The sequence below is a fragment of the Benincasa hispida genome, chromosome 5, assembly GCF_027475165.1.
Source record: "Benincasa hispida cultivar pf3 chromosome 5, pf3_genome.v1.1, whole genome shotgun sequence".
Taxonomy (NCBI): domain Eukaryota; kingdom Viridiplantae; phylum Streptophyta; class Magnoliopsida; order Cucurbitales; family Cucurbitaceae; genus Benincasa; species Benincasa hispida.
Genome location: NC_143482.1, coordinates 29,591,215 through 29,663,303, shown reverse-complemented (window position 1 = coordinate 29,663,303; position 72,089 = coordinate 29,591,215). Strand labels below are relative to the sequence as shown.

Sequence of the window (72,089 nt, the reverse complement as noted above, 5' to 3'; positions counted from 1 at the left end):
TTTCTGAAAATGAACGCTTCATTAACTTCAAAAGATATTTTATACATTTGTTCCATAATACAATCGATAGATATTAAATTCCTCTTTATAAGAGGTGCATACAAAACATCTTTAAGTATGATATATCTATTGTCGAAAAACAACTTCAAGTCTCCCACTGCTTCAGCCGAGACAACCTCTCTTGTTCCAACCTTGAGGGTGATCTCGCCTTCTTCAAGATTTTTCCAGGAACTAATTTCCTGAAAAGAGAAGAAAATATGATTAGTGGCTCCTGAATCCAATATCCAGGTTAAGGTATCATCCTCCACTAAACATGTTTCAGCAACTAGTAAATCATATTTACCTTGTGCTTCTTTCAAGGCAGGGGCCTGAGGACATTCCTCAGTTAAGAGAAATCTCAAGTCATCTATTACTAATGTTGAATTCATATTTGTTTTTCATGTTGAGTAATTATCACCGTTTAGTTTCTCGGAAGCTAAGAGTTAATCTAGAGAGCTAGTCATGCTGAAAAGAAAAACATATCTTTTTTAGTAAAAACATTAATCTTTTAAATCTAATCAAGTTTAGCAAAAAAACTAATAATGTACCCTTCATTATTATATTTTGCAACAATATTTCAACGGTTTAGAATAACCTTCACCGAGGGGTGATCGACTATTCCTCCATTGATCCAAGACTATCTTAACTAGATACTATCACCAAAATAACTCTTATTTCTATAGTAACTCAGTTATCGCTATTTTGGTCAAGAATTTACTAACACTTAGTAATTCTCGTAAGTGTGACCCTCCATTTTCAGACCTTAAAGATCGGAATCATTATGCTCCCAAAGTTGGAAAGACAAGAATGAAATCGGACCTGAGAGACCCTATCCATTTCTAGAGTTCGCAGAGTTCCAAATCCTATAATACAGCCCTCCGATTGGTAAGGTCGCTTCAAGACAGACATGCAGGCGCATTATAGGAATCTCACGGTGCGTCTTAATGGAAGAGACCGTAGGATGTGTTGACACATTTCCTTCTCCCACTTACTATGAAAAACTTCCCCTATTCACCTTGGTATTGACTCATGCAAACACTCTCCGAATGGTGTCCGCTCCCAGGGCGGCCCAACGCCAAGCATGAATCTCACAGTGTGAACTCTTAGGAACGCTGGAGCTTAAAGTACATTACTTCTCTCCAGCTGAAGTGTTCTAGACGGTTAGGGTATAAAATACTTAGTGATACATTTTGGCTAACGAAACATATCCTAAGTCTAGGTGATTCATTCAAGTATAACTTTTATACTGGATTTTTAACCAATGATGTCTAGGTGATAAACAAATTTTATTATTTCACACCACTCACGCATACTCATAAAACCAGTTTAACCTAACTCAGACACCGACTCGATCTCCAGGTAGTAGGTGTTCCGTGAACCGTCAACTTAAAATCTTCAACCTTAGTCATCTTATCTGACTTTTTGTCAAGATCTTGCCGGGTGAGTTTTCTTGTAACTTCGGTTTTACAAGATATCGACCTATTTTCTATGAAAATTGGAATTGCTCGATGGTTAACCCAAAATGAGCATGCATCTTATCTTTGTTATAGATTTTAGAAGTCTAGGTTATTTTATAACAATTATAAAATAAATTATAACAATTATAACCCTAGAGCATTCATCTATAACATGCTTTCTTCAATCAAACATGCTTTAATATAACACTTATATTAAAACTAAGCATGCATAGTATATATTTCATAACAATTATAAGATATAACAAATGCATGTCACATGTTTTTCCTATGGTGGGGTTTTAAAACTATATGGCATACTATATGCACACATAATCAAACAACATTATACATCACATGCATAATAGGTAAACAACACTAAAGTGGACCGATTTTGGCATTAAAAACAAACAATTAACTAATTTATTACAAAATTAAACAACAAGCTTCCCGGAATCAGCTTCAAACACTTTAAACCATCTTGAACTGGCCAAAAAACTCTCAAACCGACCCAAAAAAATCAAAAACCAAGTTGAATCGGTCAAACCGGCTCAACGAGGTCAAACAGACCGATCCAGACCGTCTGGACCGTCTGGTCAACACTCGCTGACCTAGTCAACGGAGGCGCAGGGCGGGTCGTGTCGATGAAACGCGAGGGTCGCAAGCAGGTAGGAGGTGTGTGGGTTGTAGGTCGTGGGTGAACGGCGCACGCGAGGCAGCTTTGAGCGGATCGGACCGGAGCGGGCGGGAGAAACTGGGTCGGGTCGTCGAATCGGCTGAATACCTTCAACGACAGCTGGCGTGCATGGGTTACTCCTTTAGACAAATTATATCACTACAGAGAAAGAGCTTCTGGCAGTAATTTTTGCATTGGAAAAATTTCGAGCATATCTGCTGGGGACAAAGGTACTCATCCATACTGATCATTCGGCAATAAAATACTTAATGACAAAGAAGGATGCAAAGTCGAGATTGATCAGATGGATTCTCCTCCTTCAAGAATTTGACATAGAAATAATTGACCGGAAGGGGACAGAGAACCAAGTTGCAGATCACTTGTCTAGACTGGAAAATTCTGAGGTTGACCGCAATGAGTCTGAGGTGAGTGCGATGTTCCCGAATGAGCAGCTATTTCATATTGAAGAATTTCCCTGGTATGTAGACATAATCAATTATATGGTTTGCAAGCAATTTCCTGAAGATTACACCTACCACCAACAGAAGATGCTTAAGCATGAATGCAGACATTATTATTGGGATGAGCCTAAATCTGTATAAAAGAGGGGTAGACCAGATTTTTCGATTATGTGTACCAAATGCTGCCCAACAACGCATATTATTGCAATGTCACGACTCACCATATGGTGGGCACTTTGGAAGGCAATGCACCACAGCCAAAGTTTTACAGAGTTGATTCTTTTGGCCTACATTGTTCAAGGATGCAGCTGACTATGCAATGAAGTGTGATCGGTGCCAACACACAGGTGACATTTCATGGAAACGTGCAATGCCAATGAACACCATCTTGGAGCTTAAATTGTTCGACGTATGGGGGATTGATTTCATAGGACCATTCCCTCCTTCGAATGGTAAACATTGCATTTTATTAGCCGTCGATTATGTATCCAAGTGGGTAGAGGCAATAGCATGCGCCGCAAGTGATGCGGCGGTAGTCTCCCAGTTCCTGAAGAAACATATTTTCACTCGTTTTGGCACTCCCCGTGCCATCATAAGGGATGAAGAATCCCACTTTGTCAACCATAATATCAAGGAGTTGCTGCGCAAATACAACATTCTCCACAAAGTGGCCACCGCATACCATTCGCAGACGAATGTTCAGGCGGAAATGTCCAATCGAGAATTTAAGTTGATACTTGAGAAGGTAGTAAGGCCTTCATGAACAGATTGGGCAACAAAGCTTGACGATGCGTTATGGCACATCGTACTGCATTTAAAACACCCATAGGTATGTCCCCATATGCGTTGGTATTTGGTAAGGCGTGTCATTTGCCTTTGGAGCTAGAATATAAGGCACTGTGGGCGATAAAGAAGTTGAACTTTGATTTGAAGAAAGCAAGAGAAGCGCGGAAAATGCAACTGGTCAAGCTAGAAGAATGGAGGATTTACGCATATGAAAATGCGAAGATTTATAAAGAGTGCACCAAGCGCTGGCATGACAAATGCATATGCAATAAGAACCTCCAAGTCAGGCAAAAGGTCTTACTCTTCAACTTATGTTTGTGGCTCTTCCCGGGAAAATTAAAATCACGATGCTCCAGACCCATCATCATTAAAGAAATATTCCCACATGGTGTGGTGGAGCTGATCACTGAGGATGGAAGCCGTACATTTAAGGTTAATGGACAGTGAGTGAAAGCATATTGCGAAGGTGATTTCCAGCCAAAAAAGATCTCCTTGAAGCTGAAAAACCTGGAATACCCTTTGTTTGATTCTTGAACTCTCATTCCTTCCTCACTTTAATCATTAGTTATCTATCTACATTTTACTCTTTATTATCTCTATTAAAAAAAAAAAATTGTTGTTTTATTTAAAATCATTTGACCCTTTCTTTGTTTGTTTGCAATGATTAAGGCACAGGATTGCGAACATGTTACATGAAGTAGCAAATTATCTCACTCCATCACCGCAATCCAAAGAAGAGAGATCGCTGCAAAGATGAATGTGTCAATTAACAATGCAGGCGACAGCGCAAATTTGGGGGTGTATTCTTCCTTATCTCTATTTCAATTTTTGCGGTATCACATCGCATGTTTGTTTTAAAAGTCTTATCATCACATTCTCTTTGATTATCACAATAATTTGACATGGATAATTTTAGTAGGTTACCGCATGATGTTTCTTTGCCAAGTATGATTTCAATGATGAAAAACATGCTTCTATTTCTTTCGTATATACTAGAGTCATCTTAACTTTAAGATAGTCACCTCATAAAATATTTCTAGAAGTTAAGAGTTTGCTAGCTTTCTTTCAAACTCTCTTTACGAAGCTTTCTAAGAACATCGCATGACTCATTTCAATTTTTTTTGCCAATGAGGACATTTTCACATTTTACATTTGGGGGTAAGGTATTTATTTTCGACCTTGTTATTTTCTAAAAAAAATATATTTTTTTTAGAATAAAAACTCCACTATCAACGCAATGGGAAACCCATGTTGATAAGAGTTTAGTTGTGAAAGGCACTTACACGTAGTTAGATGTCCGCATGACACGCGTGGGGGCAAGCCAAAACGAAAGTAAGTCACCAGGATCAACGCATAAATAAATGACCCCAACTCCGCTGCCAAGTACGTATGAGTTTTTTCTAAAGAATAGTGCATTGCTCATAGTTGGATGTCCGCATGACACACGTGGGGGCAAGCAAAACGAAGGCAAGGCACTTGGATCAGCACAAGGTCAGAAGAAAACAAATAATAACAATGGGAAGAGATATGCAAGGATAAAATCATTTGACACCCCGATGGAAAATTTTCTTTTTGAAATAAATCATGCGATGTTCCGAAATTTAGTAAAGTCCTTTTGAATGTTAAACTTGCGGTCCCTTGGTCTTAGAAATATTTTGAGAGGAGACTTGAACAAGACTTAAGGAAACTTTGGTATATAGGATTTGAACGAAGTATGCTTGAGAAATCTAGGAAAAGAACATTGCGGTTGACTTGCTAAAGAAATCTTTAGCTTATGCTTGAGGACAAGCATTGTTTAAATTTAGGGGTGTGATAACGGGTAGAAATGCATGTTATCATAGTGCTAAGTTCTTAAACAATGTTGGATTGCACTGATAAAACATGTTAAATTGCGTCCATCAAGAATTAATTTCATAATATTGCGGTCGCATGCGTTCTTCGCATAGGAACAATTGATTTTAGTGTTTTTATGCAAAATATGCGTTGACGCAATGCAAGAATTGCGATCATAGGAAATCATTGGTCCAGTGCAACTTCACCGCCAGGCTTTGCGATGATTGTGTTCGCAAACATTCGTCCGAGAAGGATTGCCACAACTTGGTCAGCGTAACATGGTGGGCGCATCTGGGTGAAATTAATCGCGATGGGACAGAAAGCTGATGGCAGTCGAATCCAAATTAAGTTGACAACCGATAATGATCACAAGTACATTCAGCTTTTCGGTGACAAATATTCGGCGCATCAGTCAAGAATTAAAGTCGTCCCATCTGTACATTCATGAGAGAGAAGCCGACTTTCATGTGAAACCCAGATCTCCATTTTCCTAGTTAAGTAAGTGATTAAGGGGTTAATTAGGAGAATCACCTTCGCAATATGATTCCAAATTAAGTTGACAACCGATAATGATCATAGTGTGAGTGTTATAGCATTATAATTTCGATATATCGTGAGGGTTAGGTTGCTTTGATAAATAAATGCATAGTATGACTGTTATTATAGCTTGGATACATACTGTGATTGTCATATAACTTTGATATATTATGAGTATTATATAACTTTGGTACGTATGCTGAATGTTATACAACTTTAGTATATAAATGCATATGTAAATGCAAAATCCATGCTTTTGATGATAGGATGATTGCCATGATATTGTTTATGTATTGACTATGGAAACTGTGATTATGCCCGGGATATTGTTAGCATGCTTAACAAAAGGTGCTTGGCGGGAAATAATGGTTGGCTTCGGTCGGCGGGAAATAATAGTCGGTGATGACCGGCGAAAAATATGGTCAAGTACCTAAGCATTGCTAGCGGGATAAATAAAATGGTCGATGTGCACATTGGCAGAAATTGGGGTCATAGGAAGGTTTTCATAGATGATTGTATTGATTGATGATATGATATGCATGCTATGTGTAGCTTTTGGGATAAAGACTACTGGTTGCATGATTATATCTTTGGTTGTGCATGAGTTATAATGCGAGTGTTGGCATGTGATTGATTTCCCAAAAATGATGATTTTCAAAGTAAATTTCATCTTAAAAGAACCACTCACGGCTTAGTAGTTCACACTCTTCAAAATGTGTTCTTAATCCCCCCCCCCCCCCAGGTAGCGGAAAATGAGGACTTCCAAGGTGCTGCTAAGGTCAAGGTCTGCCATGTGCCCCAATAACACTTCCGGAGGGTTTTTACAGTTGTCGTTGTAAATTTTGTTGTTAAGTCCTTAAGTTGTATAAACGTTTTCTCACTGTCGCAATAAAAGATGGGCCTACTTAATCCGTTATAGTTTATCTCCTTGACTTAATCATTCCGCTGTGTATAAGTTATAGTATGGTATCAGAGTTATTCCGCAAGAATCATTAGGCAGTAATGTCAGCTCAAGGGTTGATAACTACTACAGTCGTATCCCTCTCCCAGGCTAAAAAGGTGGTCTGGAGGCGGGGTGTGACAGAGTGGTATCAGAGCTAGGTTATACGTAAAACCTGGGAGGAGGTTGAGTATAAAGTTTAAGTTGATACCAACTTGGTATCAGAACATAAGTTTTTAGGACAATTGAGGAATTAGTTTATACCAGTTTAGTATCCAGTATAAGTTTTAGGAAAGGTTAAAGAGTTAGCTGATACCAGATTGTATCAGAACATAGGTATACGTAAACTTGGAGAAGGTTTGAGCTAAGTTTAGTACTAGAGTATAAGTTTCTGAGAAAGTTAAAAGGTGAGTTGATACTAGTTTGGTATCAAAGTATATGGTCTAAAAAAAAACATGAGGGTTGAGTTTAGTAAAACCAGAGGGAAGTGTGAAAAGAGAAACCTAAAAATTAGTCGAAGTGGGACTAAGATGAATGGTAGATGTGGCATGACCTAGCAGGCAACTGGAGCTGGAACTGACAACGCTACCTGAAGACCTACCGAGGAAGGTAAGTATGAAATTAAGTTATTCTTATTTAGTAATTGAGATAGAAATGTTTATGTTGTAAATAATTTGGTTCAACGTCTATCTTAGAGATGGCTAGGTGAGGTATTGTTGGACAAACTGAGAAAGTTGATATTAGAGTAGCGCAGTGGAAGTGTGGTAATAGACGAGGGTATAGGAGGTTACAACAATGGTTGTTGTGAAACTTAAACCGGAGTTAGTTCGAGTAAATTTCGAGGACAAAATTTCTTAAGGGGGAAGTAATTGTGAAACCCGGATTTTCATTTTCCTAGTAAAGTAAGTGATTAAAGGGTTAATTAGGAGAAAGTTAAATCCTATGTTATGTAAATAATCTAATAATTTTACAATTGTCATGATAACTGTAATAATTGTCACCTTCTGTGGATCAACAATTAGTAAGAGTGAATGTAAACTATAATGGTTAGGTATTATAGTTATGATAACCATATTTGATCTTCGAGTACGAGTAGAGAGGACCCTAAAAGGATAAAAAGAAGAGAAAACCTTGAAGACTTAAATCCTGAATAGTGAAGAAAGGATTGAAGAACTGAGGAAAATATAGAAAATTATTTGGGAAAATTCGTGTGGAAGTTGCACGGAGATAAACCATATTCATAGTAGCTAACGAGATTGGAGAGAAAGTTGGAGAGAAAATGGGGAGAGCGAGATTGGAGAGAAAATGGGAGAGGAAATGGGAGAGAGCGAGATTGGAAAGAATGAGATTGGAGAGAGTAGTTTAAGTGAGAGTTTGAGTGAAAGTGAAGAGAGCGAGACGAGCAATAAATTTGGAGAGAGCGAGATTGTGAGTGAGAAAGTGGGAGAGAGAGCGAGAGTGGAAAGAGCGAGACCAGCGAGAAAGTGGGAGAGAGTGAGAGCGAGAGCGGAGAGAGCGAGTGCAGCCTGAACGCCTCATTCGAACGTCACACCCACGCGATCGAAGGAAACCACCTGTGCATCGAACGGTCGGGCATTTATGTGTTGAATTTGGCCACAATCTTATAGATTATGCATTGAAAACCCTAATTTGAATACAAACAAAGCTTGAAGACGTAAGGGCAAACGTCAATTAAAATTTAGATGCGTTTGGGAAGAACACATTGAACCAAGGTAAAGTCAGCTTACGTTGATAAAGGGAGGATAAAACATTTGGCCACGCAACCAAGTAGGTGGTGTCAACATCATAAGAGGTTTGGACGCCTATAAATAGAGCCTTTGGGATTTCATTTTCAAATCACAAATCATAAAATTCGTAAAAAGAGGGGGAGAGTAGAGTTCATTGGACAGTAAGGGTGAAGAAGAATGTAGTGGTTTTCTTATTCCCTTTACCTTTTTTCATTTGTACAGATTTATCTTTCAAATAAGAGGGAACAAACTTCTTATTATCAGTGGGTTTTGTTTCAGATGTCGACCCCTTATAAAATGTCTTAGATCGAGAAATAACATTTACTTGTTTTTCTTTAAGTTTCATCATTGACTGATATGTCTGTAACTCGTTCAACAACGTGGTCAAATTATGAGTAATTTTGTTCATAACAGCATTGGTTATGAAAGGCAGATAACTCTCCGGGTGAGATTCCAATATCATACTGACTTGACATATCTCATCTATCATCGCCCCATGAGCCTCAACAATATTACAATGGACCATCATATAGAGAACATGTTCTTTAACGTTGGACCCATCTTTCATACGAGTACTGTAAACATACTTAATTGCTTCATGTTGAACAGAGGATAACGGTTGCCCGAACATCTCCTAGAGCGATGCCATTGTCTCATGGGCAGTGGGCATTACCTCATGTTTCTTATAAAGTATAGGTATCTTATAAAGTATATCAGATATAATTGCTAAGATGTAGGCCTACGCTTTTTCGTTAGCTCTAACCCACTAATCATAGATGTCCCGAACATTTCAGTTCGTTGTTGTACTGAGAACTGGAGAACATTCCTCCATCAACACAACACCTCAAATAATCCACAACTAATATTTTATTGACGTTGGATTTCCAGTTCGAATAACCTTCACCGTTAAATTTATCAAAAGCAAGCAGTTGTATAATTGAATTCGACATTGCTGAAAAATTTAAACAAATTCTATTAATCTTTATGCATCTAAATCCAATTTTAGCAAAAATAATAAAGTACCACATAAATCTTTATTTATTTGCAACGATACTTTAGTGATTTAGAACAGTTGCTACCAAAGGGCAGTCAACAATTCCTTCACTGAAGCAAGACAATTCTTGACCAAATACTATATCAGAATAACTCTTTACTCCTATAGTTCTTTTGGTTATCGTTTTTGGTCAAGATCTTTACTAATAATTAGTAATTCTTGTAAGTGTGACATGCCATTTTCAGATTATATAGAACGGTATGAATATGCCCCCGATATGGAAGACAATACCCAAGACAGATCTATAAGACCTTATTCATTATTGAAGCTTGGGTTGTTCTGAATCCTATGTTACAACCCTCCGTGGGATCATCGTGGTTAACGACTAGCTAGTGCCGCCTAAAAATGATAGCAAACGAAACATAGGAATCTCACAGTTCAAACTAATGGAGGAGACGGTAGGATAATGTTGGCAAATTTCCTTCACCCACTTACTATGAACTACTTCCCTCATTCACCTTGTTATTGACCTATGCAAACACTTTCCGAATGGAGTAGTCGTGATAAAAGCGACACGAAGCGGAGCATGGATCTCACGATATGAACTATTGAGGACGTGAGACCTAATAACTATATATCGAATATATTATTAATCTCCCACTGAAGTGTTCTAAATGTCTGGGTATTTATTTACTTAGGTTAAAAATGGAAATTTTTACACAACCTAAGTCTATATCATTTTTATCCAGTATAACATTTATATTTGGATATAACGCTACGATGTTAGTTTTAAACCTGATACCACTCACGCAAGCTCATAAAATCAGTTATCAATGCTCAATATTTCGTTCATAATCCCCAGGTAGGAGGTGTTTCATAAACTGTCAACTTAAATACCCCGCCTTAGATAGGTTTATGAACCAATTTGAGTTTGTCACCAAATTTTATAAGGTAACAATCTATTTTAACAGTTAAAACTAGTTTGTTAACCTAAATGAGCATGTTGTGTATCTTTGTTATGGATTTTAAAGTCTAATTTCTTTTTATAACACCTTACAAAAATTAGACAGACTAAATATCTACAACATTCATCAAAGGCATTCAATATAACATTTATATTAAAAGAAACCCTATGCATGCATATTATATATTATAAAAATTTATAACATAAGTTCAACGTATGTAATATGCTTCCTATGGTGGGATTTTAAATCTACATGGCATACTGTATGCATATAAAAGATTTATTTAATTATAACTTACATCACATGCATAAACAATTAAAGACATACTGATACGGTTTTTAGTTTTGGCATTTTTAAGTAAACAAAATCCTATGTATTACAAAAAAAATAGGTAATAGCTCCAAACAGCTTCCGGACCGCTCGAATAGCTCCAAACCGGGCCCAAAAATGATTGAACAAGATGTGAACCACCTAAACCAGGCCAATCAAAATAATTTTGAAAGTGAATCGGGTCATGTTTGAAGAAAACCGGCCAAACCAGTCAATCCTCAACAAATCGATTAAAGAATCTGGCTTGGATAAACCAGATCTCGCTGATGGACCAAGATCTCGCTTGGTTTGAATAGGATATTGGTCCATGTTGAAATCTCACTCTAACTTGATCTCTCGTTGTTGGTTGAAATCTCGCTCAAAACTTGATCTCTTGCTAGTCATTGAAATCTTGCTCAAACCATCAGAATCTCGCTCCTTACTTGAAATCTCGCTCAAACTTGATTCAAAATCTTGCTCGAACTAGAAATCTCGCTTGGAATTCTATCAGAATCATGCTCGAACTAGAAAGCTCACTCAAACTTTATTCAAAATCTCACTTGAACTCAAAATCTCGCTTGAAATTCCAACAGAATCTCGCCCGAACTAGAAATCTCGCTCAAACTTGATTCGAAATCTCGCTCGAACTTGGTCCAATCTCACTGGAAATTCAAACAGTAGCTAAAGAACTGGAAATCTGCAGCTCGGCCTTCTTCACTTCTTTCTTCAATTACATCCTAATTTCAACTTCTAATGATTCCATATGAATTACATACTCTTAAACTCATATTAAAGCCCATCAAACAAGAGCCAATTACAAGAAAAACAACATAATTGAAAGGATTCAAATGCCAAAACACTGGAAAAACCATATCAGTATATTATTTCATGCAGTTTTGAAAAAACACCCACCAAACTCAAATTAACAATAGTTAAGTGCCTAAATCATATATAAACTCCATCATGAAGAACATTAAACATTTTGAGTTTTACTTACTAAAGTGAAAACCTAAAAACCCTACATATCCCTCACTTGTTCTTCATCAATTCAACTTGATTTAAGTGTTTCCACCACACATTCCAGCTTAAGCATAGTGGATAAGATCTTGGTGGTAGTCCTCTTGAAGATTCAAGCTTTATCTTGGTGAATTTCAACTGAATTCGTGGAGAAAATCTTCAAAGGTAATATGTGTTTCAAACCCTCTTATGAATATCATATAAACAACTTGCTTAAAACTCAAATTAAATGTAGTTTAAGTGCTTATTAATTCTGCAGTCTTCCGTTGCATGTTTTATCATTCCTTCAATTGGTAACAGAGCTAGTAGAGGGATCTAATGGACCTATAGATCATGTGCTCCAACGATCTGTAATTAATTTGTTAAAACTCTTTAATCGAATTGATTACTATTCATTAACTATCAAGACATACCACTATAGCTCGATAGTTACACTCTTCTCACTATAGATATATTTCTGTCCATATAAATCATAATCAGTAAGTCGATCCTTCACAGGTCGTTCGTAATTACAATTGGGTTAAAATTACCATTTTACCCATGTAAATATATCTTGTTCCTTAAGTTTCCACTGACCCTCTAATGAACCATTTGATTCATAATACTACTTATTAATCATGTCCTTCTCTATCATGAGAAGGCGGGGCCCCAATTATTCAAGACCTGGAATCAACACTTAAGAGAACAACCTATCTGCTAACCCCAAAATGGGTAGGAGTGAATTCCATATTGTAGGACTATGTCCCCAGCTATCCATCCGGTCTTATCCCCAAAATGGAAGGCTTATTGAGCAATGTTGTTGGACTACTCTCACCCATATAGATCAAAGGATAATCCCGAATAAACAGGAGTTCATAGCTAGGTTAGGATTAAGATCAAGTTATCCTAGGTTACTTAAGTATGAAATAGTCAGTTTTAATAGTAAACGGTCATTATAAACAAAAGTGACTATTTCGATGTCCAATCTGTTGGGGCTGATGCCCTAAAGTCTCGTGTCCTGTAGTTTGTAAACAGTATGTACGAACACTTGTGTTATTAATATATGATATTTACTTCACATCTTGTATTTTGCTCATTTAATTGTTTTATTTGATTTACCACAAACCAATAAACATAAAATCCCTATTTATCTGTATGTGACTCAAGCATGTATGTGGTGACATACAAGTGGATCATGTCTTGAGAGATAACCAAAATGGTCTGTAGTATATGGATATAGGAGGGAAACCTTAGCAATCATGTAACTCCTCTAGATGATAAGCACTTCTGCTATACGACAGCACTGTTTTCTCTCCCACTTGCTTATCACCTACACGACTCGTTTGTCCTCCATCCTCTACCAAATTCACCAAAGCCTACCCTTTGGGTTTTCACTCCGAGAATACCCGGGGCTCATTAGTTGTGGTGTCGTCCTCATTGTGACATTTTTGTTCGCGTTGATCATGCTATTACAGTCGACGTTCGCGCCGGGTGTTGGTAGATCTCTTGGAGGGTTTCCGTTGCATTGGAGTTCCGGAGTGTGAAGATAGTCTTCAACTGGTATGGAATTCTATCCCTGATGATTTTGTTTGTTCTTAGCATGTCGATAATTATGTTTTGTTTGCATAACTATATGTTGAATGTATATTGTATGTATTTTGGTCACAGTAAGATCGAAGCGATCCGAACGCGCTCATGGAACTCTCGGTATGAGATCCTTCACAGTCTATATACAAACTCATTGCATAGGATGCCCCTACTCACGTGTCTCTATATGAATGATCTGTGGATCACATCATTTGGATTACCTATATAAAATGGGCCGCATCCAATAGTATTACCAAGATGAGATACCCAATTTCATCTATATACTTATAGATCATTTAGGTATATACTATTAACTTGATCCTGTTTATGTCACCACATAAAGTTAATGCATTCATGTTATAGCTATGGATATGTTTATTGGGTTTTCATGATAGAGTGCAAAATCAACAACTTTATTGGATAATATACTCAACAATATTTTATTAATAAATAGAATGTTTAACACAAAATTTATGAACTACGAGTTCTAGGACATTCCCAACACCAGATTACTATAAAGAACGACTTTAAATACTATGAACTAATAATGGTCCTGGAAGTTCATGGAGGTGGCCGTCGATAGAGGTTATCGGAGTTGGCCATCGATGGTGGTGGCTAGATGTGGACGTCCGAGTAACTGCTGGAGGTGGCCATCGAAGTTAACCTCCAAAGGTGATGGATGGAGTTGGCAACAAGGGCATCGATGGTAATGAGGTATTAGCTCTAAAAAAAAGCTATTATTACTAGCTTAATCCAGCCTTATTATCGAATTCTATGTGTTTACTTCCCTATTTTGTTGGTATCAAGACATCCTTAGGTAGAATTGGCGATTTGAAGCCAAACGGGGTTAATTTGAAGCAATTTGAAGTTGATTTAAGCATCCGGGCTTCAAAGGAGTTGAAATTACCAAATTTCCAACGAGTAAAGTCAGCCATCGAGTATCATTGAGTACCATCGAGTAAAAGGTTGTCGAGTATTATCGAGTAAACTTCTACCATGTAAACAAGCATTGAGCATCGAGTAAACGAGCAGCAAGTATCGCGTTTTCGAGCAGTGAGAAGCGAGTTTCTAGCAGAACACTCAGCATTGCAATGTTTTTCACAAGCCTTAGTCCAACGCTCATTCAACGCTGAAAGGCAGTAGCATCAAGTGTAGGGTAGCGTTGCAACACTGCCCCAAACGTCATGATGCTCCGAAGTTGGATCATCGCCATTGTTGCATAGCATCTCAATGCTCGAACTTCAACACTGTAAGACAGAACACTTAACGTTGCAATGCTCCTTCCAAGCGTTGCAACACTACGACGATTGACGGAAATTTGTTCAACGCATAGCGCAAGAAAGCGTTGGATGCATCATTGCAACTCCTGCACAACGTTCTTCAATGTGCGCCACAGCGTTGCAACACTATTTCCCAGCATTGCGACGTTGCGTGCAACCTATAAATGAGGTGTTGGTGTTTAGCCTTCAAGAAGCAAAAAAAGAGGCTGGCTTGTATCACATTCTTATAGCTAAGTACTTCCGAATAGAGTGAATTTTTTTAGTTTAGTCCAGTTTTTGGAGCCATTGAAGCCAAATTGTTGAGTGATCATCGCCATAGTCAGCCTCGACTCTTTCCTTTGATCATTGTAATTCCAATACGCCTTTTAGAGGCTAGGTAATTTTCTTGGGACAGTTTAAATGTCTTAATTCTTAAAGTTTACTAGTTTAATCTATTCAATTGTTATGAACCCTTTGGGTGGATTTGATTTATTAATAATAGAATTTCGATGAATTTTTCGGACAAATTAACTTATTGAATTTTTGTATGTAAAATCATTCTAGCTTGTGCATTTTTAGGGTCTAGTCTTCATGCCAAATTCATGTATACCCTAGTATAATCCTTTCCAAATAAATCATGCTATAAAATGTGGCTGTCTGCAGCTTGTAGTGTATCTCGACAATTGAACCCTTACTTAATGCTTTTTAGTTTTAACTTGTATGTCCCTAACAAGGAAAAGCTTTAAACTGAATTAGTGCTGATTTGGATTTTTATCAAAATTGGCTAATTGGGCTATTAAAATTCATAATAGATTGAGAGGTTCACATAATTGGAGAAATTAACTAGTACCTAATGATAGAAAATAAAAAGCATACAAACTAATCCCAAGATTTTTCCTCAATTTGATTTAACCATTTTTCTGTGCAAACTTTTATTTAATTTTCCCTGTTTTGTTTTTAATTTTTTTTTATAAACAAAATCAAGAACCATCAAAATCCTTTTTAAGTAGAATTCATAAATTGGTCTAAGTTAATTCAATAGTCTCCAAGTGGATTCGACCTTGATCTTACCACTTTGCTATGTTTGTAGTATAAGTCTTGGATCGGTGAAAATAAATTATCTTTGCTTAGGTTGGGAGTGGTTATGGCACGCTAGTTGGTAGATATGGGTGTAAAATATCAGTGACATACAAAATTAGATCCCCAAACATTAAGTTGGCAACTCACAACAACTCATAGCAACTCGTACCCTCACCTCGAACACCCCCTTATTTTAGTACTTAAGGGGTGTTTGACTCATCAACATGAATTGAGTTGAGTTGATGAAAATTGCCAACTCAATATTTAGTCCACCAATTTTAAATGTTGATGGAGTTGTATTGGTTATCACAACTCACCCTAACTCCACCCAACTCTCCTTCCTTCCAATGTGTCCAATAAATTCTCCACTTGACGACAACTCCGAGTACCACCCTTGAGCGAAAAACTGTAGCAACCACTTCCAATAGCAAACTCCAGTAAAGACCACCTTTGATGATCGATTCGATACGCATAACGACCATCTCTAGCGACCAACTCCAATGATCACCTTAGATGACCAACACCAATTACCAACTTTGTTAATTCTCTCCAACGACCAACTCAACCGATCATATGTTAAACAAAAAAATATAAACAAAAATACTTCAGGAAGAGATAGCAATCATCTTAATGTGTTTTGATTTAATGAAGAAGTGATGATAATATGAAACACTGAGTAAAACAGTTCTGCGATATCCATGTTTAGAGACTCTTTTTAGGGGGGGAACACGACACATTTAAGAGACTTTGACTTAAAGTAGATGCAAGATTAATTTCTAAGATTTATCCTAAAGCAATTGCAAGTTAAATAGTTTAAGCACCGCTTAATAACCATGTTGGAGTGTTTTGATTTAGTTTAGGCACTTTTTATAGGATTCATTAGACTAGACGATGTGAATGAGATAATTCTTAGGCTCGTTCGTTGGGTTTCTTTCCCTCGACTTCCTCTTGGGCCTTATTATATGTTTTCTTAGGGTTTCGTTATCCTCCTTTGATTTTTTTGATGCCCACCAAGCTTCTTGAGAATGTTTTCCCATTGATCTAAATTACCCACAATAATTAACATCTCTACCTCCTTAGGGATTGTAAGAAAGAATTTTTACCCTCATCTTAATTTTTAGTGTATATGTATTAATTGAATTCTTTTCATGGTATTAAATTTCATTGACATGTCGAAATTTCTTCATTTTTATGTGTTTGACATCAACATGAGGAATGAATCTCTATCATATTGTAAAAAAATTCCATAAACTTTAAAAAATAAACAACAAAATGTCAATAAAGTAAATATAATATAAAATTTTTAAAGAGCATAAAATAATTGTTTATATAAATTTAAATAATTAATTCAAATTTTTATTCTTTTTCTTATATAATTTTCAGAAATATCCATTAGCATTAACATTTTATCAATATTTTGATCGGTATTTTCATAAAATCGAGACTGAGATATTTTCGTTGACATCGTTAATAGGTCAAAATACTCAAATATCTAACTAACATATAATGTAAGCCATTGTCAAAAAAATTAAAATATCAATATAAAAAATTTAATTATAGGATATGTAAATAAAAAATTATAAAAAAAAACATTTATATTGTAACGACCTGGCTTCCTAGGACTTAAACTAGGTAGGTATAAAAGACATGCATGCATACAGTTCAAATGACATCTTTTCATGACTTAATAAAACCAAATATATAACATAAAATAATTAACTTGATTAATACTAAATAACTGAAATTCATTTAATAGGTACCCTTAAAATAGGAAAAAAAAAACTAGAAAATTATCTTTAAAATGTTTAAAATAAAAACACTCAAAACTTCAAGTTCAAACATCAAGACTAAAATTTTAAAACATAAAATCTTGAAAACATGAGAAGAAGCACATGACTGGTCCCAATAGCTTGATCACGGATTCTACTTGTCATTCGTTGGTGTGTCTTTACCTTTACCTAAAATAAACATAAGAAAGAATTAGTATAAAATACTCAATAAGTAACCCAATTATTTTGGTCAGGCTAAGCATCTATATCCTCTAAATTCCACTCTCTAGTTGGACATGCATAAAACTCTACTTTCCATGGGATGGCTAACTAGTGTTTAGTTCAACCTGCTTACTGTAAATGTGATGTACCCACAAATCTCTGGTGAATCCCGAAGGAAACACAAACCTTTGGTGAAGTCCTAAAGGAGATCATCACCTCTGGTGAATCCCTACAGAAACACAAACCTTTGGTGAATCCCGAAGGAAACACAAACATCTAGTGAAATACCGAAGGAGATCAATACCTCAGGTGAATCCTGAAGGAAACACAAATCTCTGATGAATCCCAAAGGAAACATAAACATCTGGTGAAATCCTGAAGGAGATCACCACCTCTGGTGGATATCTAATTATGGATGGGGGTAACTATCACTATCATAAACATAACATGCATCATAAAACATAGTCCCATAAATACATATTTATAGGTCTTAAAAAGAGCTATGTTCTTAATGTTAAACGCCTCAATTTTATGTTATTTGTTTGCTTTAAATGTCATAGGTAAAATAGTCCCGAGAAATTTTGGAGTCATTTGGGATTAAAAAGGAGCAAAAAGGACCAAGAAATTAACATAATGAAGAAAGACAAAATATTTACCAAAATGACGCTCCAACCAGTGTTCACTGCTGAAAAGCAGTAGAATGCTTAATTCGGCCATACAAGGTAACGTCACAACCCTACCTAACATCTTCACAACGCTACGGACATTAACAAAAAAATAAAAATCCGCGCGCGTAGACCTTGGCATAAGTGAGTGTCGAACCAGCGTCGTCCTAGAGTCGCAACGCTACAATTTGCAGCCACTAAAACTCAGTTTTTCCAGAATTGTTTAGAGGAAATACCCATTTTTACGGAAGAGAGATAAGGTTTTACGATTTGGAGAGAGATTTCTGTAATTTCTTTAGTTCTTGTATCAATTTCTTGTAAGATTCAATGGATTTCTTCAATAATCTACCACTTCATGGCTAGGTAATCTTCTTTCTTTGGGAAATTGTTAGGTTAGTAAATAATTGAGGCTTTTTCTTGTATTTCCATCTTGTGTAATTGATTGTTCTTTAATGTTCTTGATTTCAATTTCAATAAAATCTGATAGAAATGAGTTGACACCTCAAGTTTGTTAGATTTTTGTATGCAAAATTACATGACTTTATAGCATAATTGTAATGAAGTTGCAAGAACTAGAAATCTTTAATGAAAATTTGGACTTTTTCCTAGTTTCTTGAAAGTATGACTACTTTAGAACATTAAAAGAAATCATTCATGAAATGACTCTATAGTATTTGAAGCATGTCATAGCCTAGAAAACCCTAGAATTAAGGCAGTTTGGGAATTTGATGTGGAATGTCTTTAAGAATCATCTTAGAACTAAATTAGGGATAATTGACAATTTTAGGTTAATTAACTAATTGGGACATTAGACTGTGTCTGCAATGGGTTATGGAACAATTAAATTGCATGAGTACAATTAAGCCAATGACTGAATTAGACTAATCAACATAATTCCCCAAGATCTTTTACATTGAAATCTTAACAAGAATTCTTTTGTGCTCTCTACTATTAGTCTCTTACAAAATTCATATCAATCCTAGTTTTAGTTTTACTTTGTTTCTTGAAAACCAAAAAACTCCCTCCACAATTTGGATTTTAAAACTAAATTTTTCCAATTAATAGAGGTTCTCTGTGGATCGACCTCATATTCATTATATTTACTTGTTAGATTATTAGTAGTTGTACGTATGTAGAAGTTTTACTTTGAAACTAATTTAGAAGTTTTACTTTGAAACTAACGACATCATTTTTTGTCTGAAAAAATTGGGGTCGTTGTCGGGGAGCCGTGTAATTGGCGTACTTGAATTTTGAATCTCTTTCTAAAAAAATAATAAAAAATATAAGAGAAATAGTTAGACCCAAAAATAGTTAGTGTGATTAAATTTCCTCTTGTGCATGACCCGCTCCTCTCCGAGTGTACGTTGTGATTTAATTGTAGATATTGAATGTGAGGAAAGGCCACTTCGAAGCAACAGAACGAGAAAAGGAAAAGGAGAATTTGAAGAGCTAAGACAAAAAGAATAGGAACCAACACAATTGAACATTATGGGTGAAGCAAGGGAGCAAACATTGTGAGAGCTTGCATAGCCGATTACAACCAACAACTATTGTGTATAATGTACTCGGAGACTACCATTCCATTTGAGCTTAAACCAGGACTTGTGCATCTCTAGCCTACATTTAGAGGACAACCCGATGAGGATCTTCACAAACATATGAAAGAATTCCATCTAGTGTCCCACCCCCTCCCATATTACCCTCTTAACCTGGAAGAGAATGTGATGGCAGCAGTCACCAACCTCTTTTTTGTAACTTACTTCCTAGCTAACCTATCTTGGAACCCTAAAATAACGTAATTAACATTCAAGAACTAACGAACATTCAAACAGAGCTTCTAAAGTAAGCCTCCCATTTTATAACAAAGGCTGCATGTTCAACTTTAAGTCTTAGGCTACCACCTCATCCACGAATTGAGTTTAATTTATCTGATCATGAAAGTTGGCCATTTAAATGATGGTTAAGCTGATTAGCTTCCCTTGGCCATCAACGTAAGGATCCTTACCACCAACATCATCAACGCACGCCTCACATCCAATGTCATCGCACAACCCTTTGACCGCTTGCCTCAAGACCGTCGCTTGCACCATTGCACACTCCTTTGGCCACATGCATTATCCATCACCTTGCCACAAAACCAATGCCTTGGCTTCTCTTTGCTTACAATGCTCCCTAACCTCCCAAGGCTTGATCATCGTGTTTCCCTTATCAACACATGGAAAGCTCTCGGCCATCACACACCAACTAGCTAGTGCCTACACATCATGCAAAACGCCTAGTCTTGCTTGCTCAAGCCATTTTCCTAGCTTCGCCCACTCTTATCATCGCCTAAGACAACACACTCAACCACATGCCATACTAACCTCTACAACCCTTGGCTGTTGCACATCCTCTACCAATGCATGGTGTCTTCATGCATCCAACATTTAACCATCACGGCTAATCTTTGCAAGTGCTCGCCTAACCTCCAATGACAAAGCCATTGCCCATGGAAACCTTTCATCAACGCATATGGCTTCCACGCCTAGTTCCCATACTTAGCAAAATTTTTACTTGTTAAGGCCAAACTCAAAGCTACCCGAGGGCCATAACTTTCAACACTTAGAATTTCCTTCCTTCATTTTCCGTATTCCTCAACTTTTCTCTACAATATATCATAACTCATACTTAAACCTACTTAATATACTTATTAACATATTTAAGTAGGAAAAGTAGGGTTTGAGGTTTACAATTTACCTCCCCTTTATGAAATTTCATCCTCAAAATTTTCTTCAAGTCCATTAACAGAAAATTTGAACGTACCCATTCTTCATTTTCTCCTTAAGTCCATGATCTTCTTATTAAATATATACCCTTTTAACTACACCCATTCCTTAGTTACTATTCCTCTAACGCTACATACAGTTTCTATGATGTTCTCATACTATTACTACGTCCTCAACGGTTGTAGAAGAAAATATTTCACCTTACATACTTTCTAATATTTTATCAAAATACAAAGTGAACGTGCTCAAAAGAGACAACGTATAACATCAAGGCTTAATAACATAAAAGCTATGTATTTACTCGGAGTTACTTTGACTATAACATTATCTGGTGGCTCCCCAATCTCCTACTGAGTTACTTCATACATTCTACCCCGCTGTTGTGGTTGTCTTGCTACTCCTTTCTGCTTGGCTCCACTAGAACCTTCTCCTCTAACTTTAGTTTGTCTTGGCTGTTCAATAGTTTGTGAAATCAGTTCATGTCCTACTTGAACTTCTCGAACTAACTCAGGACAATTCACTCTTGAAATGACTTGTCTGTCCACAATGGAAACATACATTCTTTCCACTATAACATATTCCCAAATGATGCTCTCCACAGTTTGCACATAGGGGTTTCCTAATTGTACTTGCTACAGGCTCACCAATACACCTTGTCCCAGATACTTCAGTTGTAGTATCTGGCTGGCTTGACCTCTTCTTACTCAAACTCATCTTTTCTGAAATTCTTTGTTGATCTTCATTCCCTTTCTGTAACTGTTCTTCCTTGGCTAAACTTTTCTCAACTCTAATAGTTATTTCAACTAATTTAGTAAAATCCCCCCAGTTAGTCGTGGAAGTAACTGGAGTATGGATCGCCTTCCTCAATCCCTTTTCAAACCTTCTGCATCTATCTTTCCCTTCCGTTATAATCGAAAAAACATACTGAGATAGCTTCGTGAATTTCTGCTTGTACTGAACGATTGACATCGATTCCTGAACTAACTTGAGAAATTTATCTCTCTTAGCCTCACTGAATGAGCTAGCATAATATTTTTCTTCAAAAACTTCTCTAAACTCTAGCCAAGTCATAGGCTCATACCAACTCCTCCTGGCGTTTACAATCTTCCACCATTTCTCAACTCCTTTCTATAATAAAAATACTGCTAGCCCAACCTTGCGGTCATCTGGACATCTCATCACATTAAAGAATCTCTCTATCAAATCCAACCAAACCTCAGCATCTGCTGGATCCGTGGCACCCTCAAATGTAATTGCACCATGGGCTATGAGCCTCTCGATACCGTACTTCTTTTCTAAGGCTATAAACCTGTATGGACCCTAAACTTTCTGCCAACCTCTAAGCATCCAATCAAATATTTTGTCCTCTAGCTGCCTATATAGTCTTCTTATATAATGTCGTTCATGACAGAGACTTCACTTCACTAGGATGATCATAGGTAACATGACTTAATCCTGAGTGAGTCGGGAACTTCTGCCTTTGAGGGCATTTCTTTGATTTGCATTGGTGCGAGTGGCCAGATTGCCGACTCAAACCTACCACTTTGAGGATTCATCTTGGGAACTCCGCTACAATAGATGGAATTCACTCCTTCCCTGAAGTAGCGGTAAGTATATAGATTTATCCCTTAAGGGCTAATATGGGGCTTGAACAATGTGGCGCCACACACCTTCTCATGGCCCAAGAGGTGTCCACACAAAGTAGGACTATGTTGTATTGTTCATTAGAGGGATTAGTGGTACTTACGAGCATCTATGAAGGGTTATCATACTGTTGATTGGTTATATCAGATGGACACAAAAATATATCTGTGGTGGGAAGAGTGTAGTTGCCGGTCTTTCGTGGAATGTCTGACAGTTAACGGATGGTGGATCTCGTGGCTAAAGAGTTTAGTCAACTATTCATGTACTGTTTGAGCTTCAAGCTATAGGTCCATAAGGTGCCCTTGGTAGCTCAATGAATTCAAGTTGAGAATTAGTTTTTGGGTCAGTTTGAAGTGTTCAAATTGACAAGAGGGAGTTTAATTATATATGATATGATTAAATTGGTTCGGTTATATATGATATAATTGACATGATGTATGAAATACATTCATTGGAGGAAAAGAATATAAATATGATTTATATCTAGTAGAGGAGAAAAGGACTATAGTTTAAATGTTGCATATGATGTGATATTAAAACTATAGGTTATAGATATAACATGATAAGTTAGTTATTATTTATTTATAATTAAACAATTATGAGATAATTGTTGGTGGTTTTCTCCATAACCGTACGTGAAAGTGGGAGGTTGCATTCAGTTTTCATAACTTAATGATAAAATGAAAATAGTTTTCAATTTTCTCAAGAATTGGATAATCGTATCTTGGTTGTACACTGTCTATCGTTTAGCTAACGAGAGCCTACATGATAGCTCAAGCTTTCCTAAAGATTGTGTACACGCGCAGTTTCCTAAACAATCGTGTAGCTTTTATTAAGTGACTGTGTACGAGAGCGAGATTACCTAAATGATCGTCTAAACGATCAACCTGATTTACTAAATGATCATATACCTTTTACTAAATGATCAAGCACCAGTTTATACGATAGATACAAACCTCTCCCACTTGCTTGGTCATTGTGTGATCGTTCTTTCTTCCTTCCCTCTACCAAATCCTAAAGAGCCCATACCTCCTGGATTCTCACTCCGAGAATACCAAGGTCACTAAGTGGTGGTGTCCAAGTTGCTGCTTGTTCATGTAGAAGACGGTTCGTTTGCTGAACGAGAGCGAGAGTTTTGGGTAGGCGATTGCAGCGACAGTGAGAGGTGTTGTTCTTGACGAGAGTGAGAGATAAACTGAAGTAAGGTTCTTCGATGGTGAGTCTTTTGTTTCTTTGTATTTATTTGTTCAAAGCATGTTGTAATTGGATAGTAGATGCATAACTTGTATGTTTGTTTGTCAATGCTTGTATTTCTGTCACAATGAATTTGGAACGATCTTGCTTCCACTCATAGGTACTCTTTGATAAGTGTTCCTTTAATTGGTATCAGAGCCAGGTTATGATATTCCAAATCCATTTTTGTATAGAAAAACATTTACATTCTTGATGGGTGAAGCATGTCTGCATTCTGTTTAAGTGTTAAATAGTTTTGTGGATGTGGATTAATGGAGTTTATGGGATGCTTGCCTCTGGTTATTTGTATAGAATAGAATAGAATAGAATAGCATACACGATTGAGCTATGAGTTTACTATACAATAGTTACTCGCTTAATCGTTGCTACACAATCAAGTAGCAAAGTCTATATGATAGGTTTCATCTTCTAAACGATCGAGTACATTGTCTATACGATAGACAGTATTCATCTCCCACTTACTTGATCGTCTATTCGATCGTCCACCTTCTGCTTTCCTCAATCCAAAATCATACAGAGCCCACAACTCTTGGATTCTCACACCGAAGGTAACCATTGTGGTGTTGTTCGAATTCTGTTCGAAGATCGAGTTGGACTCGATTGGGATCGAGGTTCATTTAGACGTTCCTTAAGATTGTGTTCTGATCATTGCATTCGAGTTCGTGATGATTGAACGAGTTAATGAATGATCGAGGGATATTTGAAGAAGAGTTCTTCAAAGGTTCACATACTCTATCCCTTGTATCTTCAAATTATGTAGCATGCTGTAACTTTTCTAAATATGCATAATCTGTTTGCTTTCGTTTAGACTGTAATTGTTGCGTTCTTTCTTAATGGGATTTAGAACGATCCGCTTCTACTCATAGGATATCTATGTTTATATTTTCTTCAGGGAAGCCTTACCATAAACCATCCGGTAGGGGGACATCAAAATAGGAGTTTTGAATGTTGTCTTGTAAGTCCAAAGAGCGTCATCAAGTTGGAGGTTCCAATCCTTTCTTTCTAGGTTGACCACCTTTTTCAAAATTTTCTTTACTTCCCTGTTGGACAACTTGGCCTGCCCATTAGTCTTAGGGTGGTATGGGGTGGCAATACGATGTTGGGCACTGTACTTCTTCAACAAGGACACAATGACTCATTTGCAAGAGTGTAATCCCTGATCGTTGATGATTGCTTTAGGAAAGCCAAACCTGCATAGAATGTTAGTCTTCAATAAACCTGCGACCACTTTAGTATCATCAGTAATTGTGGCCTTTGCTTCCACCCATTTCGAAACATAGTTCATTGCCAATAAAATATACTTCTACCCACGGGAAGAACGAAAAGGTCCCATAAAGTTAATCCCCCAAACATCAAATATTTCACAAAAAAGTATAGGGAATTGGGCATCTCATTCATATGGGACAACCCTCTAGATTTCTAACACCCGCTCACAACTTTTGCAAACAAAATATGCATCCCTAAATAATATGTCCCAATATAAACTAGAATCTAAGACCTTCTTGGCAGTTCTCTTGGGGTTGAAGTGTCCTTCACATGCATGCTTATGAAAAAATTCAAGAACGGAGAAGAACTCATCATTAGGGACACACCTCCTAACTACTGGATCTGAATAAAACTTCCACAGAATATGGTCCTCCCAAACATAATACTCTGACTCACTTTTAATTTTATCTTGCCTGTATTTATTCAAAGTGTTGTTAGGGAAATCTCCATCAGAACTGAGGCAACCTCCCTCTACTACAATCCTACTCAAGTGATCGACAACAACATTCTCGCACCCCTTTCAGTCTTAAAGTTTAAGGTTGAACTTCTAAAAGAGAAGAACCCACCTTAACAATCTGGGTTTGGACTCCTTCTTTGATATCAAGTAGTGCACTAAGCCGGGTTGAGGTCTTCGAAGCATAGTAGATGACGTGATGTTTGTTTTCATTCTTCTGTCCCAACACTACTCCTATAGCATGGACACTCGCATCGCACATGATCTCGAAGGGAATGTCCAAATGAGGAGACTGAATAATTAGACTGCATGACAAGGCGTTGTTTAGCACATCAAAGCTTTTCCTTCATTCGTCATTGAAATCAAAGGCCACATCCTTTTGAAGAAGTGAGGTCATCGGCTAAGCAATCTTACTAAAGTCTTTGATGAACCTGCGATAGAAACCTGTATGGCCAAGAAACGAACGAACCTCCATCACATTTGTGGGGTAAGGGAGCTTAGCAATCACATCAAATTTGGCAGGGTATACCTCTATGCCATGCTCATATACTATATGTCCTAAAACAATGCCACGTGAGGCCATGAAATGACACTTTTCAAAATTAAGAACTGGGTTAGACTCAATGCACCTTTCTAGCAGCCTAGACAAATTAGACAGACAATAAGCAAACGAGTCTCTATACATAGTAAAGTCATCCATAAAAACCTTCATGCGTTTTTCAATATACTTAGAAATTATGGACATCATACAACGCTCAAAGGTGCCAAGAGCATTACATAGTCCAAATAGCATTCTCCAAAAGGCGAAGGTGCCATAGGGACATGTAAATGTCATCTTCTATTGGTCTTCTTTATTAATCGAGATCTGATAGAAACCCAAAAAACCATTAAGAAAACAGAAGAAGGGCTTTCCAAAAAGCCTTTCAAGCATCTGATCAATATAGGGAATGGGAAAGTGGTCTTTTCTAGTTATAGCATTTAATTTCCTAAAATTAATACACATCCTCAATCCATTCTGAACTTTTACAGGAATCAAACTACCCTCATCATTTTTTACCACAATAATACCTGTTTTCATAGGCACGACATGAATATGACTGACCCATTCACTATCAGGAATAAGATAGATAATACCTACATCCAAGAGTTTGAAGACCTCTTTCATTACAATCTCATTTAGGACAGGATTCGGATGTCGTTGGGGCTATCAATAAGGCTTAGCTCCATCTTCCAAAGAGAGCTGGTGCATGCAAATAGCAGGGCTAATGCCTTTAATGTCGGCCAATATCCATCCAATGGCCAGCTTGTATTTCTGCAATACCTCAACGAGCTGCTCCTCTTGTTCTTCAGTCAGGTTCTTTGATATAATAACAGGCAAGGTCTAAGCTTCCCCCAGATAGGCGTACTTTAGGTGGTCTAGAAGCTCCTTCAACTCCAATTTAGGTGCCTGCAAAATAGAAGGAAGCACCTTGTCAGAAGATTCATTGTCAGAATATGAGGGCGTACCTACCAGCTCTGTCATAGACAAGGTGGTAAACTCTCCAAGAGGGATCAAATCCCCTGAGTCATCCTTATCGTCATCATAAACATCCCATATAACTTCCTGCTCAAAAGAGTCAAACACATCAATCTAGCACAAAAAATGTACTTGCCCTATGGTTGATGTTTTCATAGCATCGAAAATATTAAACTTGACCAACTCACCATCAAACTCCACAGACAAAGTGCCTTCATCCACATCAATCTTAGTCTTAGTCATCTTCACAAAAGGCTGCCCAAGCAAGATTGATACAGATGAGATGGATGTGGGCTCTTCCATCTTCAAAACATAGAAATCAGTAGGAAAAAGTAATTCATTGACCTGAACTAGGACTTCCTCTATGACTCCTAATGGGTGTATAAAAGACCTATCACCTAATTGTATGAAAACTCCAGTTTCAGTTAAGTCCTTTAATTTTAATTCTTGGTAAATTGAATAAGGCATGACATTTATTGATGCACCCAAATCTAGCATGGCCCTATCAATTTTCTTTCTGCCTATGATGCAAGGGAGAGAAAACATACCTGGATCCTTCTGTTTTTCTGGGAAATGTTTTTGTAGGATCGCAGATACAGATTGACTTACCACCATTCTCTCTTTTTCCTTGGCTTGTCTTTTTCTCGTGCAGAGCTCCTTCAAGAATTTGGAATATTTACGAATTTTCTTGACACCATCGAGGAGAGGAATATTTATCTCTACCCTTCTAAACATCTCCAAAAGCTCCTTGTCCTTGTCTGCAACTATTTCTTTTGGTCTAGCAAGCCTTGAAGGAAAAGGTGCTTTAGGTACATATGTTGGGTTTTATGTCCTAAAACTCGCAGTTTGTAAAATGATAAACATTTTCTATTATCAATATACTTGTTCTTGATCTCATAAATTGTGTGAAAGTCTAAATCCATTAAACTAAGACCCATGACTATTGTATGAGTACTTGAACTTTATGTGGAGACATAAGAGTGGATCGGGTTCGAGTAAATAGTCAAAATGATCTATGGTACATGAATGAGGTTGGGTACCTTATTCTGGTAACACCATTGGATGCGGCCTACTCTGTAGTTGTTACAAAGAGTTGTAAAGTGCTACATACGATGTGATCCTAATTCGTACATGTTATGACATGAGGAGTGGGGCGTCCTATGCAATGAGTTTGCATAAGATCAGGACCAAGAAATAAGTCACTCTTACTTTATAACGTTGTTTACTGTTTAAGACTGACTATTTCACCTAGATGACCTAGGTAACTCGATCTTAATCCTGAGCTAACTATGAACTCCTGTTTATTCGGGATTGCCCTTAGATTTGCATAGTTGAGGGTTGGCTCAACAGCGCCGGCTCAATAAGACTCCCATTTCAGGGGTAAGACCGGATAGATAGCTGGGGACATAGGGTGCAAGACGGAGTTCACGCCTACCCGATTTAGGGATAGGAGAAAGGTTGTTCTCTCAAGTACTGAATCCAGGTCTTGAACAAGGGGCCCCACCCTCTCACTGGGCTGAGAGAGTTTGGTTTGGTGATTGGATCACAAACCAGTTGTTCATTAGAGGATCAGTAGGGACTTGAGGAATAAGACGTAATCTCGGGGGTAAAACAGATATTTGACCCAGCCGTTATTACGAACAACCTGTGAAGGGTCGACTTGCTGATTATGGTTAAATCATGTGGACATAATATATCTACAGTGAGGGGAGTGCAACTATGGGCTTTAGTGGAGTGACCCATTAGTTAACGAATGGGGATTAATTTGGTCTAATGAGTTTAGCCAATTAATCTCGGATCGTTGGAGCCCATGATCTGTAGGTCCGCGAGGTCCCCCTACTAGCTCGTAACGGACTAGCTCTAGAATAGCGTGATAAGTTAATTTGAAACGTTCAAATTAGAATTAAGGGAATTAGTAATTATATGAGATATAATTATGTTTAATTTTAGAATTAAACGAATAGGAGAATTTATATATTTAAATATGATTTAAATATATAAAGATGGATATGTGTTAAAATTAATTTAATATTTGATATTAAATTAATTAAGTTTTATTTAATAATTAATTTATGAAATTAATTAAATTTTCATTTTTAAAATCAAAATGATTTATAAAATCAAATTTTGATTTTTAGAAAAAATTGAAAAATTTGGAAAACAAAAACACTAAATGCAAAAATGGATTTTTCCATTATCCATCACCTAAATAGCTCACACATGAAGCATTATTTGCCTTGTCTTCTCCAAGTATGAGCTGTAACTCATGCAGCTCTTCTCTTTGCATGTTGATCTGTAATATAATGAAGAAATTGGAGTGAAAAATCGGGGATGCAATCAAAAGAGTTTTGAGAGAAAATCTGGTTTGAAGAAAGGTTCTTCAACAAGGTTGCAATAGTGAGCTTTTCTCCTTCATCCCCTGATTCAAGCTTGTTTTGAGTCCCACAACTCAATCTAGAGCACCAAGAGAATAGTGGGGAAGATCTTGAGGTGGTCTACAACAAGATATGGAGAAGATAGTAGCTTGAGATGGAGCTTTGAAGAAGTTCTACAAGAGGTATGTCTTGAAACTCACTTTTTCTGCAAAAGCATGCTTTATATTTTGGCAAAATTAGTGAATTTGAATGCTTAGATGATCCTTGTGCTTCCGCTGCTGTTGATACATTCCTACGATTGGTATCAGAGCATCAAATAAGCATTCAATTCGGTTTAATTTTGGTTTGGTGGGTGTTTTATATGATAAATACAAAACTAATGCATTGATATGGTTTTCTGAGTTTTGGCTATTTAATTCTCTTTAATTTCTCATTAAAATTTGTAATTGGCTCTTGCTTGATGAGCTTTAATATGTTCCCAAGAGTCTGTAATTTATTTGGAGTCATTAGAGTTGAAATTAAGTTGTAAATCAAAGAAACAAGTGAAGAGGCCAAGTTGCAGTTCCAGAAATTCATCCTCTGTTTTATCGTCGCTGAGGTTCCAGTTGCTAAATGATCGTCTAGCTCCAGACACTACACGATGTGAAGAAAAGCTAGACAATCGTAGCAATGGGCACTGGTCGTTGTGATGTTGAACGGTAGAATATCGTGTACTTGCGGGAGCTAAACGATGCGTTCAATTTTCTATACGATAGCAGTAAGCGAACATTTAGCTGTGGCGTGGGAACTAAACGATACGTTGAATTTACTATACGATGGTACTATGCGATCGTTTAGCAAAGATGCACTCTAAGCGATGCGATAAAGTGCTACGCGATAGCGCTGAGCAATTGTCTAATTGCGGAGCTAAGCGATCGTGTAGATGAAGTGCTAAGTGATGCATTGAAGTTTCTATGTAATGGATCTAAACAAATCGCTTATCTACGATGCTGAACGACGCGATGTTCTATACGATGGAGCTAAGCGATCGTTTAGCTACGGCGGATACTAAAACAATGACATGCAGCGCTAGACGATGGTGTTAAGCAATTCAATGAAGAGCTATACAATAGCCCTGAGCGATCACTTACTACGATCGTTTATCTTTGATCGGGAGCTAAATGATGCATTGAGTTGCTATGCGATAGCACTACATGATCGCATACCTTCGTGTGGCAGCTGGGTGATGCGTTGAATGCTATGTGATGGCATTAAACGATCGTTTACCTTTTGCGCATGCTAAAAATCAAGGATTTACTAAACGATCTGGAAAAATGCTAGACGATGGTCATCATTGCTAAACGATGAGACTTAGCGAGATGTTGAACATGTGCAAGGGCTACCGGTTCGATCGGTTCTCTTGTGGTCTGGTCCGGTTCAACTTCGAATGGTTCTTGGCTGGTCTGGTTCAGACAGTCGGGTCCGATTCAAGCTACTTGAGTTCGTTTTGGAGTGGTTCGAGCGGTCCAGGAGCGATTCAAAAGTTGTTTTTATAATAATTAGGTGTTATTTGCTTCTTTTTGCCAAAACTAAAACCATATCAGTGTGTGTTTAATTATTTATGCATTTGATGTATGTTATAACTAAATAAATCTTATATGTGCATATAGTATGCCATTTAGATTTAAAATCCCACCAAAGGAAGGATGTTATATGCATTGAAAGTATGTTATAATAGTTATAATATGTAGTATGCATGTTAGGGTTTCTTGTATTTATAATCCTGTCTAAGGCTGGGGGTACTTAAGATGACAGTTTACGGAACACCTCCTATCTGGGGATTATGGCTGAATTATTGAGCGTTGGTAACCGGTTTTATGTGCATACGTGAGTGATGTGAGGTAATAAAATGGTTTATCACCTAGACATCGTAGATTAAAATCCAATTATAAGAGTTATACTTGGATAAACCACATAGACTTAGGGTTGTTTTATTAGCCGAAAAGAACCTAAGTATAAATCTACCCAAAATAGAACACTTCAGTGGCAATTTAATAACTTCTATATGATAGAATTATTAGAAAACTTCAATGGGAGATTAATAACATATATGATACGTTATTTTTAGCTCTCACGTCTCTAAGAGTTCACAATCCAGATTTAAGCGGTACTTCATGTCACCCTGGAAGTGACCTCCCTATGGAAAGTATTTTTAGCTTAAATCTAAATTTCGGTGAATAATAGGAAGTTGTTCAAACATAAGTCGATTATACGATAAATAGATTTCCACTGCCACATCTCCACATAGTTTGCACTGTTAGATTCATATGACACTTCGTGTCACCCTGGAAGTGGCCTCCCTACGGAGAGTGTTTTGTATGAGTCAATATCAAGGTAAACAAAGGAAGTAGTTCTAGTAAGTGGGTGAAGGATATGTGTCAATATGTCCTACGGTCTCCTTCATTAATTTGAACCGTGAGATTCATATGTTGCGTCTACTGGTTAGCTTTAAGCGGCTCTTTACTAGTCGTTTAGCGACGGCTATCCCCACGGAGGGTTGTAACATAGGATTCGGAACAACCAAGCTTCAGTAAAATGAATAGGGTCTTATAGTTCCGTCTTGGATGTTGTCTTCTATTTCGTAGGCAAATTCATACCGTCTTATAGGATCTAAAAATGGCGGGTCACACTTACAAAAATTACTAAGTTGTTAGTAAAGATCTTGACCGAAAATGATAACTAAACGACTATAGGAATAAGAGTTATTCCGGAGACAATAGGTATAAGAGTTATTTCGGGGATAGTGTTTGGTCAAAATAGTTTGTTTTTGTGAAGGAGTATCTGACTGCCCCACGGTAGCATATATTCTGACTCACTAAAATATCATTGCAAATAAATAATGGTTATGGGTACATTATTACTTCTTGCTAAAACTTGACTTTGCATTTAGTTACAATTTGCTAATTAGAATTTCTTTAAATTTTATCAGCATGTCGAATTCTAGTATACTCACTTCTGATGTACATAACAGTAAAATCAAATCGACAAACAAATTACTAGCGGTTGATTACACTAATAGACTTTTAACAGAGGATTGTTCTCTATCTCTCAACTCATATAAAATTATGAATTATGTAGATGAGGATGTTGAATTCGAACAACAAGATAAATATGATTTACTTGTTATCGAAGCATGTTTAGTGGAAAATGATAAAAACTGGATAATTGATTCAAGTGCTGCTAATCATGTATGTACTATCTCACAGGAAACAAGTTCCTGGAGATAGTTGACAGAAGGTGAAACAATCTTTAAGGTAGGGACCGGGGAGATTGTTTCAGCCAAAGTAGTAGAAGATATGAAGCTATTTATAGGAGATAAGTACATTTATTTAAAAAATGTATATTATATACCTTCTATGAAAAGGAATCTAATTTCTGTCTTCTGTTTGCTAGAACAAAATTATAAAGTTTATTTCGAAAATGGTGAAGTGTTCATCAATATGGGAAATACAAATTTGCTCTGCAAAACTAGAAAATAACTTGTACATGTTAAAACCAACTGAGGTCAAAGTTGTTTTGAACATAGAGATGTTTAAAACTGCTGGGACTCATAAGAAAAGGAAGATTTCTCCAAATGCCTATCTTTGGCACTTGAGATTGGGTCACATAAATCTCAACAGGATTAAGAGATTGGTTAAGAACGGTCATCTAAATAAATTGGAAGATAGTTCATTACCACCATGTGAGTCTTATCTTGAGGGTAAAATGACTAAAAGATCTTTTTCTGGAAAAGGTCTTAGAGCCAAAGAACCCCTAGAGCTGATTCACTCAGACCTTTGTGGACCTCTAAATGTTAGAGCAATAGGAGGGTATGAATATTTCATTAGTTTTATAGATGATTATTCCAGGTATGGACATGTTTACCTAATGGGCGAAAAGTCTGAAACTTTTGAAAAGTTCAAAGAGTATAAGGCTAAGGTTGAAAACCAATTAGGTAAAAAGATTAAAACACTTCAATCGGATCGAGGTGGTGAGTATTTGGACATAGAATTCTAGAACTATTTGATAGAACATGGAATTCAGTCTCAACTCATAGCCCTTGGCATACCTTAGTAGAACGGTGTGACAGAGAGGAGAAACAGAACCTTGTTGGACATGGTTCATTCCATGATAAATTACACTCAATTATCAAATTCTTTTTGGGGACACGCAGTTGGGACTGCGGTGTATATTGTGAACATAGTTCCCTCGAAAAGCGTTTTTGAAAAACCTTATGAGCTCTAGATGGGACGTAAAGGAAATTTACGTCACTTCAGGATTTGCGGTTGTCCAGCACATGTTTTGGTGCAGAATTCTAAAAAGTTGGAACACCATTCAAAAGTATGTCTATTTGTAGGCTACCCAAAAGAAACAAAAGGTGGTTTCTTTTATGATCTTCAGGAAGATAAAGTGTTTGTATCGAAAAATGCAACCTTCTTGGAGGAAGATTATATAAAGAACCATCAACCTCGCAGTAAGCTAGTAATAGAAGAAATGTCTAGAGAAACGAAAAATGTGTCAACAAAAGTTGTTGATCGAGCAGGTCCTTCAACAAGAGTTTTTGATAGAGCAGGTCCATCAACAAGAGTTGTTGATGAAACTGATACTTCACATCCTTCTCAAGAGTTGAGAATGCCTCATCGTAGTGGGAAGGTTGTGAAACAGCCTAACCGGTACATGGGTTTAACTGAAACTCAAGTCATCATACCAGATGATGGTTTAGAGGATTCATTGTCTTTTAATCAAGCAATGAACGATGTGGACAAAGACCATTGGATTAAAGCCATGGACCTTGAAATGGAATCTATGTATTTTAATTCTATCTGGGATCTTGTAGATTAACCGAAAGGGGTAAAACCCATCGGTTGCAAATGGATCTACAAGAGAAAACGAGACCAAGCTGGTAAGGTACAGACCTACAAAGCTAGATTTGTGGCAAAAGGGTTTACCCAAAGAGAGAGGTTAGATTTTGAAGAAACCTTCTCTCCAGTTGCCATGATAAAGTCTATTAGAACACTCTTGTCCATAACCACATTTTATGATTATGAAATATGGAAAATGGATGTCAAGACGACTTTTCTGAATGGCTAGAGGGGTTAGATTTTGAAGAAACCTTCTCTCCAGTTGCCATGATAAAGTCTATTAGAATACTCTTGTCCATAACCACATTTTATGATTATGAAATATGGCAAATGGATGTCAAGACGACTTTTCTGAATGGCTATCTTGAAGAGAGTATCTATATGTCTCAACCAGAAGGGTTTATATAGTAGGGTCAAGAGCAAAAGGTTTGCATGCTTAATCGATCCATTTATGGATTAAAACAAGCTTCTAGATCCTGGAATATGAGATTTGACGTTGCGATCAAATCTTATACCTTTGAACAAAATATTGACGAACCCTATATATACAAGAAGATCGTCAACAAAACTGTCGTTTTTCTGGTGTTGTATGTTGATGATATTCTGCTTGTTGGGAATGAGGTAGAATATCTAGCTGACATTAATAGATGGTTGGCTTCACAATTCAAAATGAAAGATTTGGGAGAAGCATAATATGTTCTTGGAATCCAAATAGTTCGGAGTCACAAGAACAGAACATTGGCATTATCTCAAGCATCTTATATAGACAAGATGTTGTCTATGTATAAAATTCAAAATTCCAAGAAAGGATCTTTACCTTTCAGTCATGGAATTCACTTGTCTAAGGAGTAGAGTCCTAAGACAGCTCAAGAGGTTTAGAAGATGAATCGAATTCCATATGCATCTGCAGTTGGGAGTTTGATGTATGCAATGTTGTGTACTCGTCCCAATATATGCTATGTCATACGAATTATTAGTAGATTTTAGTCTAATCCTGGTCATGACCATTGGACTGTTGTTAAAAAAATTCGCAAATATCTTTGGAGAATGAGAGATTATATGCTCGTGTATGATCCTAAGGATCTGATCCTTACTGGATACATTGATTCTGACTTTCAGATCGATATTGATTCGAGGAAATCATCTTCGGGGTCAGTATTCACTCTGAATGAAGGAGCATTTGTGTGGAGAGCATCAAGCAGAGTTGTATTGCGGAGTTGTATTGCGGACTCCATAATGGAAGCCGAGTATGTAGTTGTGATGACAGGCAGAAATGTCATTATTATAAGCCTTTTTATTTAGAATTATGAGGGCTGTTAAGTAGAATATACGGTGATTATACTAAGAATTCATGAGAAAACGAGCTTGCGTCGATCGGTAATGAAAATCTCAACTAACCCACTATTATACGTTATTTTGCGTCCAAATGTCTATTTTTGTAACTAACGCAGGAATCGATCGCATGCGGTGAATCTCGCCATCACAGAGGTGTCGCATACGCGATCGCATATGTTCGACGTATGGATGTTGCGGTCATTAACCGCATGCGTCCATCGTATAGAGGTTGCAGGTACAGGGTAATAACCATAATAGAGGGATGAACACAAGGGCAGTAGAATGCGATGATACTTCGGAAACCAAGCATGAACGCAGACTTCAGGAGTATCAAAAGGTGATGTTGATATTTCACCTACCACGCCGTTAGCAGTAGAGATTCAGAGCAGGTCCATCACACCGTTAGCTGCAGAATTTCAGAGAAGGACCATTAATGCTATCGGTGATCGAGCTCTATAAATAGAAGCCTTAGAGCATAACTTAAAATTATCCGAGCTTCTGCCTTAGGGCAGATCCTTGTGATCCAGACAAAAGCGTGAGAAGATATTCTTAAGAGTTCTTCATTCCTCCTACCATTCCGAGTGATGACTGAAGCTCCACCGGAGATAGATCTCGAGAGAGACTACTCCACCCCCCATCCATGGTACCACCGGTAGCCTTGACACACATCGGATGGACGCAAGACATTGCCCATCTGGCCCTCCATATCTCTTCCATCTTTGTATTGTATTACATTGTGGCTTAAGAGAACAATACATTTTGTGATCAATGCATTTCTCTACTTCATTCGATTCCATCTTCATTTTCTTATCATCCTTTACTTTCATTGCAAAGATAAGTAAGATTGCTAGAGTATCGCATACTTAATCATACAGCATAGACATATGAAGCATGTAGCAAACCACCGAGAGGTGTGCATTGTGCGAGTGTTGTAAGAAAATCCTATTTGCTTAGTGTGAGGCTGAAGCAACGCTTGTCTATGAGCGGACGCAATGCTTGTCTATGAGCTGATCAGCGGTAACTAACTGTCCGGGAGGGTAAGTGGTGGAACGCATTAAGCAAAGTAAGAAATGTTCCTAGAGATAGGAATAATCTTATGTTAACCATGTTTTATGTGATTACCTTGTCTTATGAGCGCATCATTCATCATTTAGGCATACTTGGGATAGTAGTCGAAAAACCAAATCTAGCCTTGGGAGAGTCAGATTGGATCGCATAAGTAAGAATAAAGGCTTAGGAATAAGCTCTGTTTGCTATTACACAATGTATGCACCCTATAAGTAGGAAATGTTGGTATGCGTCATCTTGTTTATGTGTGGGAGCATGTGAGCAAGAATAGAGACTTAGACATAAGGCCTCTCGACACTATCGCATATACATCGCATGCGTCTTCGTCAAGTGTGTAGCATAATCGCATAGCTTGCGCTAGCTGGGGTTACCCTTGCGATCAAGCTTAGTGATGTGGTGAAGTCATCCCCGCCATTTTATCTATTTTCCCATGCATTTCATCATGCGTTAATAGTTGTCGTGTCTCTAACTCTCATAGTCATACTTCCATTGCTTAATCTGTTTAGTTAGGAGTAGAAGTAGCGTATAGCTTATAACCTTCAATATTCTTTTATTCTTCGTTGCAAACATATTACGTCATAATATTTAGTTACAAGTCCCTGAGTTCGACCTCGGATCAACCGAGAAACTTGCAATCTCGTTATACTTGGCGAGAGAGCAAGAAAACTTATGGCAGGAACGCATGGTCATCACAAAGATTCTTAGACACATATTACATATCCCTTAGTCCAACGCATGACCAGCGACGCATGGAGAACGAACGATGAATGCATATTTATTTACTCCATTTTCTACGCAGCAGGTTACAAGCGAAGCAGCAAAAGAAGCAGTATGGCTCATAAAGTTCCTGACAGATCTGGAAGTAGTTCCTAATATGCACCTGCATGTCACTCTCTATTGTGACAACAGTGGAGCAGTTGCAAATTCAAAGGAACCACAAAGCCATAAAAGGGGAAAGCATATCGAACGGAAATACCATCTCATCAGGGAGATTGTACACAGAGTAGACGTCATTGTCACTCAGATTGCTTCCCAAGACAACCTAGTTGATCCATTTATGAAGGCTCTCTCAGCTAAAGTGTTCGAGGGTCACCCAGTAGGACTAGGTCTACGAGTTTTGTATCACTAGGGCAAGTGGGAAAATTGATGGGTATTGTAATGCCCTAGTTTATTGTATTTGTATATTTTATTCTCTCCATGTAAACTCAACATTGTATATATTTTTATATATTGATCCACTAGAGTTTTAGTCCAAGTGGGAGTATTGTTGGGTTTTATGTCCTAAAACTCGCAGTTTGTAAAATGATAAACATTTTCTATTATCAATATACTTGTTATTGATCTCATAAATTGTATGAAAGTCTAAATCTATTAAACTAAGACCCATGACTATTGTATGAGTACTTGCACTTTATGTGGAGACATAAGAGTGGATCGGGTTCGGGTAAATAGTCAAAATGATCTATAGTACATGAATGAGGTTGGGTACCTTATTCTGGTAACACCATTGGATGCGGCCTACTCTATAGTTGTTACAAAGAGTTATAAAGTGCTACATACGATGTGATCCTAATTCGTATATGTTATGGCATGAAGAGTAGGGGCGTCCTATGTAATGAGTTTGCATAAGATTAGGACCAAGAAATAAGTCACTCTTACTTTATAACGCTATTTATGTTGGGATTGATGCCCTAAAATCTCGTGCCCTGTAGTTTGTAAACAGTTTGTATGAATGCTTGTGTTGTTAATATATGATATTTACTTCACATCTTGTATTTTTCTTAGTTACATGTTTTATTTGCTTTACCACAAACCAATAAACATAAAATCCTTGGTTATCTGTATGTGACTCAAGCATGTATGTGGTGATATACAAGTGGATCATGTCTTGAGTGATAACCAAAATGGTCTGTAGTATATGGATATAGGAGGGAAACCTTATCCTGGTAACGCTATGGACGTGGCCCGCTTTATGGAATGGTCACAAGTGTTATGACTTGTCACAAATGGTCTGATCCTGATCATTCGTGTTGGGGACATGCGAGCGAGGGTGTCCTATACAAAGAGTTTGTATAAGACTTGACCATGAAGTGTTAACATCTCGTTATATAACACCGTTCATGACAGAGACTTCACCATTAAGATGACCATAGGTAACATGACCTCAATCCTGAGTGAGTTGGGAACTCCTGCCATTGAGGGTGGTCCTTTGATTTGTATGGGTGCGAGTGGCCAGGTCGCCGATTCAAACCTACCCTTTTGAGGATTCGTCTGATTTAGGAGCTGGGAACTCAGCTACATAAGATGGAATTCACTCCTTCCCCGAGGCAAGGGTAAGTAGATAGATAGCTCCCTTAAGGGCTGTTTCTGAGGCTTGAACGATGTGACGCCACACACCTTCTCTTGGCCCGGTAGGTGTTCACACATAGTTGGACTATGTTGTATTGTTCATTAGAGGAATCAGTGGTACTTAAGGAGTGAGATGTAACTACAGGGACAAAATGGTAATTTTGCGCAGTTGTACTTACGAGCATCTGTGAAGGTCATCGTACTCATGATTGGTTATATCCGATGGACATAGAAATATATCTGTGGTAAGAAGAATTAAGTTGTTGGTCTTTAGTGTAATGTCTGACAATTAACGGATGGTGGATCTCATGGCTAAAGAGTTTAGTCATCTATTCACGGACCGTTGGAGTTTCGAGCCACAGGTCCATTAGGTCCTCTGGGTAGCTTGGATAAAATCGAGAACCAGTATTTGGGTTAATTTGAAATGTTCAAATTGACAAGAGGAAGTTTGATTATATATGATATAATTGGCCAAATGTATGAGATAAATTATTTTGGAGGAAATTAGATATAAATATGAATTATATCAAGTAGAGAAGAAAATACTATAATAGATATGTGATATCAAACTATAGGATAAAAATATAATATGATAATATTTATTAATTAATTAGTTGATTGATTATATGATAATTAATCCGAAAATCACGTTCGAACGTGGGCTAGTGGGGCAATGTCGGTTATTGTAACCGATGAGTTAAAATGAAAATTGTTTTCATTTTGAATGGCCTAGAGTTCAATCGTCCAAAGAATTCGAGAGAGCGTGCGGGTGTTTTGCTAAACGATGGCTTACATAAAACAAGAACCTATATGATAGTTCTCTTTGCCTAAACGATCGTCTACCTCGCGCCTAAACGATCGCACACTGTCGCCTACACGATCGCATAGCTTCTCTAAACGATCGTATAGTGTGTCGATTTTGCTAAAAGATCGTATACATTTTCCTAAACGATCGTTCAGTAAATCCTACACAATCATGTAGCTTCTCCTAAACGATAAGCAGTCTGTTATGCGATAGCATCTTTTTCCCTCCCACTTTCTTATCCCCTACACGATTTATGTTTCCTCCTTCCTCTAGCAAATTCACCAAAGACCACCCTTTGGGTTTTCACTCTGAGAATACCCGGGACTCTTTAGTTGTGGTGTTGTCCCCGTGGTGTTGTTCGTGCTGCTGTTGTTGACGCTGCTGCTGGGCGTTGGTAGATCGCGTGGAGAGTTCCACTGCGTTGAGTTCCGAAGTGTGAAGAATGTCTTCAACTAGTATGGAACTCTTTCCCTTGTTTTTTATCTTGTTCTTAGCATGTCGTTAATTAAGATTTGTTTGCATAACTATATGTGTTGAATGTATATTGATGCATTTCGGTCAATGTGAGATCGGAGCGACCCGAATGCGCTCATGGAACTATTAGATATGAGATCGTTCAATTTACTATTTAAGACTGACTATTTCACCAAGATGACCTAGGTAACTCAATCTTAATCCTGAGCTAACTATGAACTCCTGTTTATTCGGGATTGCCCTTAGATTTGCATAATTGAGGGTTGGCTCAACAGTGCTGGCTCAATAGGACTCCCATTTCAGGCGTAAAACTGGATAGAAAGCTGGAGACATAGGGTGAAAGACGGAGTTCACGCCTATCCGATTTAGGGATAGGAGAAAAGTTGTTCTCTTAAGTACTGAATCCAGGTATTGAACAAGGGGTCCCACCCTCTCACTGGGCTGAAAGAGTTTGATTTAGTGATTGGATCACAAACCAGTTGTTCATTAGAGAATCAATAGGGACTTGAGGAATAAGACGTAATCTCGGGGGGAAAAACAGATATTTGACCCAACTGTTATTATGAACAACTTATAAAGAGTCGACTTGTTGATTATGGTTAAATCATGTGGATATAATATACCTACAGTGAGGGGAGTGCAACTATGGGCTTTAATGGAGTGACTCATTAGTTAACGAATGGGGATTAATTTGGTCTAATGAGTTTAACCAATTAATCTCGAATCGTTGGAGTCCATGATCTGTAGGTCCGCGAGGTCCCCCTACTAGCTCGTAACGGACTAGCTCTAGAATAGCATGATAAGTTAATTTCAAACGTTCAAATTAGAATTAAGGGAATTAGTAATTATATGAGATATAATTATATGTTTAATTTTAGAATTAAACGAAATAGGAGAATTTATATATTTAAATATGATTTAAATATATAAAGATGGATATGTGTTAAAATTAATTTAATATTTGATATCAAATTAATTAAGTTTTATTTAATAATTAATTTATAAAATTAATTAAATTTTAATTTTTAAATCAAAATAGATTTAAAAAATCAAAATTTGACTTTTAGATCAAATTGGAAAAATTGGAAAACAAAAACACAAAATGGAAAAATGGATTTTTCCATTATCCATCACCTAAGTAGCTCACACATGAAGCATTATTTGTCTTATCTTCTCCAAGCATGAGCTACAATTCATGTCGCTCTTCTCTTTGCATGTTTATCTACAATATAATGATGAAATTAGAGTGAAAAATTGGGGATGCAATCAAAAGAGATTTGAGAGAAAAACTAGTTTGATGAAAGGTTATTCAACAAGGTTGCAGCAGTGAGCTTTTCTCCTTCATCCCTTGATTCAATCTTGTTTTGAGTCCCACAACTCAATCTAGAGCATCAAGAGAATAGTGGGGAAGATCTTAAGGTGGTCTACAACAAGATATGGAGAAGATAGCAACTGAAGATTGAGCTTTGAAGAAGTTCTACAAGAGGTATGTCTTGAAACTCACTTTTTCTGCAAAAGCATGCTTTATATTTTGCCAAAATTAGTGAATTTGAATGCTTAGATGATCCTTGTGCTTCCGTTGCTGGTGATACATTCCTACAACATATGCATCTAAAAGAGGATAAGGGTGAGAAGATACTCCCTGTTTATTTTGTGGTGGTAAGACTATCGAATTTGAAGAAGAAGAAATTCCTGAATTTTCCAATTCTGGTTCTTTTGACTCAGCAGGTTGCTCCAACTCCTTGCCACTTCTCAATGTGATTGCACTAACATTTTCTCTGAGATTAGATTTTGGCTAAGATTAGATTCTTTAAGTAGCTAAACAACCTTGAGTTAAGTGGGAAAAGATAGCACATTTCCAATGTTATCATCCAGATTATCCTCTTAACCTAAAAAGCAATGTGATGGCAGCATTTACCAACCCCTTTTGTGGCACTTACTAGAGGGATTGATTTAATTATATATGATATAATTAAGTTTTTTCAATTATATGTGATATAACTGCCATAATGTATTTGATACATTATAGCTTAATGGGAGGAAATAAATATTTGAGTGAGATTTAAATATATTTTCTATGAATTGGATTCGTAGTTGTTAAATTCCATATAAAAGAGAAAAGAAATTATAGTTTATATTTTATGTGATACAATATTAAAACTATAGGTTATATGTTATATTTGATATAACATATAGTTTAATATATATATATATATATAATATGATAAGTTAGTTATCATATTTATATTTATATTATTATTATTTTAATAATAAGGAAGGGATTCCCATTCATTTCTCTCCACCCATGTAAGTGGGTGGTAGTTATTTTTGGCAAGGAGAATAAAAGAATTTTTTTTTTCTTCTTGGTTGGTTAATCAAGATTGAGAAAGAGAGAAAGACAACATAAGAGTTCTATGGTTTTGAGTCTTTGAGAGAGTTCTCTAGCATTCTTCCTCTACATTAAGTTTTCCCTCAAAAATCCAAAACAGCCAGAGCCCACCACTCCTGGGTTCTCACCCTGAGAATACCAAGGTAACACTTGTGGTAGTGTTCAATTTTGTACGAGGGTTATTCTTGAAGAAGGTCTTCAAGGAGTTTGTGATCTGTTCGAGGGGAAAACATGAAGAAAGGTCTTCAAAGGTGAGGTTTCTTGAAACCCTTTAATTCTTTCAAAAGCATATTGTAATTTAGAATTAAATGCATATCTTGTTTCTTTCTTTACTGTAAACTTTGTATTCAATGAAAATAAAATTTGGTTGATCCGCTTCCACTCAAAGTTCTCTTCCCTCATTAGAGTTCTTCCAAGTTGCACTTTCCTCACTATAGATATATTTATGTCCACTTGATTTAACCATAATCAGTAAGTCGATCACTGGTTGTTCGTAATAACGGCTGAGTCAAATATTGTTTTACGCCCGAAATTACGTCTTGCTTCTTAAGTTCCACTGATCCTCTAATGAACAATTGGTTTGTAATCTAATCACTAAATCGGATCCCTCTTGAGCTAATGAGAGGGAGGGGTTCCTTGTTCAAGACTCAGATTCAACACTTAAGTGAACAACCTTTCTCTTATCCTTCAATTGGCTGGGCATGAATTCTGTCTTGCACTCTATGTCCCCAGCTATCTACCTAGTCTAACCCTTGAAATGGGAGGCTTATTGAGTCGACGTTATTGAGCTAACCTTCACCTATGCAAATCTAAGGATAATCTCGAATAAACAAGAGTTCACAGTTAGCTTAGGATTAAGATCGAGTTATCTAGGTCATCTAAACGAAATAGTCAGTCTTAAACAGTAAACAATGTTATAAAATAAGAGTAACTTATTTCTTTGTCCGATCTTATGCAAACTTATTGCATATGATGCCCCTACTCCTCATGTCAATACATGAGCGAATCAGGATCACTTTGTTTGTAGCACCTTACACTAAATTGTAACAACTACAGAGTGGGCAATATCTGATAGTGTTACCAGAATAAGGCACCCAACCTTATTCATATATTATAGATCATTTAGATTATTTACTCGAACCTGATCCACCCTTATGTCTCCACATAAAGTTCAAGTACTCATTTAATAGTCATGAATCTTTTAGTTTATTGGATTTATTTCTAAAACGAAATATGCAATTCATATATTCAATACAACTTTATTGAATCAAACTTTAATAACAAATTTATTGATTTACAGAATTAGTTTATTGTTTACAAACCACGAGTTTTTGGACATAAAACCTAACATCCCACACACTCAGAACTAGTCTTTAGTATGCAACACATGTGTACAAATATTTACAGACCAAACACCTAAGTTTCCTTCAACTAAAACTTTAAGTGACAGAGTAGGCAGCACAACTATCTTCTTAGGAGATGACCACTACCTAGAAAGGAAAACATTTAAAAAGGGGGTGAGCTACTAGCCTAGTGAGTGACTTTAAATAAAAAATAAATCTCATACTTAAATTTAAAGCTAGTAAACTGAATACTGAAAACTGGAAACTTGCCAATCTAACATGTACATAAAAGTTTAAAACTCATCCAATCTGAAAACATAACTGAACTAATTCCTAGTTGAAAGAGAACCCTTTTGCTCGATCCCTCAACGTCGGATATCCTTGTTTGAGATAGAACACTTTTACTCAATCCCTCAAACATAAACCTAGTCTAGGGTGAGAACCCTTTTGCTCAATCACCTTACAACCAATGCTGGGAAAGAACCCTTTTGTTCAATCCCATATACATCACTAACCTGTCATACGTGCACGCAGAACTAAACTGGATCCTGCTCACCTTACCATAATTTCGGTGTCAAGGATCATTACTGAAACTAGGTACTACTGCTCAGATACCTTCTCTAAGTACTTCATTATCGAGCTCATTATAACTTTTAAGTAAGTATTTCCAAAGAAGAATCTTACTGGAAACATGGTATCATAAAACATAACTTAATGCATGCTTCATGTATCTAAGTACATTATTACTTTAAACATATTTTAGAAACTCTATTTTAAAAACTAGCATGCTCTATCATCTTTTCTAAACTTAGTTCACTTGGAAAACTTGCTTTAGAATAAGCAAGCATGAGAATAAGCTTACTGAAATCATGTATTTATAGAACATTTAGAAAACAATCATAGTCACTCATGGCTTTGGGCAATCTTTCTAGGGTTGATAAGCTTCTCCTATTGGTGTCAACCCTGTGGACATAACCACATACTTTAGCTACTAGAAATGGTCTCCCTTTTGAGACTAACTTCTATAATTAAGCTCATATTTAATCTTTATTTAGGATTCTTTCATCCCAACGCATACCTTAGGCATTCAACACTTAGAAATCTCTTTGGATTTTATGTTTTAACTAGGTGGCCAACAAGCAACGCCAATGCCCACACCATGCGCCAACGGATAGCCAGTTGGGTTGTATGTCCTAAAACTCGTATTTTGTAAACAGTAAACATATATGAAGTTTATTCAGACAAGTGTTGTTGATTGTTTAATAACTCTAAATCAAATAAATTACGAACCCTTGGCTATTGTCATGAATACTTGGACTTTATGTGGAGACATAAACTTGATCAAGTTTGAGTGAAGTAGCCTAAATCGTCTATAGTACTTGGATTAGGTTGGATACCTATTTCTGGAGATACTATTGAATACGTATTAACACCGTTTAGTGTTAACACTGATTAATTTCACTTCTTGATGATCAAGATAACTTGATCTGAATCCTAAGTTGTCTATGAACTCCTGTTTATTCACAATTATCCCTTGATCTGTATAGGTGAGGGTAAGCCCAGTGTCGCTGCTCAATATGCCTCCCATTTCAGGGATAAGACCGGGTAGATGGCTGAGGACATAGAATTTGCAAGATGGAATTCACTCCTATCCCTTTTAGGGATAATAGAAAGGTTGTTCCCTTAAGGGCTTATCCCGGGTCTTGAACAAGGGGCCCCATCCTCTCTTTAGCCTGAGAGGGAATGGATTTAGTGATTATGTGTGAAACCCAAATTTCTATTTTCCTTACTTAAGCAAGTGATAAAAGGAATTAACTAAGTGAAAGTTAAATCCTAAGTTAAGGGGAGGGAAATTTCTAAGTGTTAAGTAGATTTTTCTTTGAATAAATTAAGTTGAGCTTTAATTGGTAAAATTGTGATGAGAAAGTTAGTGTGGAATAATATGGAATTTAAGTTTGGAAAATTTGGGGAAAAATTGGCTAAGTATTGAAAATTTATGTGAAATGCGTTATGGCTGAAGGACTGAGAAAAATATGGAAGTTATGTGTAATGCGTGTTGTGCACAAAGCACTAGAAGGCAAGTGACTAGTGGCACAATCGTGTAGGAATTGCACGGAGACAAACAATGTTCGCAGTAGCTAAGAGCAAGATCGTTGAGAGTGAGATCAGCGAGATCGTAGAGAGCGATATCATTGAGAGCAAGATTTTTAGCGAGAGAAAGAGTGAGATTGGAGAGAGCAAGACCAGCGAGAAAGATGGAGAGAGCGAGACCAATGAGAAAGCTGGAGAGCAAGAGTGGAGAGAAAAAGAGAAAGCTGAAGAGAGAGAAAGAGGGATTGGAAAGAGCAAGACCGGCGAGATTGCTGGAGAGAGCGAGATTTTGAGCGAGAGTGGAGAGAGCGAGACCAGCGAAAAAGTGGGAGAGAGCGACACTTCCGAGAGCAGAAAGAGCAAGAGCGGCTACCCGTTAGCCTTGCTTTGTCTGATTCGAACGTCACGCCCACGCCTCGCCTATGCATTGAACGGCTGAGCAAGCTTCTGGGCGATGTATTTGGACGCGTTGGGGTGGATTATGAATTTAAAAACCCTAATTTGAATACAAAAAAAGGTTGAAGACATAAGGGCAAACGTCAATTAAAATTTAGATGTCCGATTAAGAGAAATTCTTAAACCCTAAGAAATTGTGTTGGATGCATTTGGGAAGAACACATTGAACCAAGGTGAAGTCAACTTACATTGATAAAGGGAGGATTAAAAATTTGGCCATGCAGCCAAGTAGGTGCTGTCAATCCCACGAGCAATTTGAACGCCTATAAATAGGGAGTTGGGATTTCATTTTCAGATAACAAAAAAATCATAAATTCGTAGAGAAAGTAGAGGGCAGTGAAGGTTCAGAGGAATGTGTCAACTTTGGACGAAGAGATCTTCCAATCTACTCATGCGTTTGGAGTGATTCTAAAGCCATCTGAAAGTTCTGAAAGTCTAGTTTTCAGAGTAGGGCTGTCGGAGAAAAAGATCAAAGGAACTGGGCTGGAGGTTGAGAAGAAGGCAGAAGGGTCAGACTGTCAGATTAGTTGAGCCAGTCTTGAAGATTTTGAGATTCCGGCCAAACCACGAGAATTTATGAGCTGAAAGTTTAGGGTAAGATTCCTAAGACATTTTATAATAAGTTTGTAGAAGGAAGTATTTCCAAATAAGGTTCAGAACTATGAGTAATCTAAGTTGTAAATTGAATCTGGATTCTAGGGGTGAAAAAGGGACCCGAGGAGCTACTAGAGTGAAAAGTTCCTAAGAAATCGAGGTGAATGGCTAAAATGTTTTTGAACTAAAACGTTTTTAAACTATTTTGATTACAAACATTTTACAGAAAGCATGTTTGCGAAAATAATTCTCATGCCTACTAGTTTTATAAAGTGGTTTCCAAGCAAGTTTGAATTGTGATTTGAACGCATGCATATTGTTGAAAAACTATTTACATATGTATATGTATTGATTTTATCCAGCATGCGTTACCATCTTTAAAGCCATGTTGTATATGTGTTATACTGTACATGCTTTAAAGAGAAAAGTTGTTTATAAATAGTTTTGGTAAAATGCGATGCCGAAGTACAAGGAGAAGGCATCCACCCAACTAGATACTGAAGTACAAGGAGAAGGTATCTATTGGTACTGAAGTACGTTTGAGAAGGTACCAAGCCAACGGGATACTGAAGTACGTTGGAGAAGGTATCCTAGTAGCTCGATACTGAAGTACAAGGAGAAGGTATCTGAGCAGTAGTACCTAATGTGTGAAGGTACTTAGTGTGGCCACAGGTGAATAAAGTCAGAGATTGAGCAAAAGGGTTCTCTCTGGACTAGTAGTTGGTGTTGGGATTATTTTACCAGATATACAGTACTTTGATTTGAGAAATGATTTTACTGTTTTATGTTTAAAACAGTTTTATATACATTACGCTTGGAAATTGTTTATGCTGCATTAAATTATATTTCAGATAAAACTATCTTCTGAAATTATGCATGAGAATTTACTATGTTTTCTCGGTCACTCACTGGGCGTAAGCTCACCCCGTTTTCAAATGTTTTTGTTCCCCCCCCCCTTTTCCCCTCCCACAGGTAGCGGTCAAATCCTCTGAAGACAGCTCTCAGTATCTGCTCTACCACTAAAGGACGAAAAGACTTGTAACCGTTTGCTAGGTGGTTACTGTTAATATTGTACACATGTTACTATTGTTCATATAGGGACTAGGGTTTGTGGGTTTTGGGACTTGTAAATCTAATGTTGTAAATACTCTAAACATATTAAGTTTCTAAGTTAATAAATTGTGGGCCTACAGCCGTCCCGTTGCATATAATTTGTATTTGGTATCAGAGTTATTCCGCAAGAGTTTTTAGGCAGTAAGTGTCAGCCTAAGGGTTGATAACTGCTGCAGTCACGCCCTTCTCTAGGCTAAGAGGGTGATCTGGGGCGGGGTGTGACATTATGATCCTAAATCAATTATTCATTAGAGAGACAGTGGTACTTAAGGAGAAAAGATGTAATTCCAGGGTATTTCGGTAATTAGCCTAGCTGAGGTTACGAACAACCTACGAAGGATCAACTTATTGATGACGGTTATATCAAATGGATAAATAATATATCTACAATGAGGGGAGTGCAACTACAGGCTATAATGGACAGTCTTGTTAGTTAAAGAATGTTGATTAACTAAGTTAAACAGTTTGACCAGTTAGTCAGGATCATTGGAGCTCATGACCTGTAGGTCCATCGGGTCTCCTTGCTAGCTCAATACGGACAAAATTGAAGAACTAGGCGAATTAAGAATTTGAAATGTTCAAATTTGGGTTTTAGGAAAAATTGTATTTTATATGAGATATAATTTACAATTAAATAATTTATTTATTAATTAATTATTTTTTAGAGTATACTTGATCATTAGCATGAAAGTGTTTTCTAAAACTTGATTAATGTTACTAATCAAAGCTAGGTGTAAAAGACAATTTAATATGTGATATTAAATTTGTTTATTTTTATTTAATTGAAATTGTTTCAAATAAATAATTTCTATTATTTGAAAATTATATTTCATTTTTTAATAAAAAAAAATTAGTTAGTGGAAAAAACCAATTGTTGGATTTTCCCACTAACTAAGTGGACTTTGAAGTGGAATTTCCCAAATTTGATACCTAGAGATTACATGCTAGTAGAGTTTTAGGTGGAAGACATGGGAAATGTGATTTTGCATGTGTTTTCTCTAAAAGGCTTTGTTTTTTAAATTTGCAAGACTAATGCTTCCATAATTTTTTACCTAAAATCTTCCTCCTCATTTCTCTTTACAATCCTTCTTTCTATAGTGAAACTACCCTATTTTCACTAACAAAACGGTCCCACGACCGTGGTCTTCATCCGGAGAATAGTGGGATTTAATGTTGGTGGTGTCAATCGAGCTCGGGAGAGGAAGATTGTGGTGGAGTCTTCAAAGGTTATATTTTCTATCCCTTTTGCATGCTTGTTGGAAGGAAGATTAGGGATGGGGTTGAGCATGCAATCATGCATTGTGCATGGTTAAGCTATGCGTTTATGCCCATGCGTCTAAGATCATGCGTCGGAATGAAAATACATTAATCTAGTATGCAATGACCACGCGTTCCTATCACAAGTTTTCTTATGCTCACGCCAAGTATAACGCGAACGCAAGTTTCTCGGATAATCTGAGGTCGAACACAGGGACTTGTCACTCAATAATGCTTGTGAAGCAATGCGTTTGAGGCGATGAATAAAAATAAAAAGAAGAAGTTTAATGGATTTACACACTACTCCTACTCCTAACTAAACAGATTAAGCAATAGAAGACTTGCGATGAGAATAGGTAGATACACAACAACCATTAATGCATAGTAATGTTTATTATCTTAAATCGCCCCAATAATCCTAGCTCATCACACTAACGTATCGCACATCTCTCGGTGGTCAGCCACATGACTATATCTCTATAGTACATGGTTGCGTCGAGCATAAGATTGAGCCTATCTCTAGGAACAATGCATACTTTGCTTTAGTGTGTTCCATCTCTTACCTTCTCAGGCAGTTAGACACGGCTATTTAACTTATAGAAAAGCAATGCAACAACCCATAGACAAGCGTTGCTACAGCCTTTCACCAAGCAAAGAGGATTAACTCACTATACTCGCACAACGCACACCTCTCGGTGGGTTGCTACATGTGTCCTATCTCTAGGCTACACGATTAAGTATGTGATTGCCTTTGATAAATAAACAATGAAGGTAAATGATGATAAAGATAAAGATGATGAAGAAGATGGCATTGAAGGAATCAAGGGATGCATTGATTACAAAATGTCTTAATATCTTAAGCTAAAATGTAATACAATATAGAGGTTAGAAGAGAAATGAAGGACTCTGCGTCAAGCCTACCAGTGGTGCCATGGATGAATGGTGGAAATGTCTCCCTCGAGCTCTATCTCCGGCGAAAGCTCCGGTCGTCACTCGGTCTGGTTTGTGGAGGTGAAGAATTCTCACTGAAAATCTTGTTCAAGCTCTCATCTGTGGTCGCAAACCTTAGCCTTGAGGCAGAAGTTCGGATGGTTTGAAATGAAGGTCGAAGGGGCTATTTATAGGGTTTAAATGCCGACAACTGTCATGATTGCATTATGTCTTACTGCTGCCTTTGTCGCGGTATGGGCAATGTCACATCGTTTTATCTTGTTGATACTCCCAAGGTATGCGACCGAGCTTGATTCAGCTGAAGTATTAATGCGTTCTACCCATCTTGCGATCGTTCTTCTATTATGGTTGTCACTCCGTGGCCGCAATTTCCAATTGATCACCGCAACTTCCATGCGATGGGCGCATTCGATCACCGAAACTTCCATGCAATGGCGCATTCGATCACCGAAACTTCCATGCGATTACTGCATGCATTCGTCTATGCATTAACTCGATTTTCAGCACATGAATTTGTCTTTGTGTTTTCCTGGCTTCAGCGATGTGTTTGATTGCGAGTGCTTATTTCCAACGCATGCATTTGATTCCTGCAATAGCTACAAAAATAGACACTTTGGCATGGAGTAATGCATAATATTCGGGTCAGTGAGGATTTAGGTTTTAATCGACGCAGAACTCAATTTTTCACAAATTATAAGTATTATCACCGCATTTTCTACTTAGTAGCCCTCATAATTCTCAATAAAAGTCTTATAATAACTGGCATTTCTGCTCGTTATCACACCCCCTAACTTAGAATCATGCTTGTCCACAAGCATGCATTATACTCAAGGAATTCTTAACTCACCTTCCGGCATTTTATTGCGATGACCAGCCTCTCAGAATATAATTTATTCGTACCGCTAACCATGGACGCAATGCTCTCCTCCACTTCGGCTGCTTCTTCAAAGAAATCTTTTCTAAGTTAAATTCGGCAAGACTTTGCTCAAAAACTTTTTATTCATTCTCCGCAACTTTGCGTTCATCTCTTGAGAATACGTTCGTTCAAAACAATTGAAGATTATGCGATTACTTATTCGAATGCGGCATTGAACCTGGTTACGCTCTTCATTTTGGCTTACCCCCACGTGTGTCATGCAGGCATCTAACTTCGATTGCGTTCCATATTCAACTCAACTCTTGTCTTGCTTAATTTGGCTTGCGCCAAACAGATGAGTTGTGCTTATGCATTGATCCTGGTGTCTTACCTTCGTTTTGACTTGCCCCCACGGGTGTCATGCGAACATTCAACTACAGGTAAGTGCCTTTCACAACTTAACTCTTATCAACATGGGTTTTCCCATTGCTTTGATAGTGGAGTTGTTATTCTCAAAATTCTTTTTTTTTTTTTTATGATAGAAATGATCGCAATGTAATGAACGTAATTCTCCGAGACCGCTGCCACCCTCAAACTTAGAGGTTAGCAGCGTTCTCACCTCAAGCTAAAAGCAAACTCACAGGAATACGGTAACAAATGTTTGAACAAAGGTTTGCACGTAATAGAACTTAGACTTTCAAAATTTGAAGAAGCTATTAAAAGTAAGGAGAGCCTTACGATGCCTAGTTAACGGATGCGGTGAATTATTTATGCCATCATAGATGCATCGCAAAGGACTAGAATCGAACAAGGAGAATTTCAAAATAATAATGCATAAAAGATAACAAGAAAAGAACCTTAAGTAGAATAACACATGCGACAATGCGTTGGAATTCATGCGATTGAAGCCATGCGTTGAAGGATGTGAAGGATTCTTCCATTGTAACTACGCACCAAGGAGAGTTATTGTCGCACTTACAAGGAGCAAATGCACCACAACCAAGGAAGCAGCCGCATATCCAAAATAACAATAAAAATAAACTAAACTAAGAATGCAAGGTAAAGATAGAGTAGAAGACGTCCCTGGAGAAATTGGAATGTTGTCACCGCAAGGAGTCTCCCATGTAGGAGATGGTTCTCAACTGCTTAGGTCAAGGAGTTCGCCCTGACCATTGGAGCTTCCAGCAATTGTTGGACGCATGATGGTTGGCATGCGTCTAACTACTTTTAGCACATGCGACAGATAGCCTTTCTATCTCGGGGTCAATATTTGACTTTCAATGCATCGCGTATACTTCAAATATTGTTTGTAGCTTGGTCGCACAATCTACAATACACCTAAGATTGAAAGGGTGCCTGCGAAAACACAAAACTTCATGAAACATTAGCTGCCAAGTCCCCGACAACGGCGCCAAAAAATTGTTGGAAGGAAGATTAGGGATGGGGTTGTGCATGCAATCATGCGTTGTGCATGGTTAAGCTATGTGTTTACGCCCATGCATCTAAGGTCATGCGTCGGAATGAAAATGCGTTAATCTAGTGTGCAATGACCACGTGTTCCTATCACAAGTTTTCTTACGCTCGCACCAAGCATAACGCAAATGCAAGTTTCTTGGGTAATCCGAGGTCGAACACAGGGACTTGTCACTCGATAATGCTTGTGAAGCAATGCGTTTGAGGCAATGAATAAAAATAAAAAGAAGAAGTTTAATGGATTTACACACTACTCCTACTCCTAACTAAACAGATTGAGCAATAGAAGACTTGCAATGAGAATAGGTAGATACACAACAACCATTAACGCATAATAATGTTTTTTATCTTAAATCGCCTCAGTAATCCCAACTTGTCACACTAATTCATCGCACACCTCTCGGTGGTCAGCAACATGACTATATCTCTATAGTACATGGCTGCGTCGAGCATAAGATTAAGCCTATCTCTAGGAACAATGCATACTTTGCTTTAGTGCATTCCATCTCTTACCTTTTCAGGCAGTTAGACGCGGCTATTTAACTTATAGACAAGAAATGCAACAACCCAAAGACAAGCGTTGCTACAGCCTTTCACCAAGAAAAGAGGATTAACTCACTATACTCGCACAACGCAAACCTCTCGATGGGTTGCTACATGTGTCATATCTTTAGGCTACATGATTAAGTATGCGATTTTCTTTGATAAATAAACGATGAAGGTAAATGATGATAAAGATAAAGATGATGATGAAGATGACATTGAAGAAATCAAGGGATGCATTGATTACAAAATGTCTTAATATCTTAAGCTAAAATGTAATACAATACAGAGGTTAGAAGAGAAATGAAGGACTCTGGGTCAAGGTTGCCGGTGGTGCCATGAATGAATGGTGGAGATGTCTCTCTCGAACTCTATCTCCGGCGAAAGCTCTGGTCGTCACTCGGTCTGGTTTGTGGAGGTGAAGAATTCTCACTGAAAATCTTGCTCAAGCTCTCATTTGTGATCGCAAACCTCTGCCTTGAAGCAGAAGTTCAGATGCTTTGAAATGAAGGTCGAAGGGGCTATTTATAGGGTTTAAACGCCGATAGCTATCATGATTGCGTTGTGTCTCACTACTGCCTTTGTCGCAGTATGGGCAATGTCACGTTGTCTTATCTTGTTGATACTCCCAAGGTATGTGTCCGAGCTTGATTCAGCTTATGTATCAATGCGTTCTACCCATCTTGCGATCGTCCTTCTATTATGGTTGTCACTTCGTGGCTGCAATTTTCAATTGATCACCGCATTCGCTTGATCACTGTAATTTCCATGCGATGGACGCATTCGATCACCACAACTTCCATGTGATGGGCACATGCGATCACCGCATGCATTCATCTATGCAATAACTCGATTTTCAGCGCATGGGTTTGTCTTTGCATTCTCCTGGCTTCAGCGCATGCGTTTGATTGTGAGTGCTTATTTCCAAGACATGCGTTTGATTCCTGCGATAGCTACAAAAATAGACACTTTGGCACGGAGTAAAGCATAATATTGGGGTCAGTGAGTATTTAGGTGCTAATCAACGCAAAACTCAATTTTGCGCAAATTATAAGTATTATCACCGCATTTTCTACTTATTAGCCTTCATAATTCTAAATAAAAGGTATAATAACTGGCATTTCTGTCGGTTATCAATTCTTATTCTTGATTTTATTGCAATTAGAATGTTGTCGATTTCATCGCTTCCACTGTGCATGCATTCTTTATGTTCCATCATAGACTAAGCACCTGTCAAGCCGTTCATAAATACACTTCCTCCTTCATGCCCTTTCCTTCAACGTATGCCTGCATAGCTCAACGAAGGCTTGCGGTTATCCTAACCATGCACGCGCGTCACCCACTTAAGCTGGTTGCTTGTTCAATAATTTCATATTCAACTTATAATTCAAATAACTCATTTTCCAGGCCTTTTCCTCGAAAATTTCCTTCTACAAAATTGTTTAAAATCGTCTTAACATGCTTACATTAAAATTTTAGCTCAAAATTCCTCGTGATTTGGCTGGAAACTTCAAATCTTCAACACTGGCTCAGATTTATTTGAGAGCTTGACCTTCTTACAACCTCTTAAGAATTTAGCTCGATTTCCTTGAAGACTCACCAAGCTTTTAGATGGCTTTGGAATCACCTCAATAGCTCAAATGGATTGCTCAAACCAAGCTTCTGAAGTTAGCCTCGTCTTTTATACCAAAGGCTGCATGTTCAACTTTAATTCTTAGGCTGCCACCTCATCCACTAATTGAGGATAATTTATCTGATCATGACAGGTGGTCACTTAAATGATGGTTAAGCTAATTAACTTCCCTTGGCCATCAACGCAATGTTCCTTACAATCAGCATCATCGACGCAAGCCTTACATCCAATGTCATCGCACAACCCCTCGACTGCTTGCCTCAAGACCATCACTTGCACCATCGTACACTTCTTCGATCGCATGCCTAATCCATCGCCTTTCCCCAATACCAATTCGTTGGCTTCTCCTTGCTCAAAATGCTCCCTAATCTCCCAAGGCTTGATTATTGCATGTCCCTCATCAGTGCATGGCAAGCTCTTTGCCATCACTCGCCAACTAGCTGTAGGATTGTATCAGTAACAACGGAAGCAAAAATGATCATTTAAGCACTCTAATTCATCAATTTTGGAAAAATATAAAGCATGCTTTTCAAGAAACAAGTGAGTTCCATGACATACCTTTGTAGAACTTCTTTAAAGCTCGATCTCCAGCTGCAATCTTCTCCGAATCTCGTTGCAGACCACCTCAAGATCTTCCTCTCTATTCTCTTGGTGCTCTAGATTGAGTTGTGGGACTCAAAACAAGCTTGAATCAAGAGAATATGAAGAATTGCTCACTGCAGCAATCTTGTTGAAGAACCATTTCTTCACTATGAATTTTCAGCTAAAATTCTCTTGATTGAATGTCTCAAATTCACTCCAATCTCTTCAATATATTGCAGACCATCATGCAAGGAAGATAGTTGCACGAGTTGCAACTCATGCTTGGAGTTAATGAAGAAGAGGAAATGGATATTGTGTGACAATGAAGAAAATGGATAATGGAATATCTCAATATTCCATTTTTGCATGGTATTTTCCAATTTTCAAATTTTATCTCAAAATAAAAACTTGACTTTTTTTAAATAAAAAAAAAATCCATTTTGATTTTAAAACTAAAAAATTTAATTTTATAAAATTAATTTCATAAATTAATTTTTAAACAAAACTAATTAATTTAATATCAAATATTAAATTAAGTTTTACACATATCCATCTTCATATATTTAAATCATATTTAAACATAAATTCTCTTATTCCGTTTAATTCTCAAATTAAACAAGTAATTATATCTCATATAATTACTAATTCCCTTAATTCTAATTTGAACATTTCAAATTAAATTATCACACTATTCTAGAGCTAGTCTAATTATGAGCTAGTAGGGAGACCTCGCGAACCTATAGATCATGGGCTCCAACGATCTAAGATTAATTGGCTAAACTCATTAGATCAGATTAATCCCCATTCGTTAACTAATGGGTCACTTCACTAAAGCCCATAGTTGCACTCCCCTCATTATTATGTCCACATGATTTAGCCATAATCAGCAAGTCGGCCCTTCACAGGTTGTTTGTATTAACGGCTGGGTCAAATATTTGTTTTACCCCCAAGATTACGTCTTGTATCTCAAGTTCCTACTGATCCTTTAATGAACAACTGGTTTGTGATCCAATCACTAAACCAAACTCTCTCAGCCTAGTGAGAAGGTGGGGCCCCTTATTCAAAACCTGTATTCAATACTTGAGAGAACAATCTTTCTTCTATCTCTAAATCGGGTAGGCGTGAACTCCGTCTTGTACCATATGTTCCCAGCTATCTATTAAGTCTTACCCCTGATATGGGGGCTTATTGATCCGGCGCTGTTGAGCCAACCCTCACCTATGCAAATCTAAGGATAATCCCAAATAAATAGGATTTCATAGTTAGCTCAGGATTAAGATCAAGTTACCTAGGCCATCTAATTGAAATAGTCAGTCTTATATAGTAAACAACGTTATAAAGTAAGGGTGACTTATTTCTTAGTCCAATCTTGTGCAAACTCATTGCATAGGACGCTCCGACTCCTCATGTCATAACATGTATGAATTAGGATCACATCATATGTAGCACTGATGACATGCAATGCATGTCATCTTAGGCCTTTTACTTAGAATTATGAAGGTTGTTAGGCAAAAATTGCGTCAATCATAATAGGAATTCATGAGAAAAAGAATTTGCATCGATCAACATGATGAATCTCAGTTAACCCGTTACTTTGCGATAATTATGCGCTCAATGTTCTATTTTTGTAGCTAATGCAGGAAATGAACGCAAACGCGGAAACCGGATCATCGCATAGACAACCGCATGCAGAGAAACACTCCATCGCAAAGGCAAACGCATCGATCAATGCATGGATGTTGCGGTAATCAGCCGTATGCGTCTATCGCATGGGAGTTGCACTCGTTAAGCAAATGCAACTATTGAATGATTGCGGCTACGTGACAACGCAAACTAATGGATCAACGCAAGGTAGGTGAAATGAACGCATCAACACATCTACCTTGAGAAAATCCAAAGCTGATGTTGACATTTCACCTACCACGCTGTTAGTGGCAGAGGTTCAGAAAGAACGAACATGCCGAATGTCAGACTTAGAGTAGTCCAATTAATGTTGTCGGTGATCCAAGCTCTATAAATAGAAGCCAATGAGCTAAGATTCATTTTATCCAAGGTTTTCGCCTGAGGTTTGCCTAGGGTGGATCCTTGTGATCCAGACAAAATGCGTGAGAAGACACTGAGAGTTCTTCACCTCCTTCATTCATTCCGAGTGACGACCGGAGCCTTTGACCGGAGCTAGATCTTGAAAGAGTCAGCTCCTCCGCCTATCCATGGCACCACCGGCAGCCTTGACGCACATCCAGTAGGAGCAAAGTTTTGCGTCCAGCCGGTCATTTCTTTTCCTTTCTTTTCCTATATTGTATTGTATGACATTTTGAATTAAGGAATTAATACAATTTGTTTTCAATGCATTTCTCTGTTCCTTCGACTCCATCTCCATCTTCTTTGCTTAGCATCTTTACTTTCATTGCAACACTTAGTGAGAGTGTTTGGGTATTGCATACTTAGTCATGTGGATTAGGTATATGAAACATGTAGCAACCCACCGAGAGGTGTTTGTTGCGCGAGTGTGTAAGTAACCTTATTTGCTTAGTATGAAGCTGCTGCAATGCCTGTCTATAGGCTATACATTGCTTGTCTATGAGTAAAGTCAGCAACAATCAACTGCCCTGGAGGGTAAGTGGTTGGACGCATTAAGCAAGGTATGCGTTGTTCACTAGGGATAGTAACAACCTTGCATCAACCAAGTTCATGTGTTTGTCTTGTTTTATGTTGTGCCCAACACCCCTTTAGAGTTACTCGAGAGAGAGTCTAAAGAAAGAACCTAATGACTCAAGAGAGCTAGGTTAGAATCTAGACTCGAGAGAGTAAGATTAGATCGGCATAAGCAAGAGATAGGGACTTAGAGATAAGCTCTGTTTGTCAACACTGCATCGCATGCACCCTAGGAATAGGTATGATATTATGTGGTCGCATATTTATGTGGATGTCATTTTGTCATCGCATAAATAGGAATAAAGGATTATGTGTGGGCTCTGTAGACTTAGTGCATATATTGCATGCGTTCTAGTAATAAAAGTCGTAGCATTCGCATCGAGAGGTGGTTTTACTATTGTATGATCGCATTGGCTTGCGTTGACTAGGGTTGCCCTTGTAGTCACTTTTAAGGGTTGCAATGAAAACATCTCCGCATTTTATCTAATTTTCCATACATTTATTTCATGTCAAGGTTTGTCGTATCTCTACCTTTCATGCATATTCTCATTGTGTTGTCTGTTAGATAGGAGTAGGAGTAGGATTAACGTACCAACAGCCGCATGCACATCACTGCAAACATATAGTTACAAGTCCCTATGTTCGACCTCGGATTACCCGAGAAACTTGCGTTCATGTTATACTTGGCGTGAACGCAAGAAAACTTGTGGTAGGACGCATGGTCATCGTATACATTCGTTAACGCAATTTTCATTCCAACACATGACCATCGACGCATGGCTATCAACGCATATCTTAGGAACATGCATTGCATACCGCGTCCACAGGATTTTGGCTGCCGAGTAAAATTGACTTCCAATTTCCCAAGCATCAAGCACTTTACAACTCTTTGTAACAACTACAAAGTAGGCCGCATCTAATAGCGTTACCAGAATAAGATACCCAATCTTATTCATGTACTATAGATCATTTTTACTATTTACTCAAACCTGAACCACTCTTATATCTCCACATAAATTTCAAGTACTCATGTAATAGTCATGGGTCTTAGTTTATTGGATTTAGACATTCATATATACAATTTATAAAATCAATAATAAGTTTATTGATTATAGAAAATGTTTATAATTTTACAAACTGCGAGTTTTAGGATATAAAACCCAACACTAGCTAGTGCCTACATGTCGTGCCAAAGCCGAGTCTTGCTTGCTCAAGCCATTGCCTAGTATCACTCACTCTTATCATCACCTAAGACAACATACTCAGCCGCATGCCACATTAACCTCACAACCCTTGGCTGCCGCACATCCCTTACCAACGCATGGTTTCCTCATGTGTCAACCACTTAACCATCACGGCCAATCTTTCCAAGTTCTCGCCTAACCTCCAATGACAAGGCCATCGCCCATGGAAACCTCTCATCAATGCATATGGCTTCCATGCCTAGTTCCCATACTTAGATAAATTTTACTTGCTAAGGCCAAACTCAAAGCTACCCGAGGGCTATAACTTTCAACACTTTTGAATTTCCTTCTTTCATTTTCCTTATTCCTCATCTTTTCCCTACAATATATCATAACTCATACTTAAACCTACTTAACATACTTCTTAACATATTTAAGTAGGAAAAGTAAGGTTCGTGGTTTACATCTAGTATGTGATAGAATGTGCCCGCATGGGGTGACCTAAGAACAACTTAATCTTAGGGCCTTTCCCTTCTCTTTGAAGGATGTGGCCAAAGATTGGTTGTACTATTTGTTGGCAGTATCCATCACTAGATGGAATGGGTTGAAACAGAAGTTCTTATAAAAAAATTTCCCTGCATCTAAGGTACATAATATTAGAAAAGAAATCTATGGCATTAAGCAAGTAGTAGGAGAGTCACTTTATGAATATTGGAAAAGATATAAACAACTTTGTTCTTCATTTCCTCATCATCAAATTTCTTAACAATATCTTATCCACTATTTCTATTCAGGGTTACTTCCATCGGAGGGGAACAATATTGATGCTGCCATTGGATGGGCTCTAGCTGATAAGACACCCACCGAAGCTAGTCAACTCATATCCACCATGGCAGAAAATTCTCAGAATTTTGAATCAACGACTCTTTACCACAACATTGCTCAATCCAAAGAGGTAAGTAAGCTTAGAACTCAAGACTCTAATCGTGTGTCTCTTCTTACACAGGTTGACCAAGGCAGTCCTCCTCAAGTTAAGACATGTGGAGCATGTGGAGTGGTCGGACATACTTCCAAAGCTTGCCTACGAGCTCAAGTGAATGAAATAGAAGGCTTCCAAAAGAAGTATGATCCACATGGGCAAACCTACAATCAAAGATGGAGAGATCATCCTAACTTCAAGTGGGGAACTCAAGGGAAATTTGAAAACCGGAATCAATCATCCTCATCATCTTCCTTAGGTATTTCTTTAGAGGATGTTGTAAAATCGCTAGTTGAATACTCTTTGAAATTTCAACAGAAACTTCATCAACTTCAAAAAGATAACATTCAATTGCAACAAGAAACAAGACAAGGCTTCACCAATTTGGGAACTCAAATAATCCAACTAACAACCGTGATAAGCAAGCTAGAAATCAAGTCCTCCAGAAGGCTTCCTGCCCAATCGGAGCACGAGAACATAAGTGCCATAACTCTTAGGGGTGGAAAGGAGATTCCCTCCTCCTCCTCCTCCTCTCAAGATGCAAACCTAGTTCAATCCCCTTCCGGTCATTACTATATATAACTTTTATATAACGCGTAACAACGAAACAAATATGCTATCTTTCACCCTTATACTCAATTATAATATAAAGATGATGCATACCAATGCTTTTTATGCATGCATAAATATAACTCTTATATTATGATGCATGAGCATGCTCTTACATAATTAAAATCATACTTCTCTAAATTATAACAATTACAATAAAGAGATGATGCATGAACATTGCATAACCTAAGGTGGGATTTACTATATATGCATACCATATGACATATAAAAAACATACATCGCATGTAATAAATAAAAGATTAATGGACCGGGATGAGCCTTTACAAAAATCGGAATGAAAAAACCCTATCTATTACATTTTTCATCAAGCAAATTGGTTCACAAGCGAACGGGGTCTTAAACTGCCAAGAGGTCTTTATCGTGTAGTAAACTCCAGTAGGTAAACGATCGTTCAGCACACACTAGACGATAAGAGTATTAATAAACAATCGCCTAGCGTGAGGACAGGTAAATGATTTACCGTGTGTTAGTGATCGTTTAATCAGTTACTAAGCGATGAAGTTTGCTGACCTAAATGATCGTCCAGTGCGCGCGTGCGTTAAACGATACGCGAGCATCTCATCGTCTAACCGATGCGTGCAACCAGGTAAATAATTTACCTTGCGTTACTAAGCAATCAACAGTGATCACGTACCACATCTTCTGCACGATGCGATCAACCCTAGATCGCCTCCTTCCTCAAAGAATCGCAAAGCTTACCTAGAACTTCTTCGACGAACGACTCAAAACTACAAACAAACTTTGAATACAGACTCGATAACGATTATGAATGCCCAAAAACGCAGGGACCTTTACAAACAACTGCAAATGGAAAAGGATTTAAATCAAACCGAGGCTAAGCATCCCGAAAACATTCATTAATCCGCACATCCACAACAAATTTAACCATTAAACAGTGTAGAAAAGCACCCACCAAGAATGTAAATGTCATTTCATTGCAAGAGATGAAATCGAAGTATCAGAACCTAACTCTGATACCAATTGAAGGATCTCTTACTGAAGAGTTCCATGAGCGCGTTCGGATCGCTCCGATCTCACCATGACTAAAATACAACAATATACATTCAAACATACAGTTATGCAAACAAACAATAATTATAGGCATGCTATGAACTACAAAATAACAAGGGAATGGGTTGCCATACCAGTTAAAGACAGTCTTAAAACTTCAGAACTCAATGCAGCTGAACCCTCCACGCGATCTACCAATGCCCAATAGCAGCGTCAACAACAACAGCATGAACAACCGCACGAACACGAACGTCGTGGGGACGACACCACCAGAAAAGAGCCCCGGGTATTCTCGGAGTGAGAACCCAAAGCGTGGTATTTAGTGAATTTGTTAGAGGAAGGAGGAAGCACGGATCGTGTAGATGATAAGCAAGTGGGAGGGAAAAAGGCGCTATCGCATAGCACAATGCTTATCGTTTAGGAGAATCTACACGAACGTGTAGGTTTTACTGAACGATCGTTTAGGAAATGATATACGATCGTTTAGCAAAACCGGTACACTCTACGATCGTTTAAAGAAGCTATGCGATTGTGTAGGAACAAATGTGTGATCATTTAGGCGCGAGGTGGACGATCGCCTAGACAAAGAGGACTATCGTATAGGCTCTTGATTTTCTTAAGCGATCGTTTTCTATTCTATCAATGCGCGCTTCACTTTTCCTTTATGGACGACAACGACGGGCGATTCAAAATGAAACAATTTCATTTTTATTTCATCGGTTACAATAACCGACTCATTCCTACTAACCCACGTCCAAACGTGATTTTTGAGTTAATTATCATATAATTAACCAACTAAAATACTAATAAATATAATCATATTATATTTTTAACCTATAGTTTGATATCACATATCTACTATAGTATTTTCTCCTCTACTTGATATAAATCATATTGATATCTAATTTCCTCCAAAATAATGTATCTCATACATTTAGCCAATTATATCATATATAATTAACTAGTCTAATTATATCATATATAATCAAACTTTCTCTTGTCAATTTGAACATTTCAAATTAATCTAAACACTGGTTCTCAACTTTATCCAAGCTACCTAGGGGTCCTAATGGACCTGTGGCTCGAAGCTCCAACGATCTGTGAATAGCTAACTAAACTCTTTAACCACGAGATCTGCCATCCGTTAATTGTCAAGCATTCCACTAAAGACCAACAGCTGAACTCTTCTTACCACATATATATTTATATGTCCATCGGATATAACCAATCATGAGTACGATGACCCTTCATAGATGCTCGTAAGTACAATTGGGCCAAATTACCGTTTTGCCTCTGTAGTTGCATCTCATTCCTTAAGTACCACTGATTCCTCTAATGAACAATACAACATAGTCCAATTATGTGTGAACACCTCTCGGGCCAAGAGAAGGTGTGTGGTGCCACATCGTTCAAGCCCTGGAATCAGCCCTTAAAGGAGTTATCTATCTACTTACCCCTGCCTCGAGGAAGGAGTAAATTCCATCTTGTGTAGCTGAGTTTCTAGCTCCCAAATCAGACGAATCCCCAAAATGGTAGGTTTGAATCGGTGACCTAGCCACTCGCACATACAAATCGAAGGACTGCCCTCAATGTCAGGAGTTCCCAACTCACTCAAGATTTAGGTCATGTTACCTATGGTCATCCTAGTGAAGTGAAGTCTCTGTCATGAATGGTGTTATAATGAAACGTTAACACTTCGTGGTCAGGTCTTATACAAACTCTTTGTATAGGACGCCCTCGCTTGCATGTCCCCAACACGAATGATCAAGATCAGATCATCTATGACAGGTCACAACACTTGTGACCATTCCACAGAGCAGGTCGCATCCATAGTGTTACTAGGATAAGGTTTCCCTCCTATATCCATATACTACAGACCATTTTGGTTATCATTCAAGACATGATCCACTTCTATGTCACCACATACATGTTTGAATCACATACAGATAACTAGGGATTTTATGTTTATTGGTTTGTGGTAAAGCAAATAAAACAAGCAAACGAACAAAAATACAAGATGTGAAGTAAATATTATATATTAACAATACAAGCGTTCGTACAATCTGTTTACAAACTATAGGACACGGGACTTTAGGGCATCAAGCCCAACATTTAGTTCTACCTAACCCAAAACAAACAATATTTATAAAGCTCGAACAACAACCTAACTAACTCGTAGTTAAAGTGGAAGTAAGAGGTCGATTCACAGGGAAGGTTTTAATTTTTATTCTTTCTTAACTAACCTTGACTATTAAAGCAATAAAACGGGGGTTTGATTAAATTGAAAAAAAGTACTAGAAATCAAAAGATAAAAGAAGAATGTAAACAAGTAAGGAATGATCTTGCTTCTAGTTCAAGTTAGACGTTCAATGAAATTTCTATCATCAAATTCTAAAAGTTTATTGACAATCGGATTATGCTCGCAACTACTCGCTCAACTCGATCAAGCTAGCCTATATAAAGGCCGACAACAAGCAATAATCTAGTCGAGAGAACGACCTAATCATTGATTAAGGTTGGATAAGCCAAACCATAATCAACCTATATGCTCCTACTTCTATTGAGGTCGATAGCGGCCATATAGAATAGAAAACATGCGCATTAGGTTCTAGGATTCAATTGTGTTGATTAATTGTTAAGATAGCTTACTCAATTAACCAAATTTTCTCCAAATCTAGTAATTAGTGCATCCTAGGATAGCCATCAAACACACAACTACTATTGCCTCTTGTAGATCTTGGCTAGAAATTCCATCGAACACATTGGAAGCAACATATTCAACAATAATTGTGACAAAACCAAGCATCTAGGCTATACATGTTCAAGATATAGATCATTCAACATGCTTCAAGAATTGAAATCAAATTCAAGAAAGCACAAAGGAAAAAGAGAAAACTCAAAAGAATTGCAAGAACCCTTGAAATAGAAACAAGATTCAATCAAACTTCACAAACTCATAAACAAATTGTATGAAGAATTACTAAATTTTTGTTTACATTTCAAAAAAAATATAAAATCTAACCTAAATTGGAACAAGAATTACCAAAGAAGTGAAAGAACTCAGAGAGAGATCCCAACCTCCATAGATTTTCTTCCTCACCTTTGATAAAATGCAAGAAAAACCTTTTATAGTCTGCAGGCTAGCGTCACGACGTTGGGTAGCATTGCAACGCTAAATCGATGAAAAGGCCAAGGAGCGTTGGGCTTGTGTTGCAATGCTGCCCCCAATCTCGTCAATGCAAGGCGTGCGCGTGCATGGTGCTTCACGTTAAAGTCCGGAGTGTTGCAACGCTGCCCTGTTTTGCAGCAAAATAAAGCATTCTATCTTCAAGCATTGTGCAACGCCTATCCTAGGGCCGTAACGCTGCATTCTCGATGTCATTTTGGTAATTTTACTCGATTCTCTTTAAATTGTTGAATTTCTTGGTTATTTTGGATCCTTTTTGGCCTGATCTTATCTTAATGACTCCTAAATGCCTCGGGATCATTTTACCTACAAAATAAGCATTTAAAACAAACAATCAACACAATTTTTGGGGATTTAACATAGAAAATATGCTTCCTTTAAGAACCTAACATGGAGACATACAAATGGATCTTGCTTTAAGTGTTAACCTAAATGTTATGTAGTATATGGATAAAGAAGGGAAGCCTTATCCTTGTGACACTACAAGTGTAGCTTGCTTTGTAGGTGTTACAAATGTTGTAAAGTGCTACAAATGGTCTGATCTGATCATTCGTGTATTAGATATGCGAGTGGCGATGCTCTATACAAAGGAGTTTGTATAAGTCCGAACCATGAAATATTTAGTCTTGTTATATAACACCGTTCATACTTGAGACTTTAATTTCACTATGATGACCATAGGTAACATGGCCTTAATCCTAAGTAAGTTGTGAACTCCTACCTATGAGGGCGGTCTTTTGATTTGCATGGGTGCGAGTGGCCAGATCGCCAACTCAAACCTACCACTTTGGGGATTCATCTAATTGGGGAGTTCGAAACTCAGTTAATAAGACGGAATTCACTCATTCCTCGAAGCAGGAGTAAGTAGATAAATTGCTCCCTTAAGGGTTGATTCCGGGGCTTGAACAATGTGACATCATACCTTTTCTTGGCCCGAGAAGGGTTTAAACATAGTGAGACTATGATGTCTTGTTCATTAGAGGGATTAGTGGTACTTAAGGAGTTAGATATAACTACAGGAGCAAAACGGTAAATTAGCCCAATTGTGCTTACGAATGATTTGTGAAGAGTCATCGTATTGTTGATTGGTTATAACCAATTGACAAAGAAATACATCTGTAGTGCGAAGAGTGTATCTGTCGATCTTTAGTGGAGCGTTCGGCACTTAACATATGGTGGATATCGTGATTAAAGAGTTTAGTTAGTTATTCACATACCGTTGGAGCTTCAAGCTACAGGTCCATAAGGTCCCCATGGTAGCTCAATGGATTCAAGTTGAGAATCAGTTTTTGGGTTAGTTTGAAATGTTCAAATTAACAAGAGGGAATTTGATTATATATGATATAAGTAAATTAGTTCAATTATAGATGATATAATTGATTTGATGTATTAGATACATTAATTGGAGGAATTAATATAAATATGATTTATATTAAATGCCATAAAAGAGAAAAGAGAACTATGGTTTATATGTTGTATATGATGCAATATTAAAACTATAGGTTATACATATAATATGATAAGTTTTAGTTATTTTATTAATTGATAAATAATTAGTTATGAGATAATTGATTTTCGTTTTCTCCAATAACCACCTTAGTGGGTTGTTTTACATGGTTTATGGCTAACTGTGGGATAAAGTTGAAAAATAGTTTTTTATTTTCATTCCACAGGACACACGCATCAAGTGATCAGATTACTTGTTGAAAGAGTAAATGATAAGTCATCGAGTTTTCTATATGATAGTTACTCGTTTACTACACAATCGAGTATCAAGTCTATACGATAGACTTCTTCCCTCTGTCGCATACTCGATCGTTTACTTCCTCCTTCCCTCTATCCAAATCCATTCAAAGCCCACAATTCCTAGATTCTCACACCGAGAATACCAAGGTAATCGAGCAGTGGTGTCTAGTTCTGTTCGAGGGTCAAAGATCGAGTTTTACTTTGTTGTGATCGAGATTTTTCTAGTTCGTGTTGTTTGCTAAAGTTGCTCGTTGCGTTCGTGCTCTTGGACGCATTGGTGATCGATCGAGGGATACATGAAGAAAATGTTCTTCAAAGGTATTCTACTTGATCCCTTGCATTTACTTTGAAGTATGTTGTAATTTAGTCTTTAATGCATAACTATTTCTGTTTGATTGTAAATGTATGTGTTCTTTCACAATGGAGTTTGGAACGATCCGCTTCCACTCACTGGTTCTCTAGATTTAGAGTTCATTCAAACTTGTGGGTTCATGGGCTAGTACATGACCTCTTAGCTCATCCTTAAGACCCTGAATGAATCTTTCTATCTTATCCTCCTTTGTGGCTACCAACTTGGGAGCAAAATGAAATAGCTAGGTGAATTCTCGTTTGTACTCCACCATAGACAAGATCCCTTACTTCAAATTCATGAACTCTACCTGCTTATTATATTTCATGTCGACAAAAAAGTATTGCACATAGAACTGTCCTTAATTGGTTCAAGGCCACCGCCCCTTCGTTGGTGTCAATAAAATTCTCAGACGACTGCCACCAAATCTCAACATCATCAGTCAACATAAATACTGCACACTGAAGTTTCTGGTCCTCCAGGTATTTCAAGTTCTAAAATAAATTTAAACCAATTATCCACAAAATTAATTTAAATTTATCTCCTTCTCCAAAAATCTTTAAAAATTCCAAAACACCCAATTTTAATTCAATTTCTTGAAATAAATTAAATTGAGATAATGTGATATAAATCCCAAATTTTCCTTTAACCAAATCCAAATTCTAAAACTTTTCTCTTAACAAATATTAAAATTGATTTATCCTTTTACAATAATTTATTTAATCTCCAAAATTCAAAATAATTCTCAAATAATACAAGTTGCAAAATTTAAATTACATAAAAAATAAAAAAATAAAAACTTGGGTTGTCACATATATTCTAAAATTTATAAAAATTATTTATCATTTTTATTTCAAAGTTATAGATCTTATTTTTATTTCAAAGTTATAGATCTTATTGTTAGTACTGTTTACATTCATATTAGGATTTATAGATTTTACTTAATGTTTTTTGTTCAATTATAAAATTACATATATTAATGAATCATCAATATCAATCTCCAATCGTTGGAAAATATACCTATTAAAAACATTATTATTGCTGATAGTTGGCCATCCATTAAAAGTGTTATTTTGAAAATTTGACAACATCATTCTCTTGATGTTCTTTTATTTCTTTGTTAATGATAACCTTTGATGTCTATTAAGGAAAAAAAATCATTGTAAAAATTCAACGAAGTTGAAAAATAACATGAGAACTAATAAGTATGCATTTAAAAAGTAACATTCCTTAAATATAAGAATAATGAAAAAGGGAAAAGGACCAAATTGTACCATATTATTTAGTGAAAAGTAAAGGGAAAAAGAAAAATCTATAACTAAAGTAAAGAATATCAAGAAGGAATTTGCTTGAAAAGAAAAGAAAAAAGAAATGTAAAATTGGAATTTTTTTTTTAATATATAGAACTAATTAATAAAAGGAACATAAAAGAGATTTAAAAAAAAAAAAAAAGTGGAAAATATATTAAAGAACTGGGTTGGGTTGGATTGGTAATTTAGAGAAAGTTGGGTGGAGGATGATGTAATAATAAGTACAATAGACCACGTGGTAAGATTGTGTTTGGGAGGCATTTCTAATTAATTAATTAATTTTCTTCTTCATTGGATGCAATTGGGTAAGCTAATTTCATCAAGATCGTCCAACGTTAAAAAAACTTCATCCAAACATGATAGCTCTGCCCCATCTTCTTCTTCTTCCTTCTCTTCATCTCTTTCGTAAACTCTGCACAATACCCATTTGCTATAATCCTGTAATAACCAAACCAACCAACCAAATTATTTATGTAATTAACGTCAAGCATCTATTCTCGACAAAAATAATAATAATAATAAATAAACCAAATTTGGTTGAACTAAAAAGACATAAAACAATATTTTTTTAATCCCTAGATTTTATGTTTAGTTTTTATTTTATTGATAGATTTTAAAAAAGGTTATATATTTTAAATGTTGAGTTTGATTTCAATTTAATTTTTAGGTTTGAAAATATTATAATATTATAAATTTATTCCTGAAATTATTTGAATTGTAGTTCAACTAAAAAAACACACATATATATGATTTAAATTTTTTTCTTTTCTTTTTAAATCTCAACCTCATCTATATATTTTTATAAATTTCACATTTTTTAAACCTAAATTTCATATAACTTATAAAGGTTATTTGAAAGACCTTCAAGTTTAAATATTTTTTTAAAAAATATATTTTTAATAAACATTCTTTTATCCAAATGTTTTATTTCCATATATCTTTTGAAGATTTTTTTTTATCAGTCACTTATGAGTAATTTTTAAATGATTTCTTTCTCAAGTATTTTTTTTTTTTTAAAAAAAAAGAGACTTTAAATTAATTCAGTTTTATTAAAGAAAAACTAATATGATCATCCAAAATCATCCCACCCCAAGAAAACGTTTTTTCAAGTAGGTAAAAGAAATATTTAGAAGAGAGATGAGGTGGCGTACTCTTTTAGGACGTCCTCGGCGTCTAGATGAAGAAGAGGAGGCGGCGGCGGCGGCAGCGTCGGCAAGACGATACTCATGCATTATCCAGTTAGTTTTGAGAGGTCCGGCGGCGGCGTCTTGAACGTGAAAGAGAAAATATTTCTTCATTCCGACTACTTCGGAGGTGGCGGTGGACAGAACAGGGTCATCTCTTCCCAATGGATTCCAATATCCATTATCAGTAACTCGAACATCAATTTTTCTACTGTAGAAATACCAACGGTTTCCCTCTCCCAACGCCTTCCCTAAAACACAACGAATCAGCAAAACCAAACTTTTCCAAACACATTTAATAAATAATGATAAATGATCTTAAATCATCAATGAAGTCAAACTAGTGAATAAGTGAAGACAAATTTAATATTATATCATACCGTCTAGATTCCAGGGATCGTAGGTGAAGCGATTGAGGTCGGGAATGACGTCGGGATGGCAGGGTAGCAAGGCGGCCTTACGGTGGAGGAAATGGACGACGAGTTCTTCGTCGGTCGGATAGAATCGGAATCCGGGAGGGAGGTTGAAGTTATGGCCGGTATCGGGTGCAGCCATGGAAATTTAATTTGAAAGAAGAGAGGAAGGAGTTTGGTCTAATTAGAGAAGGGAATAGTAAAATGGTAAGAGGAATGATGATGTATTTATACCAAGGAGGAGAAAGGGAAAGAGAAAGGGAAAGAGAAAGAGAAGGTGACGTGGGAGTCAAGTTGGGTAATCAATTTCATCACTAAAGAACCACCCACAAGTGCCTTGAGAAAAGTTATTCAACGAGATTTTGTCACACTTCAAATGTAAATTAAATCTACATAATCGTAATAACTTATTAGAATTTTTCATCTACTTAAAAAAAAAAAAAAAATAGAGAGATCTATAATGTTTACAAAATACCATGAGTTAGTTATTTCATCGTCAATTGATTTTGATAGGTAACTTATGTTTCCTTAATATACAATTTGAGTTCATAAAGTCTAATTTGATATTCTAACAATGAAAATGGTTACCCAAAAAATAGACACCCATCTTGATGAGACATATTGAAGATCTCATATCGAAGAGATGAAGAGACCACACAATATTTATATGATATTCTGAGTTATTTCTCTCTTTGCGGCAAATTGATTTTGAGATGAAACTCATGTTTCCCTGATAATAACTATATACAAAATACAACTTTGAAATATTTTTGTAGTTTTCTTTCATTTATTCAATAATAAAAATTTACCAGTCATGTTGTTGTAGCCAGTCACCTCAAATCATTTCTAGGAAGAGAGAGATTACTAAAAGGATTAGAAAAGCTTAAAACTTGAAGGGAGGATAAAGACATATTTAAATGTTGGAATTACTTAAAATTGTTATCTGGCTCTTCAAACGACTAAGTATGAAGGTCTTGTTGTCCGATCAATGAATCAGGATTTAAGGGGTAACGCACTTTGGTCCAGGTTTAGGGATGCCTCCAAAACTTAAGTCATATTTGTATTATTTTTTATATTTACATTTTTTATCACAGTGTTTAGAGAAATCCGCTATATAAATTTTCTCTAACCCTGAGGGTGTTTATATTAAGTATTATGAAGAATTTCTTTTAATAATAAATTGTTCTCTGCCGGCAGACGTAATAATTTTTGTTATGTTTGAGGGAGGATTCTTAACTTTAACGGTCGATTTTGAAATATCCAACGGTAAAAATATGAGCAAAAACCTCATCATGGCAGCCACATCCAACAATAAAATTCGTTAATAAAATGGTTTTATGTTATATAGTTGAAAAAAAGCAGCTAAGGCGGCGGGAAAACAGAAGATAATGGTAAGAATGAGAAAGTTAGAGACTCTTTTTTTTTCTCTCTTTGGACTTCAGAGGCATTCACTCTGTGAAGAAAGGGGGAAATGGATATAATCAGAAAGTTAAGGCTAAAGAGAGTCAACTATTTATTTCCACTGCCTCTGTCACCGCCTGGCCTGCGCCTCTTTGTCTCATTACATAAACCATATCATTACTCCCCACTATCCCACACACCCTTTTTATTATTATTATTTTTTTAGTTTTTTAATAATCTTTGTCTCTCCTATT

General features: G+C 37.0%; 2 protein-coding genes across 2 annotated transcripts; both read right to left on the bottom strand.

The window, feature by feature from the left end:
• Positions 1 to 26,910: 26,910 nt before the first annotated feature.
• LOC150036023 (uncharacterized) lies at positions 26,911 to 55,630 on the bottom strand. Its single transcript, XM_090313547.1, has 4 exons — positions 55,402 to 55,630; positions 27,352 to 28,022; positions 27,172 to 27,306; positions 26,911 to 27,060 (listed from the first exon to the last, which is right to left on the bottom strand). The coding sequence occupies exons 1-4, from the start codon at positions 55,628 to 55,630 to the stop codon at positions 26,911 to 26,913; spliced, it is 1,185 nt and encodes a 394-aa protein (XP_090169673.1).
• Positions 55,631 to 68,901: 13,271 nt separating this feature from the next.
• On the bottom strand, positions 68,902 to 70,642 carry XND1 (xylem NAC domain 1). The gene is made up of 3 exons (XM_039032541.2): positions 70,402 to 70,642; positions 69,989 to 70,272; positions 68,902 to 69,275 (listed from the first exon to the last, which is right to left on the bottom strand). Exons 1-3 carry the CDS (start codon positions 70,574 to 70,576, stop codon positions 69,126 to 69,128), a joined length of 609 nt encoding a protein of 202 aa, XP_038888469.1. The 5' UTR covers positions 70,577 to 70,642; the 3' UTR covers positions 68,902 to 69,125.
• Between the last annotated feature and the right edge of the window lie 1,447 nt (positions 70,643 to 72,089).

Coding starts and splice junctions, on each gene's coding strand:
- LOC150036023 (XM_090313547.1), bottom strand. CDS start 55,630: ATGGCAAAGAGCTTGCCATGCACTGATGAGGGACATGCAATAATCAAG. Junction 27,307..27,351: donor AAACATCAACCATAGGGCAA/GTACATTTTTTG, acceptor TCTTTTGAGCAG/GAAGTTATATGGGATGTTTA. Junction 27,061..27,171: donor ACAATGAATCTTCTGACAAG/GTGCTTCCTTCT, acceptor ATTATATCAAAG/AACCTGACTGAAGAACAAGA.
- XND1 (XM_039032541.2), bottom strand. CDS start 70,576: ATGGCTGCACCCGATACCGGCCATAACTTCAACCTCCCTCCCGGATTC. Junction 70,273..70,401: donor CGATCCCTGGAATCTAGACG/GTATGATATAAT, acceptor GTTGTGTTTTAG/GGAAGGCGTTGGGAGAGGGA. Junction 69,276..69,988: donor GCCGAGGACGTCCTAAAAGA/GTACGCCACCTC, acceptor TGGTTATTACAG/GATTATAGCAAATGGGTATT.